General features: G+C 43.5%; 2 protein-coding genes across 2 annotated transcripts; one reads left to right on the top strand and one right to left on the bottom strand.

Annotated features, from left to right (window-relative positions):
* Positions 1-27297: 27297 nt before the first annotated feature.
* LOC308175649 (14-3-3 protein beta/alpha-1) lies at positions 27298-32248 on the top strand. Its single transcript, XM_080551277.1, has 6 exons — positions 27298-27393; positions 29558-29858; positions 30275-30398; positions 30937-31100; positions 31462-31557; positions 31662-32248. The coding sequence occupies exons 2-6, from the start codon at positions 29565-29567 to the stop codon at positions 31716-31718; spliced, it is 735 nt and encodes a 244-aa protein (XP_080407403.1). The 5' UTR covers positions 27298-27393; positions 29558-29564; the 3' UTR covers positions 31719-32248.
* A 3065-nt stretch (positions 32249-35313) lies between these two features.
* On the bottom strand, positions 35314-57549 carry LOC308175651 (mitochondrial import receptor subunit TOM34-like). Its single transcript, XM_080551279.1, has 9 exons — positions 57526-57549; positions 57337-57407; positions 56883-57021; positions 55714-55813; positions 43495-43647; positions 42513-42670; positions 37571-37718; positions 37259-37385; positions 35314-36122 (listed from the first exon to the last, which is right to left on the bottom strand). The coding sequence occupies exons 3-9, from the start codon at positions 57010-57012 to the stop codon at positions 36021-36023; spliced, it is 918 nt and encodes a 305-aa protein (XP_080407405.1). The 5' UTR covers positions 57013-57021; positions 57337-57407; positions 57526-57549; the 3' UTR covers positions 35314-36020.
* Between the last annotated feature and the right edge of the window lie 14540 nt (positions 57550-72089).

The raw sequence follows: 72089 nt of genomic DNA, 5'->3' as shown, positions 1-72089 counted from the left end.
CTACGATTAGTAGAGCCTCATCACAGTTCGAAATGAATACGCCTGTTTCACGGTCAACATTCCAAATATAACAGACTTTTAATTCAATCTCAAGGACATTTTATCAACTTTAAAAAAAAAAAAAAAAGAATAATAATCCTACGCAAAGTAACCATGTAGATTCCCAATATGTGGTCTGTTTATCAAAATAAAGCCTGTTTGAAAATGTGTCGAGACATTTTCGGAGTGCCCTGCCTGCGTCCACTACAGCCGCGCGCTGTGACAACAGCACTTGTCAGCGTTCCAAATCCGTTACAAAATATCAAACACATACCATACTACAATCCGTTACAAACTAACAAACGTTTCTGAAGCTAGGTAAAAGATATGGAAATGGAAACATTTCAGGTGAATTTTGACCTTGATTGATTGATTGATTGAAAACTTTATTAGAAGATTTGCAGAAGTAGGTACATGAAAGTACATATTACATACAAGGTCAACTAACAGGATAAAAACCCAAGAAAGCCACTGGCTTATTTCAATTGGGGTCCTTGATTCTCAATTCATCGTTACATGTAAGACAGACAAAAAAACTAGTACTATCTACAAGATAATACAGACAAATAACTAGTACTATCTACAAGATAAACATACATCCATCATGGGAAGAACAATACAACAAAACATAAGGTATGTACAGCAGGTAGGACAGGTGGGGACATACACCACAGGTGGGGGCGGGGGACAAAACACAAAGTATGTACAGTGGGTAGTTCGGGTCTTTTAATTAGATTTTTGATTTAGAGGGTCCAGTTACGGATTGCAGCCTCCTGTAAATGTTTTTTGAGAGTGGTTTTGAAGGTGGGCAGTGTTTTGCACTCCTTTAAGATTATAGGAAGGGCGTTCCACATTTTTACTGCATAGTTTGCAAACGAGTTTAACCCCTTGTTTGTGGTGCAACGCGGTTGAACGTGGTTCGTGGAGCTTCCTCTGGTATTGTATGTGTGGACGTTGTTCACTTTTTGGAAGTATGTTGACAGGTACTTGGGTGTCTTTGTGGTGTAGCGTATCTTGAAGACCAGGCGCAGTGCAAGCTGCTGCACTCTGTCAACTACTCGTAGCCAATCAAGGCTCAAAAAATGAGCAGCGGTTAGATGTGTCCTAGGGTTGAGGCCTAGCAGAAGCCTAACCAGTTTATTTTGGGCTGTCTGGAGTCTTGTTTTTTGGGCCTTTGTGGTTCTATAGTACCATGATGTTACGGCATAGTCGAAGTGACATTGAATGAGAGCTCCTGATAGGGTCCTCAGTGTGTTTTTACTGACAAGTGAGGATATCCTGTACAAGAATCTAGTTCTATGGTTCACTTTTTTGATTACTTTTGCTGCCATTTTATCTCCGGAAAGATTTGCCTCTAAGATGGAGCCCAGGTATGTAATATCCTCTTTTCTTGTGATAGTAATGTTACCCACTTTTATTTTGAAATTTACAGCCTTTCTGAGTTTAGATGGGGATCCGTATAGGATGGTTTCAGTTTTACCTAGGTGTATTGATAGTTTATTGTCAGCTAGCCAGATGCAGACTCTACTCAGTTCAGTGCTTAGCGCTTTTTCCACCTGCAATATGTCCCTGTCAGAGACCAGCAGAGCCGAGTCATCCGCGAACAGGAACAAATTGCAATCACATGCTGATGACATGTCATTCACATATATTAGGAACAGTAAAGGTCCCAATATGCTTCCTTGTGGAACGCCGCAGGTCACTGGGAGGGGGGGGGACAGTGTTCCGTTCACACTAACCACCTGTTCCCTCCCCTCTAAGTAGGATTGCATCCAGCTCACCGATGTTCTATCGAACCCAATTGCTTTCAGTTTATCTAACAATATGTGGTGATCTACTGTGTCGAAGGCCTTCTGGAGGTCCAGCATGACCATGCCGCAGTACTTGTCCGAGTCCACCTCATGGTTGATGTGGTCGTTCAAATAGAGAAGGCATGTGTCAGTGGAATGGGATGTTCTGAATCCTGATTGAAATTCATACATCAGATTTTTTTCGGTAAGGTACCTATCAACCTGTTCATAAACTATTTTTTCCATAAGTTTCGAGATGGAATTAAGAATAGAAACAGGTCGGTAGTTGCCTGGGTCTAATTTGCTTCCTTTTTTATACAGTGGGGTTACCCTTGCTATTTTAAAGTCAAGGGGGACGTGTCCCTGTTTGATGGAGAGGTTTATTATGTGGGTGATGATTGGGGTAATGGAGGCAGCTGAGTCTTTTAGAAATCTGGCTGGAATATTGTCATGGCCCGTGGCCTTTTCTGAGTGTAGAGCGCCCAGTTTTTTAAACACCTCATCGTTTGACACCATGGAGAGTTTAAAATCATCTTTGCGTACACCCAGTTTATTGTAGAACGCACGGATGTGCTCTACACCATAACGCCCTGAGTGGGGTGGTAGAATGTTAACTAATTTAGTGGCTATGGTTGTAAAGAAAGTGTTTAAGCACTTAGCCACATCCAGCTTGTCTGTAAAGAGAGAATCTCCAGATTTTATGCTGATGTTTGTAGACCTGGTTTTGAGTTTTTGACTGCAACCTAGTTGGCTATTAAGTAGCTTCCAAAGGTCACGTGGTTTGTTTAAGTTTTCTTCGATTTTGTTATCGAGGTATTTTTTCTTAGCAGATTTGGTCATGGTAATTACCTGATTGCATAGTTTGTTGCATTGTTTTTTAATTTTCTCAAAGTGGGTTTTGAGATCTTCGTTTAAGTGTTTCACTAATTTTGATTTGCATTTTTGAACTTCAGAGCATTTTAGGTCTCTGACTTTCATAGCATTTAGAATGTCCAAATTCATCCATGGTTCCGATCGGGCTTTAACCCTGGTGGTTCTCATGGGGGCTATACTGTCAATAATATTTAGGAATTTGGTTTTGAAACCTAGCCATGCCTCCTCAACCTGTGTCTAACTATGGAGGAGTGGTTAGAGTGCTCTCCAGGTAAAGTTACACATAAACGGCGACATACCGAGATAACTGACGGAGAGCTGGACCAACTGGAGAAAGACCGAAGTGAACACAACACCGTGAAGCAGACCAAGTGGGTAGTGAAGTGCTTTGAAGACTGGTGTCAGAGTAAAGGTGTGGTCGTGGACTTTCAGACAGCGTCAAAACAGCAGTTAAATGGCATTTTGAGAGAATGTTATGCTACTGTTAGAAACGGTAAAGGCGAACAATATGGACTGAGCAGCTACATTGGTCTCCGTGCTGGACTCAACCGACACATTAACGACCCACCGCTCAGTCTGTCCTGGTGCCTCCTCAAAGACACAGAGTTCACAACTTCAAACAATGTGTTCACCGGCGTTGTCGAAATGTTGAGGAAGAAGGGACTCGACAACAGCACATCACTCGTCCATTACAGACTCGGATTTCAATGCTATAAAGCGAATCCTAAACCCTAACACCCCAGAAGGACTCAGTCAACAAAGTGTGGTTTGACATTCAGCTACACTTTGGGCGCAGGGGAAACGAGGGGAATCGGCAGCTCAAACCCTCGTCATTCATGTGGTATTATTGTAATTCTGTACAGGCCACCGTAGTGACATCAGGTCAGGTGGGCGGGGACAACAAGACAGGAAGAGACCCGTATTGTCAGAGCTCACGGAGCGAGTTACAATAAAGACACTTACATTTAAATACAGGACTCACGCGTATTTGTAATAGAATAACACGACATGGTGTCAGCAGTCCTGTAAGTGAGTGTTAAGAGTTAGGTCGGCCGACAGTGTCATTTGAGCTCGTGACGGTGAGAAGGGAGGAAGAAAAGATGGTTGATAATGCTAACGCGGGAGCAGCTGCAGTCCAGAGAGCGGCGCCAGTTTCAAGTGCTACGTTCAGCATCCAGCCTCCGGAGTCCTTCGACTTTTCAAAGCCGCAAGAGTGGGCCAAATGGATACGCAGGTTTGAAAGATTTCGTCTGGCAAGTAACCTGACGGTTAGCACTGAAGAGAATCAAGTCAACACGCTAATATATTGTATGGGAGATGAGGCGGATGATATTTTACGTGGACTAAATCTGACTGATGCTCTAAGACGTACTTACCAAGGGGTGCGCGATGGATTACAGGGTTTCTTCGTAGTCAAGAAGAACGTTATCTACGAGCGTGCCAAATTTAACATGCGCAAGCAGGGAGAATGCGAGACGGTGGACTCATTTGTGACGACACTATATGCGCTGGCGGAGCATTGTACATATGGAGTGCTACATGACGAGCTGATTCGTGACAGGCTTGTCGTTGGACTGATGGATAAGCGGCTGTCCGAACGCATGCAGCTGGACCCGGACTTGACCCTGGAAAAGGCAATAAACATGGCGAGGCAGAGTGAAGAGGTGAAAAGACAGCAATCTTCTCTGCGAGGGGACACCAGGACAGAGGCAAGTGATGCTAAATGTGTAGACAGAGTGTTTAAGAGCAGTAGCAAGACATATGCTAAAAACAAACCTCAACAGGCTAACAGCTACCCAGCCAAGCCACACAGTGCCCAATACTCAAAGGGGAAAAATGTCCAGTGCCATAAATGCGGCAGCTCTCTGTCCCATTCACAGCGCGATTGCCCTGCTAATGAGGTGAAATGTCATTCATGTGGGAAGATGGGGCATTATAAGCGTGTGTGTAAGTCATCCAAATCTGTACATGAGGTTGAAGAGGACTATTCCTGCTCCTGTGAAGAGGATGAGGACTGTGTGTTCTTAGGCAGCGTCACAGCTGACGGTGAGCCATGGATGGTCAACATAAACATTGATGACAGACGTGTGCCATTCAAAATAGACACCGGTGCTGATGTTACAGTGATGCCTCACACTGTTTTTCAAGAGATCTACAGAGACAAGGATCCACCTACCCTCCGGAAGTCAACTAAGCCACTGATGGGACCTGGGAGGAGTCCACTAGATGTTGTGGGCGTCGCCGGGCTGTTGCTGAGGAGAGGAGAGAAAGAGGTGTGGGAGGATGTGTATGTCACTCGACACCTGCACACTGCATTGCTGGGGAGACCTGCTATTAGTAAGATGGAGCTTGTGGCACGTCTTGACAGTATCACGATGGAGACGCTCAAGACAACCTACCCAAAGATATGTAGTGGTCTCGGTGAGATGAGACAGCCGCATGCAATCAGGCTGAAACCTGGGGCCCAACCATTCTCACTGAAGACACCCAGAAGGATTCCGTTGCCACTGATGGACAAGGTCAAGCAAGAACTGTCCCGCATGGAAAGCCTTGGAGTGATCAGCCGAATCGAGGAGCCAACTGACTGGTGTGCCGGCATCGTGGTGGTTCCCAAGAAGACAGGTGCTGTTCGCATCTGTGTTGATCTCACGAACCTCAATGAGTCAGTGTGCCGGGAAAAGTATACCCTGCCAACAGTGGAGGAAACACTGGGAATGCTGGCTGGAGCCAGAATATTCAGCAAGTTGGATGCAAACATGGGATTTTGGCAAATACCTCTGACTGAAGATTCATCAAAGTACACCACCTTCATCACGCCCTTTGGCCGATATTACTTCAATCGTCTACCTTTCGGCATCGCCTCTGCCCCCGAACACTTCCAAAACAGAATGGTGACGGAGGTCACGGAAGGGCTGGAGGGTGTCGTCTGCCACATGGACGATGTGCTGGTGTGGGGCCGATCACAAGAGGAGCATGATGCTCGTCTGCACGTCGTGCTGGGGAGGATCGAGAAGGCCAGAATCACCCTGAACATCGATAAGTGCGACCTGTCGAAAGAAGAGGTGACCTTTCTAGGCCATATAATCTCCACCAGTGGCATTAGCCCCGAACCGAGTAAGACAGAGGCTGTGAGGAGGATGGAGGAGCCGACGAATGTGAGTGAGCTGAGAAGCTTTCTCGGCATGGTAAACCAGCTGGGGAAGTTTATCCCACAGCTGGCGGAGAGAGACAAGCCTCTGCGAGACCTTCTGTCAAAGAAGAACTGCTGGCTGTGGGGCTACGAGCAGGCCAGGGCCTTTCAAGATTTGAAGGATGCACTAATATCCCCACCAGTGTTGGCCATGTACGACACCAACAGGGAGTGCAAAGTCTCAGCGGACGCGTCGTCTTACGGCTTAGGGAGTGTGCTTCTCCAAAAATGGGATAGAGTGTGGAGACCTGTAGCCTACGTGTCGCGGTCTCTCGCACAAACTGAACAGAGATACGCGCAGGTTGAGAAGGAGGCCTTAGGCCTGACCTGGGCGGAGAGAGGTTCCGCAACTTTCTCATCGGCAGACACTTCCAGCTAGAGACAGACCACAAGCCGCTCCTGAGTCTCCTGGGGTCTCAGCCGTTGGACGCTCTCCCTCCACGGATTCTGCGCTTCCGGATGCGCCTGATGCGCTATTCCTACTCCATTGCTCATGTGCCAGGAAAGTGCCTGTGGACTGCGGATACACTCTCACGTGCTCCTGTGAAGAGGAGAGAGACACCGGATGAGAAGGAGTTCTTCGAGGATACTAACATCTACGTGGACATGATAATGGAGAACCTGCCAGCGAGCACCGCCTACCTGGATGAGCTGAGAGAGCAGCTGAAGAGGGACAGTGTGTGCGCACGGGTGATGCAGCTGAGTGCAGAGGGATGGCCAGCACTCAACAGTGAACCGGCTCTCAGGCTGTACTGGGCGGAACAGGCGCTACTCACAGTAGAGGATGGACTTTTGCTGAGGGGAAGCAGGCTCGTCATCCCTTCAACAATGAGAAATGAGGTGCTTGCCAGGCTGCATGAAGGCCACCAGGGGGTGGTAAAGTGCAGGGAGCGCGCACGACAGTCTGTATGGTGGCCCGGGCTGAGCCAGCAGCTGAATGAATTAGTCCTCAACTGCCGAACATGCAGCAAAGAGAGACAGAACCAAAAGGAGCCGCTGATGCCATCTCAATACCCAGGGCGACCATGGCAGAAATTAGGAGCAGACCTGTTCATGCTGGAGAGCAAGACATACCTGCTGGTTGTGGATTATGCATCAAGATACGTGGAGATCGCTCTGCTGACCCCCACAAAATCAACAGATGTCATCCACCACCTCAAATCGATCTACGCACGGCACGGCATCCCAGAGGAACTGGTGACAGACAACGGGCCGCAGTTCTCCGGAATGGCCTTTGCGGCATTTGCAGCGTCCTACGGATTTCGTCATGTCACAAGCAGCCCGAAATATCCTCAAAGTAATGGGGAAGCAGAACGGGCTGTCAAGACAGTAAAAGGTCTCCTGAAGAAGGCAGCCGACCCATACCGCGCTCTGCTGGCGTACAGAGCCACCCCGTTGCATAACGGATACTGTCCAGCTCAACTTCTGATGGGGAGGAGACTCCGCACGACGGTGCCTACGCTTCCTGCTCTACTGGTCCCTGCTCTTCCCGACAGTGAGGCGGTGGTCCTGAAAGAAGAGTTAAAGAGGAGGAGAGACGCACAAAGCTACAACCGGCGTCATCGTGCAAGAAGTCTCGACAGACTCACTCCTGGAAAGGAAGTGTGGGTCACCGATCAAAATGCAACTGGAGTCGTGGTCAGCAGCCACCCTACTCCGCGGTCGTACATCGTGGATGGACCTCATGGGACAGTACGGCGAAACCGGCGCCATCTCATCCCCATGGAGCCCTCACCGGCGCAGAGTGGCGGTGGTGCTACTGAGCAACCTCTGGGATGTGTCCCAAAGCAGAGCTCGGCAGAACCAAGGGACCAGAATGTCCCAGAACCACCAGCTACTCCTAGAACCAGATCTGGGAGAGAGGTGGTGAAACCAACTAGGTTGGACTTGTAAAAAAAGAAAATGTTTTATGTTTTATGTTTCTATGTTTAGGAGAAGAGATGTGTTCATGCTCTTTTTATGTTCATATATATATATAGGGTTGTTAGTAGAATAGTTTATTTGATCAGGTTCAGATCAGACCTTTTAGTTATAGAGGCAGAATAATCCTCTAGGTCTGATGAATCAATGGCAGTCTACCCATTGATTCTAGAAAGAGAGATGTGGTATTATTGTAATTCTGTACAGGCCACCGTAGTGACATCAGGTCAGGTGGGCGGGGACAACAAGACAGGAAGAGACCCGTATTGTCAGAGCTCACGGAGCGAGTTACAATAAAGACACTTACATTTAAATACAGAAGGACTCACGCGTATTTGTAATAGAATAACACGACAATTCACCATAAAAACGGACGAAAACGGAGTGAAGTATGCAACGTTGACATTCAATGAGCACCAGTGGCGGGCGGTGCATTTCACACCTAGGCCTTCAGTGATGTCCTCCCAATAGTTTGTATCCAATCAAAAGACGTGCAGGTGCTGATCAGGTGCTCCGCCATCCAGAAGGCCCCTTCGTCGGATTTGCTTGGATTTGCTCGCCAACTCGAGATCTGACCACGGTACGTCACAGCTCTTTTCTCGCTCACTTTAAATTACAATCTGTACTCGCGCCACTGTTGAATCTGCAGGCGGGCAGATTTCTTGGTACCCTGGCAACACATTATGGCTGAAATTGATTGGATAAAAGCTAAAGGCCAGCCCTCCAAATGTCTGGAAGCAGCGCAACCAAGAGGAAAGCTATGAAATGAAGAGAATAGACTACGGGAATAATTTAATACATATTTGTAGAAAAAATATATACAAATTAAATGTATATTCTGATGATGTTTAGGCCAGCAGAGAAGGCCTTGCTGGCCCTGACGGACCACCACTGATGAGCACACAAAAAACCACAACGACCCACAGGCGAGGAACAGAGAGAGCACAAGGGGATTTATGTATGAACTGCCTGTTGATCCTCTCTGCCCTGTCTCTTCGTTGGCAAAATACCTTTTATCTTCACCCAAGAAGAAAAGTGAACGTTGATATCGACAGTGTTTGGTAAATAGGCTACTTAGCCTAGCCTAATGCGTAATGCATATCATTTAGATTACAACTAAATTAGGATGAAATGAAAATTTGAAATGAAATTGTATTTATATAGCGCATTTCATAGAGGCTATAACGTTACTAAAATCTAATGTTACAGGTTCACTCGAGAGCCGATGGGCGTCAATCACCTGGCTACAATGTTGCCCTGACTCTGCAAGCAAGCAGGGACGCAGAGATATACAAACCACTGCCTCCGCAGCACCACGATACAGAAGCTGTCGGATGCCGGTCTCGATACCAGAGAGATAATGACTGTTAGCGGTCACAAGTGTGAAACGTCTCTGCAAAGCTACTGGAGACCAAATCACGGGGACCGAAGAAAGTGGAGCAATATCCTCTCTGCACCCACACCCACACACAACAACACACAGGCTGCTCCACCTAACAAAAAATGCAAGCCCAGTAACGAAGTGCTAGTTATCCTGCACAGTTTTTTAGTGGGTGTACAATCAACGGAGACATCCAAATTAATGTAAATAAATAGATGCAAATAATGAAAATGTGTAAATAAATGCTAAATTCCTATGAAATCTACAATGCTAGTAGCCTAGGCTAATAGTCAGGTTTGTTATATAATTTCGTGGGATTTTGGGGGGGATTTGCTAATCTATACATTTTTGGAAAGGGCATTGTATGAGGAATCAGAAAATATATGTTTCCATTTGCATAGATGTCTGAAAGGCGGCCATCTTGGCATTTAAGAAATGGCCGCCATAATACACACGTTTTGTAATATCTTGGCTTCTAAATAAACTAGAACATTTTAACTGCTAAACCTACATTTTCAGGGTCAAGGAATCCAATGGTTGTAGTTACAAAGCTATTTTTTTTATTTTTTATTTTTTATATCATCACATAAAAATGTGTAACTTATACTTTAAGAAATTGTCGTTTTTCTATTACTTCCATACGTGAGTCCACAGACCACAGTATGATCACGACAACCTCCTGCATTAGATAGTCTCGATGTTATGATTTAAACTTTTATTGGCTTTTTGGGGGGATTTGCTAATCTATACATTTTTGGATGTTATGGCAACAGCCAGCAACCAGTAAGGCAATACAGAGGCAGGTAAATCTTTAGCCTAATGGCATATTTAATGATCTTCTTTCTGCGTATGGGTAGTTGTTTTCCTCTCCACTACACCATGCTCGGGGCCGAGGGGCTACCCTTTTACCACCCCGAGTCCTGGTTGAGGGGCTCACCCGGGCTATATTTCTGGACACCCCTCCAGAAGCCACGTCATCGTCTCGTCATCTAGTACCGACAGAACATGCATCCCGTTGGGTGGGTGGTACACCAGGCAATCCAGGATAACATGGTCTGCGGTTTGGTCCTCTGCGCCACACTCGCACGACGCATTTGGGGCCAAGCCCCATCTGTGCATTGATGAGCCTATCGTGGAGCAGATGGTTATTAAGCTCCACGGCCCGGCAGGCGAGACGTGCTGTGGCTCCCATGCGGCGGAGGCCTGCGGGCTGGATGCCTGCTAGGGTGGGAAGGTTGTCCACGGGGGTAGGACGCAGGCATCCTGTCACAAACCGCAAGGCTTCGTTTATAGGCGAGTCGATGAGGCGGGTGTGGGCACTGCGACACCATACTGGGGCGCAGTATTCACTAGTTGAATAAAGGAGTACTAGGGCTGCCGTGTGCAAGGTCTTTGCGCCGGCGCCCCAGCCTGAGCCAACCAGTCGCCTCATCAACGCCACACGAGCTGTTAACTTCTTGCGCAGTGACTCGAGGTGCCGGCGAAACGTGAGCGTCCTGTCCAATGTCACGCCGAGATAGATTGGCTCAGCGGAACATGGCAGGGGAGTTCCATCTAGGTATACTCTAAGCTCACATTTAGCCTCCCTGTTGTTAAGGTGGAAGGCAGCCGACACCGTCTTTGCCTCGCTAAGTTTCAATCTCCATTTCCGGAAGTATGCCACTAGTGTCTGCATATCCTGGCTCAGAATCCCCTCCACAGACTGCCAATTTCCAGCAGAGTACACCACTGCGAGGTCGTCTGCGTAGGCGTACTTCCGCGAGAGTGTGTTGGGCAGGTCATAGGTGTAGATATTATAGAGGAGGGGGGCCAGGACCGATCCCTGAGGGACGCCGTTCTTAAGGCGTCGAAGCCTGCTTAGCTGTCCGCAACCGGTGGTAAGGGTAAAGCTGCGGTTACGGATGAGCTCCATGATCATTCTGACCATGTGCCTGTCCGGCAGCAGGCGGAGCAGCTTGCAGGTGAGGCCGCGATGCCATACGGTATCGTAGGCAGCCGTCAGGTCTATAAAGACGGCCCCGTCTCGAGGATCTTGAAGGGGATGCATAACAGAGAGATGGGACGGTAACTCTTAGGGTCCCCTTCAGGCTTATTCGGTTTAGGGATCGCAACAACTAGGGCTCTTCGCCAGATTTTGGGGATCTTGAGTTGGCGCAAACAGGAAGTGAGGAACGCTCTCAGGCAGGACTTCAAGGCGGGTGCGGCATGGAGAATAAGCTCCGTATATCATATTTAATGATAAAAATAGGGAATGAAACAAAATAAATGAATGGGGGGAATGTGGGGAGTGTATGGTGTGCTGGTTGTTCTGTTTGTGGGATGTGTATTTACTCTATGAGTAATGACAGGCGGGTTGTGTCTCTTGACTATGTATAAGCGTTTATGCTATGTGTGATATGTGAATGGCGAGTCCAATGCGTGCCAATGTGAGCTGGGCTGTTAGATTAGTTCATCATCATCACTTTCGTGCGTCACAGCTTGGGAATCGTCATCGTTCTGGCACTGGCTGCTGCACATGTCGGTACAGGCTAAGTTCTTAGCTCTGCATGAACATCTGCCAGAAGAACAGTCAGTTTTGCATTTGCATTGTACCATCTCAATGATGGACTTTGGGGCTGGGAGGACGTCTGTGGTTGTTGGTTTAAGCATGCCATCCTCATGTTTGGAGTACCAATTTTGCAGGGGATCCAATTAGCCTATGGATCCTGCAGAGCAATGGCTGCCTGTGCCCATATACTTTTTTTTTTAAAGAAGAATACAACAAATTGCTTTGTAACTCCAACCATTGGATTCATTGACCCTGAAAATGTAGGTTTAGCAGTTAAAATCAATGTTCTAGCTTATTTAGAAGCCAAGATATTACAAAACGTGTGTATTATGGCGGCCATTTTGTAAATGCCAAGATGGCCGCCTTTCAGACATCTGTGCAAATGGAAACATATATTTTCTAATTCCTCATACAATGCCCTTTCCAAAAATGTATAGATTAGCAAATCCCCAAAAAATTCCCACGAAAGTTTAAATTGAAACATAGTGAACCTGACTATAATGAAAAAGAATGTTAGTGTTGTTGCTTAGTGACCAACTGCAATAAGAGGAACTATTTTATTTGAGGGGAACTATTTAAGATGATTAATTACGAATAAAAACTATTTGAATTTGAGTGTGCTTTTCTAATTCATATTGACAGTGTTGGTAACCGTTTTATAAAAGCAATAGCTCACTTCAGGCCAGTGGTATATGCTTATTATATCACAGCTAAGGGGGTTGCCGTCCCTCCGCTTCGCGTCGGGCCGAACAACGCCCCTTAGCTGTGATATAATAAGCATATACCACGGCCTGTCGTGAGCTATTGCTTAAATATATACTGGGCCGGACTTATGCATGGGCTACCCTGGGCTTTACCCCGGGCCCAAAATAAATCCAAATGTATGAATAAATATTTGCTCTTTGATTTTGAATTTATAAATTACTTTTTCTAATGAGAAATGGCGTTCTTTCGTGGGGGCAAAGTTGACAACAGAGTCCGAGCATACTGGGCTAAGGACGGAGTCATGTCAAAATAAGGACGTGGATAATAAAGCATCTGAACGCCATTACATTACACACACCAAAAGAAATGTTTCTCCAAATCCTATTTCAAACGCAAACTCTTGTTGAAACGGGCGATAGCGACTGGAAACATGCCGCCGAACGATTAGCCGAACACGAGTGCTGTGATCGCCATAGGAAGGCCGTGTTAACCTACATGAAACGAGCATCGGATGATGGAGTAATAGACGTGGAACTGAACAAACAGCTTGAGTCGCAGTGTGAATCTGTGGTTTCAGTATTGAACACTCCCAGTGAGCAATTTTACGTTGATTAGACGTCTAAACAACGTCTAAATGGCCCCTAGACGTCTAGGCCAAATTGAGGCTAAATATCAGCCATTTTGGATATTTAAAAAACGTCTATGTTTAGACGTTGAAATGCCGTTGAAACATAGACGTTGTTTCCCTTTCTATGTTTCAACGGCATTTCAACATCTAAACATAGACGTTGTTTCAATTTCCAATTTAGCCTAAATTTAGCTTAATTATAACCTAGACATTGAAACACCGGTGTTTAAACGTCTAGGCTAAAACAAAGCCAAATAGAGGTGAAATTGAAACGACTGTTTCTATAGGCATTTCAACGGCAGACTATATATAGCTGTTGAAATGCAGTTTAAACAGACATTTCAATTTCCAATTTCACATCAATTTAGCTTTGTTATAGCCTAGACGTTTAAACACTTAGTATAAGTAGACAAATACAATTTTCATGAGTAATAAGTAAATTATGACAAGGAAATAGGAACATGTATTTATTTTTGGGAAATAGTAAATACGAAATATAAATAAGGAAATAAGAATATTACATATTAACAATGAAATAGGAACATTACATACAACATAATAGTATTTATTAACAGTTAGGGAGACAACATTTAGGTTGGGTTATTCTTTCTGTAGCCAGCACCGCCGTTCTGCCTGGGGGCCCGTTCTGCTTGTCTAGCGTGTGCGGAGAACATAAACACAAGTCAGTTGCACAAAAACGTATCTAAGAAACGAGCGCTTGCTATAAACAGTTAGTCTACCACGTAGGTAGATAGTCAGCGCTGGATAATCACATTTTCACCACCTACCTGAAATTCAACTGTCGAGTCTATATAATTATTTCTCTTTCGGTAACCAGGTAACCAACTCCTCGCTCCCACTTCACTTCTTCAAACTGTCTGCCCTTGTCTCTCTGCTCAACTCGACCGGTCGATTTTTGAATTTAAACGTCTCACCGAACAACCAATGAAATAGACAGAACATCTGAAATGGGTGGGACTTCCATATGAAACAGCCAATCGTGTTCATTGGGTGAACCGTGAAGCTGCAAAGCACTTGCCATGTTTACTCGACGTCATATGACAGAAGGGACATTTATTTAATTTAATTTTACGATGTCAATGTATATATATATATATATATATATATATATATATATATATATATATATATATGACACTCTTATAAATTGAAAGTGACCAATTACAAACATTGAAATTAACAATATTGTATTCATTACATTGGCAACACTTCATGACCAATATGTGTCATGACAGGCACAGCCTTATTCAGTAAAGTCAGTAGGCTATTGTTGGACAAAATATTTGAAACAGACACTCAACTAAACATAAAAAACCAACAAAGTTTTGTATTGGTCTAGTTGTTTTGACCTGTTATAGCCTACTGAATTTTAATGCATTTAAGATAAGTAGAAAATATGTTTAGAAAAAAAAAGGAATATTAAAGTGTAATATTTTATGATTATTTTGATTATTAAAGAGATGTGTTTTGTTTCAGGAAGCGTGGCAGATTCCTTATGCTGCTCTTACTGTGTCCTTTTGTTTGTATGTAATTAAAGTTAAGTTTTTCTGTATTGTTTTATTGTTGTAGTCCGCCTGGCACATGTGGCCGGTATTGGGGCCAAAGACTTGAGATTGCTTGTGTGGGTGGACTAGTTTATTTTCATAGTTTTGTTTGTCTGTCACCACTTCCCCCAGAGCCCTTCAGGGTGAGCTGTAGGTAAAAGAGAGCGGAATGACTAGAGGTAGACCGAAGATAATCTTGACACGTGTGTACACTAGCCTACTGGCAGCTAAACCGTTATCGTGTGTTGTGAATATCATGTTTGAGCAAACAGTTTGGAATTGTGTACTGTGAATTCTGTTGCACCTATACGGCGGTGAACTAGTACCTTCATTTCTCGTGTCGCATCAGTCAGAACTTCTCTTAACATTACATGCTCGGAGCAAGGGCTCCTGTGTTCCAAATAAATCTTGGCACTTTTTACATCTTTGTCCTTCTTGTTTATTACTGTGCGGAGCAAGCTGGGGCTTGTTACATTTGGCGTTGTCAGGCAGCATCACACAGATTATATATTTTTCTGTATATATATTTTTTTAGGTTAGTTGTGTATGGAGCAATAATATGGTGGGAAGTGGTTGGTTACATTTATTGTGAATAATTCAATTTTCTAATGGACAGTAAGAGCAGTATGGGGATTGGTGGGACGACTGTTGAGTGGATCCAGTTGTCTTGTCTTCTGTTCAAGTCTACTCTACAGGCAAAGACAATGGAGGAGCCCACACGTGAAGCAATGGAGGAACGCATTCGTGAGCTGGAACAACAGCTACAGAGACTGCAATCTGCACCTGGGACATCCAAAACTGATGTGTCCTCCTCAGCTGGAGCTGAGAAAAGGGAGGTGGTTTATGTCCAACAGAACCGTAGGGTACCAACATTTTCAGGGAAGTTAGACAAGCCAGACTCTCTCACAGTAGAAGAATGGATTGATGAAATGGTAGTTTTGTTACCAATAAACCAATACGTGAAAAAGAGAAGGCCCATATGGTGTATAATCATTTAGAGGGTGCAGCCCTCAGAAGACAAGGCCCATATTATGATGCACTAGTTGTTCTTCACTTAAATATAATGTGTTTAGCCTTTCAACTGCTGAATTAAAAGGATTTAAAGATGTACATTAGAGAGGAACAATCAGATTCTTGATATCAGATGGAGTGACACTATTTCCCCAGGTTGTCATTCTGTGGAGTCCCAGAGGAAGGCTGTGCTTCTCTGGCTTCAGCTCTGAGGGCTAACCCCTCCCACCTGAGAGAGCTGGACCTCAGCTACAATCACCCAGGAGACTCAGGACTGGCGCTGCTCTCTGCTGTACAGAAAGATCCACTCTGTAAACTACAGACACTCAGGTAAATATGTGGCTGGATGCATCAATGAGATTAATGCACAGTATCTATTTCCCACATGATTGTGAGTGTGTCATCCAACCACTGTATGTTCTTCTGTGGTTGATATAGTGTGTGGACCATGGTGGGAAGTTCAGGCTCAAACCTTGGATGTCTCCAACACTGTAGAGAACAGGACTGTGATATTACTCAAGAATCAGGGTACAGCAGAGTTCAAACAGAGCACCAGTATTGTATTCATTTGTAAATCTAAAATATTAGTAAATGTGAATTAGTAGTATCCCTTGTAAAACATTTTAATGTAATATTTTGTGAAAAATATTATGTTACCATATAAAGCCCAGTTCACATCTATGCAACGCGATGGAACTCGAGTCGCAGTCGCAAGGAATCGCCAGCGATTTGACATGTCAAGTCTCAGCAGAACATCCAGATTTTATGGAATGTCTGATATTTCTCTTCAGCCAATCAGGAAATAGCACAGACCAGCGTCATCTGTTGCCAAGAAGTGGAGTGGACCTTGTTAATACGACCCGTTTCTGAGCCAAACAGGAATTAACATTTCGTGGTAACGATGAGAGTGCAAACTCTTCTAATCATGGCAGCTATGTTGAGCTATTACATGCTTTTTCTGAGCTGACCACTCAACTTTTAGGTCTGTCATGACAATGGGGTCTGAATGAGTGCAGCGGTATGTTTTTATGTCTTGGTCTAGTGTGTGTGTGTGTGTGTGTGTGTGTGTGTGTGTGTGTGTTAGCCTTGACAGCTAAAGCATTTTGCTACATACTCAAGACAACAACGGCTTCATATTTCCTAGCTTGTGTTAGGGATTTGTATTAAAATAACTAGAAGTGATAAATCAAGTACTGTGTGTTCATTGTTTGCTGATGCTATTGTTTGCTGATGTGCTCGAATAAATATTCTCTCAAAGAACAGTTCAGTAGTGGTGCCGAATATATTGGATCATTTTATCTTAGAAGTTATATCAAGGACGTCTCGTTGAGATTAAACGAACTCGCTTGTAAGTGACGACTTAATTAAATCAATTCTGGAGAAGTTGATCGCCTTACAAAATTGGTGACCCCGACGTGATCTTCAACGGGATGAAGGTATCAGCACCCATCTGTCTCATCTGAGTGAGTGAATGAGTGACACAAAATCAATACAGCAACAGTCCAAATTACATCCATAAAATAAGAGATAGATGCTTACCATTTAGAAGTTATGCCTTCTGGATTTCTTTGCAACAAAGTCCTTGATCAGGTCAGTAAAATCCACTTTCCGAAGCAGGTCACTCTCAAGCGACATCAGAGTCAGATGATTGACCCTGTGCTGTGCCATTGTGGATCTCAGTCTATTCTTCACCAGTCCCAGCTTGGAGAAAGTGCGCTCACCACTTGCATTAGTGACAGGTAATGTCAGGTAAAGCCTCAAAGCAATATCCACATTTGGAAAGATGGCCTGCAGATTTCTTTTCCTCAGGGACTGTAAAAGCTCTCTTGCAGAAGATGTATCATCGCTGCTGATGAACTCTTTGAATTGGACAACCTCTTCCACAAAGTCTAACTCCAGGTCAGTTGAGTATCTCCTCTGGAGATCAGCTGCTCTCTTGCGCAGCTCTTGTGCAGAGAGGGTAGGGATATTGTTCAGGAGGCCAAAAGTGTTGTTGAGGTCATTATATGACTGATACCTGCGACCAATGTCTGCAAGTAGCCTATTGCGTGAATGTTTATGTGTGTATATAACTGTGGAGGGCTTGTAAATGGAAGGTGTAGACGAACATGATAACCTACAGAATGGTAGGGAACGGGGAGTGTGTATGTGTATATATGACCTGTCCGAGTTAGTCGGCAGGTCGTGACGGCATCTCCGTCACACCATCACAACCCAAAATACACCAGTGGAGAACTTTTCTCGTCCTGATAAGTGAATCTCATGTGTTGTGGACTCATCCAGATTAGTTTTACGTTTTCCTTGTCTCTGTGTGTCTTCTTTGTAAACTTGTGAGACTGTTGGAGACATAATTTTAGCTTGGGCCTCAAATACATGAAATTGATCTCGCAAGCCTGCGACATATTCCCCTAATGATCTCACTAAATCCACAGCATGACACAGGTCCAGCTCTACAGCCTGCAGTGCTGCACTTGTCCTCTGAAAACGCTGAAGAACACAATTGCACATATTGCACAGAAAAGCAACCTCGAGTTTGTCAATTTTTTTATGCAGTGACCTTGCTTCATCTCGAGTTGCCAGGTTCTGGTGGGTGTCATCTGCAATGCTCTTCAAGGATTCTTGAATATTGGCATAATTTCTGCACAGTGCCTGTGTGGCTTGTGCGTGTGCAGACGCAACTCTTCTATGACTTTAACTTATTGTCTTTGTCATTCTGTCCAGGTCAACACTAATCGCCAGAGATACGAGGCGACGGCACACATGACACAGGAAGCTGTGTAACTATTCATCCAGGAAGTGGAAGACGACACATCACTATTCCTTATTCCATATTTGTCTACTATCCGCTTGTTAAGTCGTGACGTATTTCCGGGGCCAACGTTGGCTGAGGCGCTGTCTTCGAGATGCCGAAATAATAATAATAATTAATTATATTTATATAGCGCTTTTCCAAGGCTCAAATACCCTGACAATATGGAGAAAACGGTAAAGTGCTGTGTCCCTTGTTGTATGAATAGATCCGAGTCTAAAAAACGATTAAACTGTCATTCTACCACTGTAGTTCACAGGTACTCCGGTGCGGAGAATTTCTGATTTGGACTCGGAAATGGCTAAACGTCACTTTTGACGTCAGACTTAACAAGCGGATAGGATGTGCCTTTGTCCCACATGGTGCTTTTCATTGCATTATTAAACACAAAAAACAGAATCATTACATAATGCTCTTGTTCCTAAGTGAATCACTTTGTGAACGCTTCCTAATGGTTCTAATGACTATGTTTAATTGGTAGCGATCAGGGAACGGCATCCTTTTATTTAATTACAGTTTTTTACGGTCGCTAAGTCACAGCCCAGTGAGCAATAGACGTCTTTTCAACCTCGCGTCTACAATATAAACCAATATAAACCAGCTATATTACGGCTATATTTTCTACTTATCTTAAATGCATGAAAACCGTTATTAAACCCCTCTAAACTGTCAGAATACGTCCCAGACGTCATGTAGTATGAGATTCCATGTAGTCTAGCATAGTTATTCATGCGGAAGTGGTGGTTTAAATTGCGTCTATACGTCGCTGTCCTTTAACCCAGATAAATGCGGTCTGTGTCTAAACCTGTTTTAGTCTAGCAGCACGTTGAGTTTAAATTAATACCCTAAACGCCTGTAGATTGTCAAAATATGTACCAGACCGTCATTTAGTCTGAGATTCCATGTAGTCTAGCATAGTTATCCTAGCAGAAGTGGTGGTTTAAATTGCGTCTATACGTCGCTGTCCTTTAACCCAGATAAATGCGGTCTGTGTCTAAACCTGTTTTAGTCTAGCAGCACGTTGAGTTTAAATTAATACCCTAAACGCCTGTAGATTGTCAAAATATGTACCAGACCGTCATTTAGTCTGAGATTCCATGTAGTCTAGCATAGTTATTCATGCAGAAGAGGTGGTTTAAATTGCGTCTATACATCGCTGTCCTTTAACCCAGATAAATGCGGTCTGTGTCTGAACCTGTTTTAGTCTAGCAGCACGTTGAGTTTAAAGTAATACCCTAAACGCCTGTAGATTGTCAAAATATGTACCAGACCGTCATTTAGTCTGAGATTCCATGTAGTCTAGCATAGTTATTCATGCAGAAGAGGTGGTTTAAATTGCGTCTATACATCGCTGTCCTTTAACCCAGCTAAATGCGGTCTGTGTCTGATCAATTTTTTATTATTATTTCAGGGAGTAAAACAAGGGGAGTGGTAACATACAAATAAACAAAGGAGAAAATAGAATAACAAAAATACGGTTTACCAGTACAAATACAAAATTCGCATAAACCTTTCACCCCCCCCCCCCCCCCTCCCCTTCCCCTCCCACAAATGTCCCTCCCACCAGATACCTCCCACCCACCCGCCCAATCACAACCCCCCTGCCACCCACCCCCACCCCACAGGACCCCATGGAAGGAGCAAATTGATTAGCCTATAGTAGCATCTCCAGAATGGTGATGGTTTGGTCCCAGAAAGAAACATTATCAGAGAGTGCCTGATGCCTATTAGCAATCCAATGTTCCATGCTGGCTAAGTCTATGAAGTCAAGGATCCACCTCTGCGTGGTCAGGAAATGTGGTGACTTCCACCTGCAAGCTATAAGCCTTTTGGCCGCTGTAAGGCCGGCCAGCCAGATGCATTTTTGTTTAGTATGTAAATCCAGGGTTGAACTGTCATTTAGCAATAGGACTGATGGCGAGTGTGGGATCTGCTTGGATAGGATGAGGGACAATGTGTCACAAACCTTCCTCCAGAAATCCACAACTCCAGGGCACTCCCATACCATGTGTAAAAAAGTGCCAACTGTATTTTGGGTGCAGAGAGTGCAGTTAGGTGAGGGTATGGTCTTTATGTTATGTAGCCGATATGGGGTAAAGTATGTCCTATGAATAAAGTTGAAATGGATAACCTGGTGCTTGGGATTTCTGGAGGAAAGCGATATGTTTTGCCAAATGATTTGCCAATTTAGAATGTTGTGTGGCAAAGTCTCTTTCCATACTCTGTAAATATGTAATGGTTTTAATGAAGACTTAACCAGGATGGAGTAAAGACCTGAGACCTGACCCCTGGGTCTGGTGAGTGCTATGTGAAATGGGTGTAATCCTAGTAAGCTATTCCAGGGTACCCCATATGTGCGCATTACTGTACGTAACTGAAGGTAGAAAAAAAAAGAGGTACCCGGTAGATTAAAGTTTTTCTGAATGTCTTGGAATGAGTGGAGACCCTCAGCCCCAAATAAATCAGAGAATGTGTGAACTCCATTGTTACTCCATTGTGGAAATGAGATTGGACCCCCTCCTAACTGGAGGGCTGAATTTTTTAATATAGGCGAATGAAGGTACCAATTGGGTGACATTTTCTAGAACTTTTCAGCAGAACGCCAGACTGAGATTAGTTCAGTGATGATGGACTGTTTCACTTGCATTGAGAGCTCATCTCAAGGATGATCAGAAGAATTGGACAGCACCTGAGTTAAATATACAAGTGTCACAGCAAAGGGTCTGAATACTTATGGCCATGTGATATTCCAGTGTTTATTTTGTAATAAATCTGCAAACATTTCTACAAGTGTCACAGCTCCGCCCCTGGCTCATCAGCCGTCTATCAGTGGTGCCAGGTGTGGCCGATTAAGACCGCGACTGGCTCCTACTTAAGCTCTGCTCCTGCTTCCAGTCAACACCAGATCGTGGCCATTTGTGGTTGGTTCCAGTGTTCGTTCCCTCTACTCTATTCGTTACCCGTTACCCTAGCCTAACCCTATTCTCACTGTTCCCCGTTTAAGGATTCCCTGCCTGCCGACCTCCTGCCTGTCTGACTACCCTGCTCCCTGCCTGATCCCTGCCTGCCTATTACTATTCCTCCTGCCTGACCCCCTGCCTGTCTGCCGACCACTCCGCCTGCCTGACCCCCTGCCTGTCTGCCGACCACTCCGCCTGCCTGACCCCCAGCCCGTCTACCGACCACTCCGCCTGCCTGACCCCCTGCCTGTCTGCCGACCACTCCGCCTGCCTGACCCCCTGCCAGTCTGACTACCTGCCTGACCCTCTGCCTGTCTGACTACTTGCCTACCTGCCTGATCCCCTGCCTGTTCTACCTACCTCCAGCCTGATCCCCCTGACACCCCAACCCTACAATAAATCACTATTATTGTTGTACTACCTGTTCTCCGTTGTCTGCTTCTGGGTTCCGCCCTCTGGTCGTGACAACAAGTCTGTGTTTTTCTGACAATATTGGGTGCTGTGTGTGTATGAACGAGGAAAGAAATGAAATTAATTGATTTTTAGCAAATGGCTGCAATATGACAAAGGGTGAAAAATGTAACAGGGTCTGAATACTTTCCGAACCCACTGTATATATTTATTTATTTATTTATGATTATAGCTAAATTTGCCCCGGCTTCTTGTCGCACAGTTTTGGGACTAGGTAGACAACTCGCGTTGCTATTGTCCGGTGGAAGGTTACGGCCTACGGTTTACCCACAATGCCCCGTTAAGCGGCCCAAAAAGTCCATAGAGAATGTTTTGAACATTTTGTACACATTTTGCAAACTGCTCCTACAGCTACAATTGTATGTCTATATTCACAATTTTTACATCGAAACGTAGAGCAACTCTTACTGTCACTCAAACTATCAACATATAAGCCCAATAGTTTCTACGGTACAGCCGCTAGCGCTAGCGCCGCAATACTTAGCAGCTTAGCTAGTTAGCTAGTGCTAGTTAGCTCGGCCCCTTGGTGAGCTAGAGAAACGCGGTCTCCGCCGGGGGGTGCAGGGAGTGGCCCGGAGGGGGGGGGGGGGGGCAAGCACACTTCACAATTTCCACAGGAATTGTACCAGTCTAGTTAGTTTTTTATCTTGTCGTATTATATTGTTATTTATTGTTTTTGTTTGTACCGTGGATGAGAGGGAAACACAATTTCAGCCCTCTGTATGTCTGTACATATAGCTGACTTTGACTTTGACATTCAATCCTACCTACTGAATGGTGTTCCTGATCTGTGGGACAGTTGTTTTGAGGTTTGTATTAATTATTTTTGACAATTATTTGGTCATCCACTGTAGAAGTTTTCATTGACCTACCAGCCCGTTTGCGATTGTTGAGCTTGCCAGTGTTTCCTAGGATTAAACACAAACACTTCTATCAATGTCTTTTTTCCATTAACTATTGTCTTTTTAAATGTTTTATCTATTTACTTCTTATATTTGCTTTTATTCATTGTACTTTTCATTTTCTTATGCTCCTCTTGCTGTATTTTTAAATAATGCCTATAAAGCGCTTTGAATTGCCCCTGTTGTATGAAATGTGCTATACAAATCAACTTGCCTTGCCTTGCCTTGCCATTCAATGATGTTCCACGCTGTTGATTTTGGCAAGCCTGAGGTTGTTTCTGAAAAATGTTTCCCCTGATTTCAGTCTAATAATGGCATCCTTGACATTCATTGCCTTTTATATTGACAGACACCAATATCAGACTCCAAAGGCAAACGCAAATCCTAGAATCAATATTAGACATTGACGGCTCTCTTATGTCTGCACAAATAATGTGAAGATTAAACATCCCGGACATACCAGAAACTGTCAAACAAATTGTCCCATTACTTTTGGTGCCCAATATACACAATACCCTCAAATAAAAGCTGAGAATCTCTACTTTAACGTCATAGTAATTGTTTGATTTCAAAAAAGTAGAAAAATGCTTCACTGTCCCATTACTTACGCTGGGCACTGTGCTTGGTGTGTACATTGCAAATATTAATTGCAAAAGTCATATTTTGCCCATAGTGTCCTTTTAGAGGTTTTGATACAGCTTATGGTCATGAACAATCAACCGCCTCTGCCTCCCAAAAACATAGCATCCACTTCCCCCTGCTGGCCAATGCACGGCATCACACCACAGCGCAGAGACTGGAGAAACATTTCGTCTGTGTTCGAAATGGCATACTAGCATACTGCATACTACATACTTAATGAGTATATACTGCATACTAAACTAATAATAAGTATGCCAATAAGTATGCCATTACCAGACAATTAACACTGAGGTCAGTATCCCAGAATGCATTTCGCACCGGCCGGCAGCAGGATTTTAAATTGCATAAACATATATTAAGACTGGTCTAAGCCTTAGACTAGTCTTATATTCTCAGGTTAGACCAGTCTAATTAAGACTGCCTGTTGCATAAATATTTATTTTGAGGTTAGAAAGTTAGCCACCTTCCCCCCTGGCTAAGCTTGACTTAAGAGCTGTGTTGCTATGGGAACAAGTCAGCCTTAAGTGTCAGTTGGAAAAGTGCTAACTTTTAACCTTTTTTCCCAACTGCTAAGCAGTATACTTTTCTCCACATTATATTCCTCCAATAGGCTATATGCCTACATAAGTGTTCAGCAGAAGAAACAGGAGTTGATCTCTCAGATCTTCCACTGCTAGGTGTAGCTGGGTGTAGCTGGGTGTAGCTAGGTGTAGCTGGGTGTAGCTAGGTGTAGCTTTTTTGGCCACCATGTTTTTTTTCTGTCAAGTGTCTTATTTTACCTAGAATGCATTGCGTGACAGGCTATCTTAAGTCAGTCTTACTTCATATGCTAGCTTTATGCAACAGGAACATTTTAGAGTCTATAGCAAGACTGACTTAAAGTGAGATCTAAGTCTAAGACTGGGTCTATGTATGCAACCGACCCCATGTTAAACCTCCATGGGCTAAAAGCTGTAACTTTAGCTCTGCAAGTTGTTACAATACACATAGGACAGGAGAGGGCGCTCTCAACCCTATTAGTTACCGAGCACACAGCACAGGCATTAGAGCAAATCAGGCTGTTATTACCACTGAGCTGGTCCTGATGCCAATTCTCAATAACGTACCTATCTAAACATTAAGCCCGAGTCACTACTTATATAGAGCACCAAACACAACTGTTAACATGTCATTTTATTAAGTTATGTTTTCATTTCCTCTGTCTCCGCATCAAATAATTTCTGTGAAGATAACCATGCTCTTTCACATCCTTAAAATTATTTTGTCATACAATCAATAAAGTTGAGGCAAATGGATAATACATGTACCGGTATATTTAAACACTATTATTTTGTGTTGGTTCTTAATAATACTCTGTTGTATGCAGTGACTGTACAAATAAATTAATTAAAAATTAAATTAAAATTAGTCTCCACACAGTTGTTCAGCTTTGAGTTATGTTGACTGTGTAAAGATTGAGATTTAAGATGTGGATCAGCTTGTTACCCTCTGGGATATGCCAATGATTATGTACTGCCATCTGACAGACCACCTGTCGGGTACAGTATACATCTTGGTCAATCACACTTTGGAGTGCAACTGGGTGAGCTTAGTGAGCTCAATACATATAGTTAGGTCCATATTTATTTGGACACAGACAGAATTTGTGTTATTTTAGCTGTTTACCAAAACATCTTCAAGTTACAGTCATATAATGAATATGGGCTTAAAGTGCAGACTCTCAGCTTTAGGGTAAGGGTATTCACATCCAAATTGAAGGAAGGGTTTATGAATTACAGCTCTTTAATATGTAGCTCCCTCTTTTTCAAGTGACCAAAAGTAATTGGACAATTGACTCAAAAGCTGTTTCATGGGCCAGTGTGGGCTATTCCTTCATTATTTCTTGATCAATTAAGCAGGTAAAAGGTCTGAGTTGATTCCAAGTGTAGCATTTGCATTTGGAAGCTGTTGCTGTATACGCACAACATGCGTTGTCGTCAACAGAGCTCTCAATGCAAGTGAAACAGGCCATCCTTAGGCTGCAAATTAATAGTGGCCAAATTAACAGTTTGGTACATTCTGAGAAAAAAAGAACGCACTGGTGAGCTCGGCACCACAAAAAGGTCTGGACGTCCATGGAAGACAAGAGTGGTGGATGATCACAGTATGATCACTTTACATGGTAAAGGAAAACCCCATCACAACATCCAGCCAAGTGAAGAACAGTCTCCAGGAGGTTGGCATAATCATTATCCAAGTGTACCATAAAAGAAGACTTCACACAAGCAAATACAGAGGGTTCGCCACAAGGTGCAAGCCATTCATAAGCCTCAAGAATAGAAAGGCCAGATTAGACTTTGACAAAAAACTTTTTAAAAAGCCAGCCCTGTTCTGGAACAGCATTCTTTGGATAGATGAAACTAAGATCAACAGCTCATGGAACGGCTCATGATCCGACGATTACCACATCATTGGTAAAAAAAACGTGGAGGCGGTGTGATGACATAGACATGGCTTCCAATGGCACTGGGTCACTAGTGTTTATTGATGATGTGACAGAAGACAGAAGCAGACAGATGAATGAAGTGAAGTGTTTAGGGATATTCTGTCTGCTCAGATTCAGACAAATTCAGCAAAGTTGATTGGATGGTGCTTCACAATACAGATGGACAATGACCCAAAACATACTGCGTAAGCAACCCAGGACTTTTTTAGGGCAAAGAAGTGGAATATTCTGCAATGGCCAGAGTCAATCGCCTGATCTCAACCCAATCAAGCATGCATTTCACTTGCTGAAGACAAAACTAAAGGCAGAAAGACCCACGAACAAACAACAACTGAACACTGCTGCAGTAAAGGCCTGGCAAAGCATCACAAAGGAGGAAACCCAGCATTTGGTGATGTCCATGTGTTCCAGACTTCAGGCAGTCATTGCCTGCAAAGGATTCTCGACAAAGTATTAAAAATGAACATTTTATTTATGATTATGTTAATTTGTCCAATTAATTTTGAGCTCCTGAAAATAGGGGACTGTGTATAAAAATGGTTGCAATTCCTAAACGTTTCATACAATATTTTTGTTCAACCCCTTGAATTATATCTGAAAGCCTGCACTTCAATTACATCTTGATTGTTTCATTCCAAATCCATTGTGGTGGCATAGCCTACAGAGCCACAATTATGGAAATTGTGTCACTATCAAGGACCCCAATTGAAATAAGCCAGTGGCTTTCTTGGGTTTTTATCCAGTTAGTTGACCTTGTATGTAATATGTACTTTCATGTACCTACTTCTGCAAATCTTCTAATAAAGTTTTCAATCAATCAATCAATCTGTCCAAATACTTCCGGACCTAACTGTATATAGATCCCAAACTCATCAGATAATGTCTTTTTAAAGCATGGACAAACACCTGGACAAACACAACATAATGTAGTTTGCTTGGACAAGAATGCAGCAGAGAGACAAAATGACATGAAGGAGAGTTGTTGAACTCTTTCCAGGTAGTAGCTTGTTAGTACAGTTGTATATAACTATTATTAGTTGGGGACCTTGTAGTAGTTGTAGAATGAGTAGTAGTAAACTGTAGCAGTAAAGCAGAAGTCATGTTTTCAGTGTTATAGACTGCAAAACGTGATTTGAATCATTATTAGATGAATGTATCCTAGATGTAATGTGGCATGAACTAACATAGATCTGTCAGCAACCACTTGGAAACAGTAACTATGGTGATCACTTACGTCATCGTATAGTGGTTACTGGTTACCATGGTCTTTATGACGTCAAAGACCCTGTAAAATGCTTAGGAAACCCCGGGGTGTGGTTACCATCGATACTGGCGGGGGGAGGGGTGGGGTATAGAGGAAGCGGAAGTGTCAGCGCAAGCGGAAGTGGTACTGCCCTGAATCTCCCGAGCAGCGAACGGAGGACATCCCATCGTTCACAGACAGAACAAGCAGGATTCTAAATCCATCCTAAATGTGAGTTCACCGGCATCAGATCCATTCTAGTGTTATCTCCTTGGTGGAACAGATGGTTTTGGGGCTAATAACAACCCTCAAATGGCCCTATTCGCTCTCTATGGCGGAAGGTGCCTATTGTGGTTTGGGGCTGGGTACAAGACCTAGGCCAGACGTGGGACTGAACAGCGAGCTAGGGTATGGGTATACAAGCTAGGAGGCTAACCCTCACAGGCTCACAGGCTACGAGTGATATTAGATCTGAAATCAGAGGGGAGATATCGCATAAAAAATATGAGTCATTATCAAACCAAACTGCTCTCAGGTGACAGTGTGTAGACAGTGTGTAGACAGTGAAGCAGACGTAGGGCCATGTTGACAGGCTAACATCCCTGTCTGTCTGGGCGTCGTGAGATCTACAATCTTAGCCAGTGCTAGCAAGCTAATGCTAATGCTATCACGCTACCTCTAGCCAGTGTACAGCTGGTGGGACTGCAGTGTGTAAGGCCTCTGCGATGCGTGATCAATAACATGTAACATGTACATTAGCTACTCATTCAGATGTATGCTGGTAAATACAGTGTACTTCTAGCGAGTTATTATCTTAGGTCAGCTTTGACGGGTGGGTAGCTCGTAAGCTAATGGTATCTAATGGTATCATAGCTCCATCTTAACACTCCGCCAGGGAATGCGCCAGAGAGAGAGAGGGCGTCGCTAGCCTACCTACATCTTCTAGGAGCTGGGATCTAGCAGGCTAGCGCTGTAGCGATGGGGCTGCCCGCCTTTAGAGCGCAATGCTGCAGTATTCTGACGGCTTAACTGTAATGGAACATGAATCGTCTATGGTCGTTGCGATTGTTTTCTCTGCAGGGATCTGTAGATGTATGTATGTATGGACAACGCGGGTGTCATGTGTTGAATGTGTCGATCATGTCAACTCAGACAGCCTGGCTCGTTCTGGGATCTGGAAATATGTCCCAGCTGCGGGTTACTGCGGGTTACTAATACACAGTGGATGTATTCACTTGGGCATTATAACCTTGGTATTTAGTTTACAATATGGATAACGTTAGTCCACAGGCTATTCCGTTCAAACTGACCGCTAGTGACGGTCAGAAAGAGCAAGTCTGGCCTTTTAATCACGGCACGTAGATGACGTCAGACAACAAGGCCACACGGATGAGTTCATGCAACGTGCTGCTTGACTGCCCCGGGGCGTTGTCGCTGAAATGTTCAGATGAAGTCATAGCATGGAGTTTATGAACGAGCATCTAGACAAGTCATCCGTCATGCCCTCATAAGCCAGATAAAGCCTAGGTCGCGAGTTCAAAAGTACGCCAGCAGCAAGGTACCCGTGTTTTGTAAATCCAAATTGTCATTGAAACACACTGCACTTGTATTTAATCATCAGAATGTTGAACAAGTCCTCAATGTATTTGATACGATAAAGGAGCATATGTTCTTACATTTTAGTTTACCTCAGATGATTACAGGTTTTCTTTATTCAGCATCAGGCACTAACACATGGGAGAGGTGACTTACTGCCACAATGGTTGAAACTAGAACAAAGTTGGATTTCAGGGCCCCACTATGCAGTGCCACAACATATTGTGTATTTGTGTATGAAAATGATGAACAAAGTACATCAATTCATGTTTCAACTCTTTGGCCTGTGGGAAGAACAACTTGAAAGAAAACATTTCCTGGTACTAAAAATTCTTCTGTGAAGAATTCTTATGTGTGAAGTCTGTCTTTTTATTTTCAAAGCTCTTTTGTTTCTATTAAGCAGTGATAAGATGTGTTATGTGCTAGACCAGAATGGGGTACTGGAAAACATACCAATATTAGCACATGTTCCTCTCTACGCCAAGGAGTGCCTCATTTGTGACTCAAAATGATGTGAGTAATGGTTAATAAACTGATTAAAGACTACTCCAACGGCATGTCCAGAGACCAATAGCACTCTGTGGCCTCGTGTTGTTATGGAATGTCTTCAAACTCTTAACAGCCTTACGAACTGTCGTCATGATACTGATAGGGTTTAATCTAAATTGGCCATGTCTCCTCTCCATCTAAACATAACAGGGAGAGGTCATCACTTCATTTTGAGATGCACTGTTATGAGTCCTAGCTCTCTGACGACCGTCGTAACGACCCGTCCCGCCTCTTTTTCTCCCCCCTGCAGCCTCGCCATGGACAAGAACGACCTGGTACAGAAGGCTAAGCTGGCCGAGCAGGCCGAGCGCTACGACGACATGGCGGCGGCGATGAAGGCGGTGACAGAGCAGGGCCTGGAGCTGTCCAACGAGGAGCGCAACCTGCTGTCGGTGGCCTACAAGAACGTGGTGGGGGCGCGACGCTCATCCTGGCGCGTCATCTCCAGCATCGAGCAGAAGACCGAGGGCAACGAGAAGAAGCAGCAGATGGCCCGCGAGTACCGCGAGAAGATCGAGGCCGAACTGCAGGACATCTGCAACGACGTTTTGGTGAGAGAGAGAGAGAGAGAGAGAGACACAGACAGACACAGACAGACAGACAGAGGGTCCACCGCCGCTGTGGCTAGTCCCTGTGGAGGCCCCGCTTATCTCTTAAAGATGTTCCCTGGCGCAGAGGCAAAGGGACCTGTCGTGTTAATTGACATTTCAGGGCAGTCAAGGAATTGAATTGGATGGTGGGGATTGTGACAGGGAAATTCACTATTTACGTATTCTGCACTTGTTTGAGTTGATATGAATTAGCTTGGATTTCATGCCCTTGCTTGGTTTGGGTTGTATGGAATATGACCCCAACTTAGGTTCCGGAACACGGCTTGTATGTCATTATTTGTTTTAGCCTTTTCGTTGCGGCCAGGTGAAATGAAACAAGTGTTGACTCCTACTAACCCCTCTTTTCTCTCTTTTAGGGACTCCTCGATAACTTCCTAATCGCCAACGCGTCTCAGGCCGAAAGCAAGGTCTTCTACCTCAAAATGAAAGGAGACTACTACAGATACCTGTCCGAGGTGGCGTCTGGAGACTCAAAGAAGAGTAAGTGAACAGAACAGAATGGAGTAGGTCTGTCCTGTGGGGAGACTGAGTCACACTGTTGCCAAGAGACTGCAGGCCCATATCGTCAATCGTTATCTAGCCTCTTATTATCATGGAAATGAGCGAAACATTCATTTAACTTTTCTGATGCATTGAATTTTAACGGTATCATAGCAGCCTGGTATTGGATACATTGTCTTGTTTTTCTACAATACTTTTACTCTGAATGTTAATCTGAAGCCGTCCTGTGAAGGTAAACTCAGGCCCTGTGCAGAAACACCCCTTCGTCCCTGGACACTTGTGTAGATCTGAAAGGATTAGATGGGTATAAGAGGACATGGTGAAGCTACAACAAATAACTTGCTTATACTCACTCAGCCATGTTAGATGTAGGCCTCGTGCCACGTGTCTAGGGAGAAGGCCCTAGGGTTTTGCTGGACAGAGTTAGTAACTATCTAACCAAGGCGTGCGGGTTAATGCCTCCATTATTTTTGTATTGCCCCCCTCCCACCCTCCTCTGTTTGATCCCTCCCCTCAGCCACAGTGGAGAACTCCCAGCAGGCCTACCAGGAGGCCTTCGACATCAGCAAGAAGGACATGCAGCCCACACACCCCATCAGGCTGGGCCTGGCCCTCAACTTCTCTGTCTTCTACTACGAGATCCTCAACTCCCCAGAGCAGGCCTGCAGTTTGGCAAAGACGGTACACACCCATCACTCGCTCTCATACGCGCACGCACACACACACACACAGCCTGCCATCACACCGCATCATGTGCATGTTACAGCAGGCGACTCTAAATCAATAGGCAGTGCAAACACCCCTACTCTGTTCTACTGGGTGACCCAGCCCTGCTCATTAGCGCCCGCACTGCTGTCGTTCACCCAGACAGAATAACGGAAATAGACGGCGTGTGTTGTGGCTTTGTTATTTGAAGCATACTTTTTTTTCTTTTTTAGCGGGACGGGATGTTTTAAAAGCGTGTTGTTAGAAGTGGTGTCTGTGTGTGTTATTTGGGGGCTGAATGAATCATTGCCCGTATTGACCTTGCTTTTGCCTCCAGGCTTTCGACGAGGCGATCGCTGAGCTTGACACCTTGAACGAGGACTCTTACAAAGACAGCACCCTGATCATGCAGCTACTAAGGGACAACCTCACTGTGAGTGCTCCTCTTGCTTACACTGTTTTAAGTGCATTAGCGTTAGCTACACTGTGAATCGAGTAGATGAAGCCACTAACATCCGCTTTCTTCTCTTTCTGCAGCTGTGGACATCAGAAAACCAGGGTGACGAGGGGGATGCCGGCGAAGGAGAGAACTAAAAGGCGTTGCACTTCACTGTTAATCCACCCCACTTCTCTTCTCTCTCTTTCTCTCTCTCTCTCTCTCTCTCTCTCTCTCTCTCTCTCTCTCTCTCTCTCTCTCTCTCTGTCTCTCTCTGTCTCTCTCTCTCACACATATACAGCCCATACATCCCCCTTCTCCATCCAGCCCCTCCCCTTCTGTATGACAAGCAGCATGAATTGTACCTGACCTACCAGTTGTGCCCTTTTCTCAGATAACTCCGAGGCAACAGGGTAAACGCTCAATCATTTGCAAGCCCAAACTTGTTGGGGAGGATTTTAAAAAGAAAATTTACCCGGTTGAGTAGCAAGGCCCATTCCCCCCCCCCCCTAATCCCTCTCTTTGACCCCCCTTCTAACATTTCAAAAGATATATGTTCTTTCACCTAGCAAGTTATGCATTTATAGTATCCCTCTTTTTGCTTTCCTAGTGTACTGGCGATTGCTGGTTTTATTAAAAAAAAAAAAAAAAAAAAAAGTTATTAAACTGTCCGTTTATTTTCAACAAACACTGTGATGCTTAGTTTTTCTCCACATTTATGACAAATGGATTCAAATTCTGGTCGTTAAAATTCAGGACTGTGTGGTTTTGAGTAGCAGTGCAATTCTGCTGTGGCCTCATACAGAATGGTCTAACAGGCTGTATTGTGACACTGACTAACATACATATTGCTGTGTTATCGTTCATTGTTTTATTTTTGCATATGGAACTAAAATGAATAAAAGGGACCCTAGGTTTTGCCATTCCACATCTGTCCAGTTCTAAAAGAAGAAAAAAAAAACATTCCATCAGAATCTAACCGTAAGAAGATAGACCTTTTATGAGCAAACTGGAGCATGATCCTAGTGTGCTGTCCTAGAACAGTTGACATACAGGTGCTGTTTGACATCAGTACAATGATCCTCGTTTGTTCTTAAATGTTGTTTTTTCCCTCCCTTTTTTAATCTTTTTCTTTTTTTTTTGCTTTGCATAATGATGACTCACTTTTTCATTCAAAAACTGTAAAATTGTAAACATTTTTAGAGGTAAATATAAATCTGTCTTAAATGTAAATGTTGTTAACCTTGCTTGCAAAGAAACACCTTGAAGCCGTTACGTTGAACCTTTTTCTAGATCTGGTTTTTCAAGCCTATCTTGAAGGCCTTATGCTGACAGTCCAAACTGACCAGTCCTAAAGTTTAGAGGTTTCCTCCATGTAATGATTTCCAAGAGAATGCATGCTTTTTTTTGCCCATACAGAGCTATGTAGGCAAGTTCCCCCCTCCCCAATGGAAGCTGTGTAAGAGGTTTTCTGTTGTAGAGTCAGAGAAAGCACTGGTGCAGTTGTTTGTTGTGTATATCTCTAGACTGGGTCTTGTCAGAGGGGACCATCTTGTAGTTTGTATGCAGGTCAGTGGATGGGTTAGATTTTGGGAGTAGAGTAGACCTTGTTAGAGGTAGCTGAATTCACTCAGTGTCACAATACCTTGTCATCACCATAACATTCCACTTAGGTGTAGAAGTCATCTGTCTCAGTCTGTCTCGCTGAAGACAATGTTTCATGCACTGAAGAAAAATCTCCCCCTTAGCTGAACAAATGGCAGTTATTCTACGCTTGACAAAAAATGCAGTAGTGAATGTGGAACCGAGCCTGTCTGTATATCTGGTATCTCCAATTGCTTTGTTTTTACTGACCAGTATTCTGCCTAAAGTTTGCTTCTGTGACGGTTTTATTGCTTAGCGCGCACGTGGTTGTGAAAATTTAGAATAGCTTAAAAAACATAAAATGAAAAAAAAGAAACTACCCTGGTTATTGACGTAATACTAGATTTGTGTATGTCTTTTAAAACAGTTCTAGTTTCACCTTACATGTTATAATCAGGAAAGTGTAAAAGACAATTTAAAGTGAAATAAAAGTTTTATCAGTTCCAAATGTTCCTGTTTTGTTTTTGTAACCCCTCGTTTTGGGTTGTGTCTAACATAATTACTGCATTTAAAGCACCAGTTGAAAGCACATTTTCATACCTTTTTACTTTATTTCTGATAATTGATCAATTGAATGATGACAAACGTGTTTATTGTAAATATATATTTTTAGTATCAGTACACCAGAATGATTGTTTGAACCAGTGCTTTGCATAGCTATTGGGACAGTTCTCTTCTTTTGGTTCTATACTAGAGTTTGGATTTTAAGACAAATTACTATCAGGTTTAAGGATTCTTCGTTTTTATTTGTGTACATATTTGTGTACTCACCATTTAGAAACGTTTTATACAGTGGGGCGCAAAAATCTGGCCACCCCTGGTTTTAATGTCTGTTACAATTAATCTCCATGTGATTGAAAGCAAACCTGAACACTAAATGCTACAAACATGACACCTTTCTGCAAATGTTAAAGCAAGGTTTCTTTTTATTTTCATTTTTTAAATAATAAAAAAGTGAAAGGGCCCTGTGCAAACGTTTGGGAAACCTTTTGGATTATTCTTTGTTACCTTTTGAGAAGACGATTACTAAAGCCGGGTACACACAAAGATAATCTGGCCGATTTGGGCCCTTCCGACCAAAGAGAGAAAACGCCCGATTATCGGAAGGCTCTAAAGATAATCCTACAAGATTATCCTGTGGTGTGAGGTGTGTTAAGAGTCCATTTCTCCCGACAATCTGCTCGGAAAATGGTCGGGCCGACAATCGTAAATATTAAACGTGTTCAATATTTACGCCCATAAATCCTCATGTGTGTGGGTGAAATTGACAACACCCGAGTCCGATTGTGACGTGGAATGGAATGTAGCCAATCAAGAAGCGAGCTAACTGACGCGTCTTCTTCTTTTCGTTCTTCTGCACTTTATTTCTCCTGTCGCACATGGCTGCCTCTACAGGTCAGTCAGGGTACTACTACCCTGATCACGCGAGATTTCTGGCTTGGGGGACGAGACTCCAGACTGTCGGAGAACAGATCTTTATGCTTGTGGTCGTATATCGGAGCACACCACACACAATACGATCCAGCATTAGCCTAGATAGAAAATCTAGATTTGATATTTCTTCTCTAATGATAAAATAAATCGATGAACATATCATGAACCATACAATCAACATTTGAGGCAAATTTTGATGTAAAAAATTAACAACATAGGTTCTATAATGTATCTTTAAAGTGACATTATCAAAATGATATGACATTTCACAACAGCATTCTCACAGACACATCCATTTCAATGTTTTGCACCATGAGGTAAGCATTAATACATTCTACAGAATAATATGAAAAAGTTCCACAATGTACCCTGAGATGAGATTGCAGAAACATAAAATACCACTACACTGTAACTCAATTCACCACTGCAACAAGTAACCCAGAGTCAAATTTACCAACCAGCTGTATTTAAATATCCCATAGTTTAGCTTCAACAGAACAAAAGAAACAGGCTAAAATGTCTCGACTGTGGTCACCTCTTCAGCCAACACCAGGAAGGTTGAACCAATGTGTGCACTCTTCCACTGTATCAGAAAACAAAGGATTCTACCAAATGAGACAAACAACTATGAATGATTGTAACATGCAACATGTCATACAGAGCAGGTTAACCATGTTTTTTATCCAAGTAACCATTGGTAATCTAGACTGCCATTGTTGATCCCCTTGGACAATTTACTAATACAGGTTTCCAACCGCGTCTCTAATCAATGACATGTGCCGTGTGTGTAGAAATGCATAAATTACTAAGATAACTATGAAGAAGTTTCATTTATTGAGAACATGACATGCTTGACACAAACAAAACATGTTGTTTTATGAAACAATTTATACCATCTTTTCTGAAGCCAGCTGAAATACAGTACAAATGCTTAGTCCTTTTGTAACAATGAATAAATTAAAAAAGTATGTTCCATGTGATTGCATGATGCATAATGAAGGCATGTACTGTATATGATGAAGGTTTATATATGCAATGCATTGACTGTGCCCCCCTCTTTAGTAGTTCTGTTTCTGCTTTCTATTTCTCCACCCTTCATCATGAACTTATGCAATTCCCAACAAAGATTTTAAAAGCAACGGTTTGATTTAAACATTTCAGATTTCCTACGTGAGATCCATGTGGGGAATAGTACAAAGGCATACTTCAGGAAAAGGGTGGATAAATATGACACGGCACATCATGACTAGGTTTGAGCTAAACAGGCCAGCACATACAGTACACAGGAAACACTGCTTCTATGAGTGAATACAGGCACTTCAGGCATGTACACTGGTTCAGCCAAGGGTCCCTCAAGTCACAGACGTCCCACAGTCACAAGATCACTTCTTCTTCTGCACCTCCATCATGAGCTTCTGTGCTGCTTTGTTATCTGGCTCGACTTTCAACAAGCGGTTCAGGTCTTCAACACAGGCTTTGTATTCCTGAAGGGCAATATGAAATACAGTACCAGTCAAAGGTTTGGACACACTTCGCCATTGGGAAGATCATCATACACATTGGGGTGGTTCCTGGACAGTCCCAGAGAGTCTAATTTAAGTTAGGACTAGGCCTAATTCTAACCAAGAAACGTCGCTTAGCTTTCCATAAGGCTACTTAGTTCTCGATTCCTACATTACATGGATTACATGGAGAAAATGTTTCAAACATTTCTATACATTTGAAGAAAAAAAGCAATTATGTAGAACCACCGTATTATTGGCAAGAAAACAGTATGCATCTGCAACAGAAACCAAGAAAAAGCCCTGGACTACCAGTTGTATAGTAACCATGTATTCAACACACATGAGAAAGCAGGTAAACATAGATGAAGCGTACTTGCCTCAAAACTGGGTAGGCTTGTAGCGTGCTGTAAGTATGATGGTTTTAACAAGCCCTCCGACAATACGTGTTCGTTTCCAATCATTATGGGTTGCATTTATGTTGTGTCCTGACTTCGCTAACTTAAATGGCACAACCTGTGGTACACTTTAGCAAGCTAGCATTCTGCCTCCTTTCTACAGAAACAGTGAGAATGTAGTAGAACTAAAGTATGGCTGTATACCATTTATAACCTTTTTCTGTCCTCTGATTATCGCCTAGCACCACTGTCACACATTTTTTTTTAAAGAGACCTGGATCCTATTATGTCTAGTCGCACCATGCTGAGAGCAGTCTATAGACAAGGACAGACCAAACTTTGGTTCTACTGTAGCCACTGTCACCAACCACAAGCAGCAAATATTTTGCAGCGAAAAAACTATTTCATTTCATGCCCAAATCATCTTAAAGTATCTTCAAGCCAAAATTAAAAGGCTCAATTCTACTTTTTCTAAATTAGATTGAGATGTATTGATTGTAAGTCGCTTTGGAATAAGGCGTCTGCTAAATGCCAAAAATGTAAATGTAAAATGAGATGACATTGGCATGACATTTAAAGAGATTGACCTTGGCTGGATTTCATTCACCATGCCTGAGAAGTGCATTTTAGTGAGTCCATTTTAGAATTGCAATTCATTTGCGTAATCTGTGTCAGGAAAACGGACCTGTTGGGTACGGTTGTTCAACTGAAGGTACTCACTTTCAGCTCCTTGTATGCCTGAGCTCGTCGGTATAAAGCCTTGATGTTAGCACAATCAAACCCCAGTGCCTCGCAACAGTCCTGCACAGCCTCCTTGTACATCTTCACTGAGATGTAGCAGAGGGCCCTGTACGGTTCAGAGACAAACATTACCCCTTAGGTAGAATTCACACACATCCAGTATTAATGCAAAATGTCTTGTTGCGTCCATAGAGACACATGACGATGGAGATGGGAACTACGGTAAGGTTATTTGTATTGCCTATACAAATGACAGACATACCCTGCCTGATGTAGTAGCATGAGCCTCACCTGTTTGTGTAGGTTGTGATTTCTGAGGGATTGTGCTTGAGGCTCTGTGTGTATTTCTCTATGGCTTTCTTGGGCTCTCCTTTCTTCACCAGTGCATTGCCTTCCTCTTTCAGGTCTAAGGCTTTTTTCATGGCCTCCTCTCTTGGGACTGAAAGAGAAAATATTACCATCTTTATCTTGTGTAGTACTTTCTGTATAGTAAGCAAGGAAATAATAAATGTGTGTGGTTTACGTACAATGAGTGTGTCCATGTCCCTGGCCCACTGGAACACAAACCCTTTAACTGGTAATCCCAAGGTCTAGCATCTTAACCATTAGCCTACCAAAACGTTGGTCATGGTTGGCAGACGGCCACACTACTTCAAGCCTCCTAGGGGTGACGTTGCTGCACCATGTTTACTAGCTGAATCACGTCTGCTACATAATCTGTTTAACTTTGCTAGAACTGCATTGCCCCTTCGGGCCAATCATTATTAATAAGTAGGGATGTCCCGATCCCATTTTTTCACTACCGATACCGATACCAATACCTGGGCTTCAGGTATCTGCGATACCGATATCAATCCGATATTTGTATTTATTGTTTTACTCCTGAATAATAACAAATACTTCCCCAGTATATAGTCCACAACAACAGTTGGCTATTAAAGACTGCCAGCCTTTATTCAAGCAACAAAACAGTACTCTGCAGTACTCAGTGACCAACTGGTTTAAAGTTAAAACAATTTAAACTGCAGCATTCAGCATTGTAAAAAAAAAAGAGTTACTGTCTGATTTCTAGTTTTAGTGCCTTCATGTTTTTATTCTATTTATCTTTTCTTACAAATGGAAAATCAATTATAGCACCCTTTTTAAAAGTGTAGCCTAGTGACGCTGCTGGTGAGACCAGAAACCAGTTGCAGAATCAAAGGGGTGTCAACAATATCTGCTTTTCATTTTTTTCATAACAGGCAACTTGTTTTAAGTACCACACGATATAATATACAAGTTTAACGATCACTAAATACTTATAATCTGTGGGTTGGATTCACTGTTGCCAGAGGCTACCGGTAAGTGATACCTGGCTTGTAAACATACTTTCGTTTTAGAATGAAACGTTAGCCACTAGCTGTTAGCAGCGTTTTTAGCAGTCACCATTCAACATTGATACAAACAAACATTCAAATACTCGTGTCGTCTTGAACTTTTTTCCGATTTCAATGTATGACGCATCATTTGAAAGCTTACCATCTGTAGTTTCAGACTATGTAAACAACCGAAAAATTACGTAAACAAATGGTTTATGATTTCACCAGCTAGCATCATGACATTGTGAGACTCATTACACACAGGTAGCTACTAGCCAACTCTCATGCTCGTGACCACTGACTACTACTGTTGTCATCACGTGAGTGACACGCCGGATCGCGAGCCCCAGATCGCTGCCTATTTTTTTTCTGGTGCGATCTGCGATCCGGCGATATGCGATATCAATATCGGAACATCCCTATTAATAAGATTCTATTCCAATTACTATAATGTTTATAGTATGTTTATCAGTATTTTCAGCATGTTAGAACTACTTAAAAGAGAAGATTATTTTTTTAGGGATGCACCCATATGAAAATTCCAATCCAACCAATAGCAGATATTCATAATGATACAGATTTTGTTATTCATTTACCTAATTGTATCGTAGCATTAAATAAATCAATAGTTTTACAAATCCAATCATAATATAAACTACAAGGAGATGGAACAACATTTATTATTTATTTCTATAAAATAAAAAATAAAATCAGGTAAAACAAAACAATGTAGGGCCCAGTGAGTTCTGAGGCTACACAGTGATGGAAATAGGTAAGTGTTTTTTGGGGACGTAAGGCCTTTGCACACTGATGTGTTTTTTACGTCCGTTTAAACAAACAATTTGAACTCATGTTGTGTCAATCACGCTTGCACACCGAATCCGAAATATTCGTCCGTCATAAAAAAATTCGGAACAGGTTCGATTTTCTGCGTTTTTCACATCCGTCAAAAGCCTTTTGAGAGTTGTTTTTGACCACTCCGCCATGGTATTCATAGTTTGCAGTCACGTGACTGGCGCAGAGCCCTGGCGGGCAAAATATAGTGGAAACTCCGTAGAACTGCAGCACCGACCTGTCATTTTCCCACCTGTTTCAAGCAACAATTATTTAGATCACCTCTCAAAAGAAGAAAAACTAAGATATGTGAACAAACTACACATTTTGGACACTTGCAATCCATATACAGCACCCGCCGCAGTATTTCAATCACTAAAAACAGCGAAGTCGCTGCCAGAGCTCCAGTTCGGTGATGTTTACATATGTCTTGTGGAGAATCCTTCCCCTCACACTGCTGCCAAGATGAAAGCGTACAAAAGTACAGACAGTTATCTGTTTTTTCGATCTGGATGGGTCAATAACGCTAATGTTAGCTAGCTAGCTAGCTAGCTAAAGGACGCACACAACCAACTCCAAGCTGGTAGCGTCCACAAAAACAAACCATGTCAGAACGATTATGCAAAGACTACAAATGACTAAAAATAGAATAATTAGTCAAAGTCAAAGTCAGCTTTAATGTCAATCCAATATATGTACAGACATACAGAGGGCTGAAATTGCGTTTCCCTCTCATTCATGGTGCATAGCAAACAAAAACAATAAATAACAATATGATACGACAAGATTAAAGATTACTATATATACAAAAAATACTAGATAAAATATTTGAAATGTACAATGTACAGGGGTGGAATACAATATGAACAATGACAATAGTGGTAATTGGCTCAGTATAATAGAGTAAAGTGCCTACGTAAATAATTAAAATAATCAGTGTTTACTTGAGTTTATCTTTGAAATGTTCGCTGCAGAGACGTGTGTACTTTGAAGGTTTGCCCTCCACAGGGACTGAGGCACGTCTAATAGCACAAATCCACAATCTTCTCCTCTCTGGGTTCTTTTTCTGACGGAATTCTGTAGAAGCACAACCCAGGGTTGTCTCCTCGTCGGTTAGTGCACCCGATTGCACAGCAACTATCCAGCATTTTGTCAAACAACTAATTAGGCCTACTTGGTCAAAACCTGATAAAATAGCTGGCAGGCAGTGGAAGAAAGATTTGTTTTGCCCGCCAGGTGGGCGTTCCCATTATGCCGTGACGACACGTGCAAACTATGAATAGAGGGACACATCGTCAAATGAAAACTGCAGGACAGTTGGATTAATGCTTACGGAAGTACATGTCTCAAGTATTATCTCGGTGATTAGTCGAGTGAAGGAAAAACAACATACAGATGATAATTCACACAATATAATACCACGATAGCTTACGGCACTAAACAATAACATTCATTGGGTAGCATCATACTCAAATTCAGGCAGAAGGGCAGGTGCACACACTGTCACAGACTGCCAATGTATCATATAGGTACATGTGACAAACCCTGGCCTGTTTTGCGCATCAAGTGGAAGACTCTGAAGCAGCGGAGACAGGGTTGCCAGATGGGCTGGTTTTTGGTGGATTCAGCAGTTTTTAGACTGTGGTTAGGCTGGAAATTGCCAATTCCATCTGGCAACCCTGAGCGGAGAGTCTACAGATGGTATGTTTACAGATCGCACCACACTTTGTTTGAAGAAATAAAGCTTTATTGTACTTTTCTACTGATAATACATTCTACTGATGTAGTCTACCAGAAGGGCAGGGTCCGGGCAGAAGTGACAGGAGCACAAAATCATCGTCAAGAATGAGGAAAGTTTGTTTTCCCAACCGATTTTGTTCATGGAAAATAAGTTAACATATAAGCATATAGTTGTCGGCCATGGTTAATTTCCAAAATGTTTAAGCTATTTTCTTCACAACCGAGGACAGTTGAAAGGGGTTCTTCCCCCTGATGTAGTCTACCATTTGGTTTTAGTTATATTGCTCTCAGTTGTTTGTACCTTTTGCTAAGTCAAGCATTTAGAATGTAGAGTGCATATTGCGACATTTCGCAATGTCAATATAACAAATAAACGCATCAGACTTTAACTCTTTGACTGCCAGCCATGTTCAGAGCGGAGAGCTCCACACTGCCAGACTTTTGGGGCATTTTCGCTGAACTTTGAAGACCCACCAAATATTGAATTTTCGGACTACATAAACATTGAACATATCTACCAAAACTTTAGACTCTCTTCTTTCATCAGAAAAAGAAAGTTTGTTTCTAGCCTCTTTGAGTGTTTAGAAATCGGCCGTAGAACATAGGGTGGTTTCAGCAAAAACACCTGATTTTGACCAATAAACAGAGAAAACGAGCTTTTTCTGCAGAACTTTTTATTTTATTTTATTTTTCTGCACTTTTTCTGTATCATCCGACTCTGAACTGTTTGAAGAGTCGCGCGATGGCCGCGCTGCTCCGCAATGCTCCGCGCCGCAATGCTCCGCGCCGCGTTTGGCACATACCCTGATCCGTTTCGCCATTACTACAACCCACAGCAAGCCACTTCCTTCTCCAGGCTTTTATCGAACTACTGCCCCCATCTGGGACCGAAATACATTACACCCAAGTCTGAAATTCACTCGCTAGGTGTAGAACATGTCAATAACGCGATCCCCGCGAAAAAAAAAAAAAATTCTATAAGACGCCAATTGGCGTCTTTGGCAGTCAACGTTACTATTCTATAAGACGCCAATTGGCGTCTTTGGCAGTCAATGAGTTAATAAAACGCATCGGAGGTCAGTGTGCAAGGTCTCTGTGCGTAACATTTTCTTCCGGATGACGGATTTAAAAATATGCATGCGAAAAAAACTTATTGGTGTGCAAAGACCTGTAGAATAACAGTAAGGAGACACATGCTGAATCAAGTTCTTTATTTTATTTTTAAGCAATTGGTCAATATCGATTGCTGGCCGATCAATCAGTACATCCCAAGTCTTTTTCAAGATATTAGTGCCTCATACCGGACTTCTCTTTTCCCCTGGTGCCGTTGTGTTGTGTGGTTGGTGCTGGGCTTGGAGCTTGAGACAGCTTTTCTTTGACAGCCAGCGGGACAGTGGGGACGGGTGGGAGCTTCTCTCTCCATGAGGGTCCATCCAATTCAGTCAGAACCTTTGTCATTCTGGAGTAAGAGGCTACTTATCAAATTGTATATTATACAGTCTCAGTAAATCCTCTTTTCATGACTAAAGCCGGGTACACACATAAAGATAATCTGGCCAATTTCGGGCCGATATTCCCCCTTCCGACCAAAGACAGAAAACGCCCGATTATCGGATGGCTCTAAAGATTATCCCATAAGATTATCCTGTGGTGTGAGGTGTGTTAAGAGTCAATCTCTCCCGACAATCTGCTCTGATTTTTTTCGGGGCAGACAATCGTAAATGTCAAACGTGTTCAATACTTGAAAAAAAATCCTTGTGTGTGGGCAACTCCCGACTCCCGACAACTCCCGACTAGAGTTGCGAGTCCGATTGTGACGTGGATGGAATGTAGCCAATCAAGAAGCGAGCTGACTTCTTCTTTTCGTTCTTCGGCACTTTATTTGCCCTGTCACACATGGCTGCCTCGTACAGGTCAGTCAGGGTACTACGTTAGATAATAATAATAATAATAATAATAATAATAACAACTTTATTTGTATAGCGCTTTTCCTGCAAACGTTGCAGCTCAAAGTGCTTTAATCATGATATAATCTTAATGTAATTATTTTGTAATTTAAAGGCAATATTAAAAGGATGGGTTCACGCGAGATTTCTGTTGTGGGGAACGAGACTCTAGAGAGTCTGGAGTCTGTCGTAACGATAATCTTTATGTCTGTGGGGTGCTGAAATGGGAAAATAAGATTTTCAAAATCCTTATGTGTGTACCCAGCTTTAAGTGAAGTTCCCAAGGGCATTTACTAGCCTACAAACAGTGGATGAAGGACGCAATAATGACATGTACCTGTTAGTGCCGTCCTGAGCCGCTGGTATATGACAGTCTATCTGAAAGGCTGTCTTGTAGTCCACATAGGCTAGCCTGTATCTCTCCAGAGCTTCATAAGCTGTAGCACGACGGAGCAGAGGCTTGAGGCCATAGGGAACAAGATCCAGGGATCTGGGGAAGGACAACGGTGTTAGATAGGAGTGTTAATGGGACAGTATGGAAAGCCAAGACAAAGAAACCATTCCAATCTCACTGCTGTACATGTAAATCGTAGGAGGACCCATGCCCAGTTAAAGATTCAACTGTGGTACTGGTCTTGGTCTACTGTTATGTTGCGTCATCACTGCATATCATCACTGCGCTACTGCTGTATGTATTCTTGGTTGGAATAGAACTGGCAGAGGTTGTTGGTTTGTCATCTGTACATACAGTTGCAGATGTCTATGAAAAATAATTTCCTTAACATACTATTCCATTCTAGTACATTATTAGGAAAAGATGATACTGACTGATATGTTAATCAAAGCCCACACATTGTCAGTTTACTAGTTAAAGGGAAAAGGGAACTTGTTGGAACCAGTATTAGCGGAATAAGAAACCAAGAGGGCTTTTAGCTTTTGGGTAACGGTGCTAAAAGCTAATATCAGAAGGCATTGTGGTATATGAGGAGACTATGTTATATCCCTGCCCCATTACTGTCGCTGTGTTCGGAATGGCATACTAGCATACTACTCATACTAGATATGACGTAGATTTGAGTATGCGAGAGCGTTCACACTGTACAGTATGTGAGATTTGAGTATGTGAGAAATTTAGTATATATATTACGGTACATTCCGTGGGAATACGGTACATGTGGGAAAACTAGGGTTAGGGTTAAGTGCTACATCGACTTGGTACATGCTGGCATGTCTAACCCTAACCCTAATCCTAACCCTAACCCTACCCCTAACCCTAACCGTAGCACCCTAGCACCTAACCCTAACCCTAGTTTTCCCACATGTACCGATTTCCCACATGTATCGTAACATATATACTTTATTTAAGTATGATACGACTGGACACTACGGGGGTACTGAATCCCCAAAATGCATTGCACGTCCAGGGTTGCCAGATGGGGCGGGTTACCGCCGAATGGGCTACTTGATTTTGAGGTTATAGAAAGTTTAGGCTGTAAATTGTCAATCCCATCTGGCAACCCTGTGCGCTTTCAGCCTCGTCAAACTGCGTCATACAAACTTGTCATACAGCTGTTGATTACATTGTCCGATAGCCTGGGAACAGAAAGCTTGCAATAAACATCGTTTTTTGCACATATTTGAGTGTGCAGATGCTGCTTTTTTGCACTCTATTTGATACTCTTCAGTTGCAGCACCCCAGCTAAGTCTGATCACGGATGAGCGGTGGTATTTTCACAATACTGGGAATTAACATGGTGAAATGCATTCTTAGACAAGGCTACGTCGTCATGATTACAAATATGCCACTTGAAATGCATGAAATCCAAGTTTATTTGTGTCTTACACACATGTTCGCTTAGTACGTATTTGACTGATTGTAACCCAATCACGAATGATCCCAGTATTGTCGCTTCAGACCGACAAGTTGGTTGTATTGTGCTTGCTGCAACACAAATATGTTATTGCTCATATATATTTATTTTAATCATGGGAGCCTCCACCGGGTTCTCCCCCTTCGAGCTCCTCTATGGCCGGCGACCGAGGGAGCTCTTGGACATCGCGAGGGAGACCTGGGAGAGCCGACCCTCCCCGCACCGGACGGTCATCGAGCATGTGGAGCGCAGATGAGAGAGTTTCAGCCGGGGGAGTGGGTCGGGGGAGTGGGTCCTCGTACTGGTCCCCACCTCCGAATGCAAATTTTAGGCCAAGTGGCAGGAGCCATATGAAATAGTTGGAAGGGTGGGGGTGGTCGATTACCGGGTCAGACAGCCAGGGCGGCGGAAACCGCCCCAAATATACCACATCAACGTCTAACCCATCCCCAGGCACCGGCCCTCCTGGCGCAGACCACCCAGCCCGAAATACCCCAAGTGCCCAAGGGGGACCAGCTGAGCCCGAGCCAGACTAAGGGGCTCCAAGACGCCGAGACGGACTACGATGGCTCGTCATGACATCCGGCCCTATCGCATCCCAGAGGCCCGCCGGGCGGTGGTCTGAGAGGAGGTCGACAGAATGCTGCGGCTCGGAGTCATTGAGCCATCGCACAGCGCATGGTCCAGCCCGGTGGTGCTGGTATCGAAGCCGGATGGGACGTACCGGTTCTGTAACGACTTTCGGGGACTGAATGCGGTGTCCGAGTTTGACGCGTACCCCATGCCCCGGGTGGATGAGCTCATTGAGAGGCTGGGCCCCGCCCGGTTCATATCCACCCTTGACCTGACTAAGGGCTCGCAGCCCTAGCCAGCCCACTACACGAGCTGACCAAGAAGGCGCTCCCTGACCGGGTAATATGGAACGCGGAGGCCGAGGAGGCGTTTGAAAACCTCAGGTAAGCCCTATGTTCTAGCTCTGTCCTAATAACCCCTCGGAAGGGGGTCTCGGAGCGGTGCTGTCGCAGGCCCGGTGGAGTGTGGAACACCCGGTAATGTATATCAGCCGAAAACTCCTACCCCACGAGGGGGCCTACTTGACGCTGGAGAAGGAGGCCCTGGCCATCAAATTAAACTACCTCCTGGGGAGGTCTTTCACCCTGGTGACAGACCACGCGCCGCTGAAGTGGATGCAGATGGCGAAGGACACTAACGCCAGGGTAACACGGTGGTTCCTCCTACTACAGGATTACAACTTTCAGGTGGACCACCAGCCCGGGAAGGAGCACAGGAACGCAGACGCGCTGTCCAGACGGGACGCCTGCCTCGGGGCTTTCGAGAGGGACCAGTGTTTCCTCTATATGCATTTATTGGTGGCGGGCCGCCACGAACGAATTTCCTCCGCCACTAATTGATTCAGACAGTCCACTGTGATTCAGGCTGCGCAGAAAGGCAGCGAGTTATTATGACCGGAGAACAGAAAAAAAGCAGATTGAAGCTAGATTTAGGCCGCTTCCAGACCTACATTTCGTTACGATTTAGGGCGTAGTTATTTACAATATGTTACAATGTTGCAATTAACCTCGTCGTTTGTGTTCGCACTGCAATCGAGACTGAACCGCTCTCAACAGGCGAGGCGACGCGCTTGCAAAACAGTTTTGTGATTGGTCCGAATTTAGCGGGACATTTGGATTTCAGGAAATCCCTTCCCTCTCTCTCTCTTAGCCCGTCGCCCGTCCCTTTAATCCCATACGTATCCTAATCGAAAATGCAACATCATCAGCGACGACTGTGGGTTATTGCATTTACTGCTGTTCTCTGGTTCATGTTCTTATACCAGTGCTCAGTATAGAGTATTTTAAATGAACATTCGTAATGTATGTCTCTGATGTTCATGGTCAACTAAATCAGCCTATTTTGTGAAACAAATAATGTTCCCACTAATAGGTTAACCGAGCATTCTCGCACCTAACGTGCAAGCACCTAGCTTCGAACTATTCATAGCAATATGCGCGGGGCAAAAATAATCTATTGCCTCTAAAATCACCACGAACAGAACGGCGGAGGTACGGGTAAGCAGGGCTCATGTTGGTGTCCTCAAAGGTAAGAGTTTGTTTTCTTTAACTCAACTGATAGCATTACCTTGCTGTTGTTGTTTACCGAATGCTCCATCTGACTGTCACACTGTGATTTTACTTGTGTAAACAGTTAATGAGTAACGTTAGCCGGTTTTGTGCGTGTCCTCTCACGTAGGCCTACTTCAGTGGTGTAGTCTAGTTTTTTCTAGTGGGTATACTGTGGTTTTCCCTCCCAGCCTCATATCGTTCATAAAAATACATCTGCGCTCCCTGTCTAACGTTATATATATAACATGACATGTTATAAGGCTGATCTGTGCATGGTAGTGCTGCATTTTGATATATTTCATGTCGCATTTCCCCCCGTTGATGGTATATGACGCTCTAGTCAGTCCCAATGGTCCAAAAGTCAAGCGCTTCGTAACACAGACGGGGTGAATTTGATGAATGAAAGTGAAAGTTCTGTCACAAAACGCCGTTACGTATCCTCACACATTTTTAAGTGGGTATAAGGAAATCCTTGGCCTTTCCTAGTGGGTATACGGCGTAGTCCTGCGTATCACGTAGACTACACCACTGGCCTACTTCGTATTGATCTTTCTGTGTGTGTGTGTGTAATGCGCGTTCCGCATGTTCCGCTGCAGCTGTAGGATATATTGGTATTTGATCACCTTCTATATAAAATCACCTGCTCGGCTTTAATGACTTAACCGCTATTTAAGAAATTATAATTGTTGCCACCGTCTAGTTTTTGGTGAAATTACGTCTTTGTTTTGAGCGCAAGAGGACGAGGGAGGCTTTTGAGCGAAAAAAAAGAGGACCGCTCCGCCACTAATGTGAAAAATCCTGGAGGAAACACTGGGGACCCCAATCTTGAGCTGAGGAGGAGGAAGTGTGGTGACCCGTACGCAGGCCCGGGTAAACCTGGCCTTCAGCACCCTGGACAGCGGCCGCATAGACAAAGGGGCAGAGTAATTGACGGGGTCTACGTCCAACACACCCTCTTCTGACACACCTTTTACTGCATTTCGTTATCTGACTCTAATCTAATCTAAAAAAGTATGTAGGCTATAAAATGATGGTGTAGGCTAATTTACAAGAACTGACACAATTACAATGGTGTTTGAAGCCTTTCTGACTAGTAAATGATGTCCTTCTAACTGGACCCTGGGTTTGGCATAGATTACAGTGTTTCCTCTATATGCATTTATTGGTGGCGGGCCTCCACGAATGAATTTCCTCCGCCACTAATTGATATAGTCCACTTTGATTCAGGCTGCGCAGTAGGGCTGGGCAAACGATCAAAATTTCTTTTTCGATAATCGCAAGAATTAACGATCAATTATCGATTAATTGATACGCTTTTTTTTCATAAAAAAAAAAAAAAAAAAAAAAGGCCAGAAATAACAAGCATGTTTTTCTTGGGGAGAAAACTTCATTTGTGTTGCTATTGCACACATTCATTCATTCACATTCAAACTAGACACTACAGTCAGATAACAATCCTCTTAAACAAGGCAGTGAGTAGCCTAAATTGTTTAACTTAAAAACACATTTTACGTTATAAATAAAAATATAGAAAATAAGTAACTCACCATAGGAGCAGTAAAAAAACAGTTACTCACAAATAGGAGGATGACTGAAAACGTTAGTGTCCTTATTTTTTTTTTTTTATAAATCCAATTTATTAATGATTATCGAGCAAAATATTTTGTGATCGACCAAGATCCTTATCGATCAATTATCGATCGTCAATCATTGGTGCCCACCCCTACTGCGCAGAAAGGCAGCAAGTTATTATGACCGGAGAAAAAAAGCATGTGTCCCTGAACGCTCCGCCAATCACTGTGAGTAAACTGACTCTGAGAATGTCGTCACGTCACATTTTACCTTAATACCCTATATGTTGGTTGAAGTGCAACATCTCAGCTTTCAGGGACAGTTGGAATTTTTGCGATAGCACAAACCGTTCAGAAATTACGGTAATTACAATGTCGGGTGCGGATTTGTGCCGGCGGCGGTACATTCGGCGCAGAAGTGGTATCTATACCAGATAAATAATAACCATTTGCTTACGTAATTCTTCGTTTGTTTACATAGTCTGAAACTACAGATGGTAAGTTTTCAAATGATGCGTCATACATTGAAATCGGAAAAAAATTCAAGACGACACAAGTATTTGAATGTTTGTTTGTATCAATGTTTTTCTCAAGAATGGTGACTGCTAAAAACGCTGCTAGCGGCTAACGTTTCGTTCTAAAACGAAAGTATTGTAACGTCCCCACTTGGACAGTGGTTGAAATAATGACAGATAGCTTCTCTCATGTAATCTGTGCGTTTAATTGTAAACTATCTCATACACAACTTTCTTAGTTCACCCGAGCTCTCTCTCCCAACGGACTCAACAACACACACAGCACCCGCCCCCCCCTGTGACCTCCACCAATCACAGGGGTGCATTGGCACACAACACAGTAACAGTGCGAACATGAACATGAACTCAAGCATTAATGAACATTAATGAACAGGGTTGTTCTATCTAATTTATTATGTTTGTGTTATGCTAATAAATGTAGATCCACACAGGTATACAAACTGAGCTCCGTTTACTGTCAAGTGCCATTCATTCTGACAACACACACACACGTTCGTAAAGCTCTAACGGACGTACAGAACGTGACGTCGTAAAGTGCAACAAAGTGCTGCAATGACATACTGTCGTACATAACAATATTGGTATTTGATCACCTTCTATATAAAATCACCTGCTCGGCTTTAATGACTTAACCGCTATTTAAGAAATTATAAAAAAATTCGCGTGCACGCATTTTATGGGGCTCTTTTGCCCATCTTCAGTGGCTCCCTGTGGCTTTGACCACAAATGGAAATTAACAACGATTATTTATTTTTTACGTTGCCGCGGTCTCTCTCCTTGAACTACAACTCCCTGCTTACGCTGTAATGTTGTACGAGGGCCAATAGGATTCGGATATGTTGGCACATGACTAGTATTATACATTTTGACTGGACCCAACATGAGACTGGATGTGACGTTTTTTTTTCAAGAGTAGACCTATATCCAAAGGGATTGACGAAGTACTGCGGCAGGCAAAGTAGGGATGCTCCGATCTGGATTTTTGGGGCCGATACCGATCACCGATTTTTTTCCTCAAGATCAACCGATACCGATACCGATTTTTTTTTAAATACATAACTGTAGGCCTACTGACTGGATAGCCTACATATTTTTTGCTTTTTAGACAAAAGTTTTGATCCATTAGGCACCAAGCAAACGCAGACCCATTTTTATGGCATAGTAAAAGTCTGGCCTATCACCCAGTTAGGGCCTGAAGCCCAAGTCAGTCGATATGGCTGTATAAAAGACATCATAAACGTGGCCTTCATGGTTTACATGCTGTTACGTCCTCCTATGTTTTTCTGTTCAGTTATCTGTCTTCCCCAGGAAGAAAAAAAAAGGAAAAAAGATCTGTTTTTGCGATCGGCCATTTTTGCCGATCACCGATCCAGTCATTTGGAGTGAAATCGGCCGATTTAAATCGGTGGCCGATAAATCGGAGCATCCCTAAGGCAAAGCAAGAAACTATCCACATTGTCTACAACTTTGTGGCTAGATTTATATACGGACATCGGCGACACACATTGATGAACGGGAGCTTCCCGGTGAGCGCTATTTGCCTACTTTTAAATGCAAAAAGCGGCTTGTCTTTAGCTCAAACCGTTTCCGAATTATGAACTTCTAAAGAAGGTATGATATTTGGGAGCGCCGGCACTCCTATGGGTCTGAGAGGGTTTAACTTAAAATAGTGAAAAGAGGACGAGGGAGGCTAGTTTTCATTTGGTACTGTAGTCTACAGTCTGTAGATTTGTCTATTTTTTGGCTGACGATCTCTTGGTTTGCTCACTTCCTCCGGATGAAATTACAAACTTATCCATATTTTTTCTCATGCTAGTATAGCCAGATAAAAGTATCAACCCACCTGTTAAAAGGCACCAGAATACACGAAATTGCATCTACTCTGTTAAAAATGTTTTGGGGGGCAACCCCCCAGACCCCCTTTACGCTATCCTAGTGTTTCACTTTTGTAAAGCACAATACGTTTTCATTCGGTTGTATGCATATGTGCTATGGCTTATGTATTTGTAGCCTACTTAGTAATTTTGATAGTAGGCTAATATAGCTTATATAGACACTTACAGCATGTGTTGCCTTCATTATAAGGCTTATATAAGGCTTTTAATTTTTGCGGCTCCAGACAGATCTTTTTTTTTTGTGTGTCCAATATGGCTCTTTCAACATTTAAGGTTGCCGACCCCTGACATAGACAGATATATAGTAAATATATATTTGCATGAAGGCTTCAGTTAAATGTAAAAAAAATAAACATTAAATTAAATCAAGTATCGAACCGGCAACCTTCGGACCTCTAGCTTGCTGCCAAACATACCACTGTGATGGTGGCAATGCAAGTTGATAGACACACCTATTATTATTTGTTACCCTTTTTTATATCTATCTATCTATCACACTTTCAAAATACCAAATTATCTATCTATCACACAATCAAACTATCTCGTAAAAAGTGGGAATTAATATTTCCTAAAAGACACTTGACGGAACTGTCGTTTGGGATGTAGTTTCCGCCTGTAAGACATTTTTGACGCACGTATTACCTAGACCAGCCTGTAAACCTGCTCGCTACCAGGTTTGTTCAGAAGGATTGGTTGCATAGCAACCAAGCAGCAAATTATTTGAGCCACATTGATGGAACAGAACGCAAGCTGAAATTAGCGCCTGGATCTGATTTAAACCTGGATCAGATATATCAGGGTTGTAGGAACGGCCTCCTGTTCACCAAGGCCTTTGGCCCCTAGTCACTGTTTCTGTTTTGCTTTGTTTGTTTTCTGTTTTGTCTGTCTTCCATTTCCTCTAGAATTGTAAAGCGTCATTGGGTTTTATGAAAGGCGCTATAGAAATCCAAGTTGTTATTATTATTATTATTATCTGTATGGGTATGTGTGTTTTGTAGTGGCCCACTAGTGTTAATGTAAAATAAAGAACATTTTGTATTGGCACCCAGCGACTCTGTCCTCTTTGAAGTGGCCTTATGTTTATGGCTTTGTTTATGACGTTGAGACGTCCTAGAACTTCAGTCGTAACAACTATGTTCAAATTAAGACCAAGGAAAGTGACTGAGAAATGCACAGCAAATGGTCGTCCAAGGGACCTTTATAAAGAAACACTAACTGACAACTACCCAACGTGCTTAGTGATATCATACAATCAATTTGTTTTCTAATTAACGTGGCATATACCAAGTTGTTTCAACCTTTCATTGAGGAGAAAGTGAGTGGAGGGAACGTACGGAATAGAGCACTGCTCTATAGAAAATGGTAACAAGAATCGTGGTGTAACATTAGCCATCTGGAAATCAACATGGCTAAGACCAAATAACTAATCATGTGTACCAAGCAAGATCTGGAAACTGAGCCAGTTCTACTTGATGGCCAACATCTACTGTGAATTAGGGATGTGACAGAATAATCGATTATTCGAATAATCGTTTCCAAGGGTCAAAGTAGACTTTTAACATTAGGACCGTTAACATTCTTTTCCATTCAAATAAACACAAATTAACGGACAGAACTAATGTCGGTTCTGTAGCACTATTTGTTGTTGTTTTTGAATTAACCACGCACAGAAAAACAATATAGCCTACATAATACACAAGCATAATATTAATATTAGGGATGGGACAGAATAATCGATTATTCAAATATTCGTTTCCAAGGGTCAAATTCGATTTTTAATATTAGGACCGTTAACATTCTTTTCCATTCAAATAAACGCAAATTGACGTCAACTGCGCGTGTCATTCAACTTGTGTTTAGTTGTTTTTTAGCCTAGCCTAGCCTTGTGAGGGCTACGTTGCTAGTGTAGGAATATGCGTGTTTTGTTGGTCTCTTGGTCTCTAAATAGCAGTGTTTACATCTCATCATGGCTCTCTGGTAGATCGCATGCTGAAAGTCCGAAAGGAGAAAGGCTATTAAGAGGCGTCAAAACGTAAAGTTGAAGTGAAATAGTGATGGGATCTAACGCAGGCAGGCAGTGTTTCTCAGGTTTTGATGCGAGTAAAGAAATGTAATTGGTTGCTGTTTTCCGAGAGTCTGAGGCTGGACAGCTATAGTGCAAAATGTGCGCATCGCTCTAATGCAAGCGTCGGTATTAGCAGCATGCATTTTTATGTTCTGCAATATTGTTATGTTAGCCTAATTTAAGCATTCAGAGGGTTTAGAGAACCAATGGCATACATTGCCATTAGTCCGCCAGTAGTCTCGCATAGTCAAACCTATCTCCGCACTTCGTTTCGCACTGTGCCGCGCTAGAGAATAATACAAGATTGTGCGCGAGACGAGTGTGTGCGCGAGTGTGCGTGAGATGTCTGCAGATGAAAGTAAGCAAGTTGAAACGTTAGCAAATATACTTGCTGAGTGTTCTGACAGAGAACGTTGGTTAAAATTGGTCGTTATTATTGTGACTAGAAAGTGTGTGACTATAATTCCATGGTGTAAATAGTCAAAGAACTAGCAAGCTAGCTAGCTAGCTCAGAGGTGATGAGACACTTGTCAGCTAAAGAGCTAACTGGATGCACTTGACTTTATTATTTTAGTTAAAGTAGATATACAATCTTTCTTATTCTGCTAGAATTGGGCTTCATGGTAATACCATAATAGCATATTTACAGTACATGGACAGTGGATTGAAGCATTGGAAATGTCTGTTTTTTAATTTATCTGACTGCATTGCCCACAGCAATCCAAAAGCTATTATAATTATGTTATAAATTGATATGGATCAATTTATACCTCTTATTAGATTAGAAATACTCTGGTTGTTATGTTTGCCTTTTGGTTGACAGCAAAAAAGAGGAGGAGGATAGAGAGATAGAGAGGGAGAGAAGGAGAGAGAGCAGGATGGTGTCGGCACACCAGAGAGAGACAGCAAGAACTAGGTGAGAAAGTGGACAGGTAGTCAAGACCACATAAGTAGCCTTGTGAACCGATGGTTCTGGAGCCTAACGGCCCATAGGGGGCAGGAGCCTATCTCCTGTTTCTGTAGCGTGAGGCGGCTTGATGTACAAGTACACCCCCTGGACATGACGCTGGTATGTCGCAGGGTCCATGCCACCCCAATTCCAATTCAATGCCAATTCCAATTCAATGCCAATTCCAATTCCTTGTTTCGGATCCTCTTTTCCATGTTTCACGTCAGGGTGATGACTCAATAAGTGGTTCCGTAGATTTGTGGTGTTTCCACTAACTTATTGTTACTGTATACTACAGTATTTTAATAATCATTGATTTTCCAATTATGTTTATTCCTGAATAAAATCATCCAATCTCCAAAAAGTAAGAAAGCAGTAATGAAGGGCTTTAGTTTCATGGACATTATGGTTTACAATGTGTTTTTTTGTTCCCCAAAATACCCTCATCTATTGCACTATTTTCGTTTGAGTTTTGCACATTTTTATTTTGTATATATATATATATTATGCAAATAAGCTATTTGAGACAGTCCTGAGGGATATGTGATGTCTTGTTTACCGATAGGCTATGTTTGTAGCCCCTTTATTTACACTGGCTGCAGTAAAGCACGTTAAAAAGCACTTTTTGTAGTGTCTGATTTAGCAAAAAGTTTGGTCAATGATGTTCATTTATGTTCCAATAAGAAGTACATTCATGTAACTGCTTTGGAGTCAATTCTTAATGTAAACATTGATATGTTTAACAATGCTACATGTTATAGGGTTCCTTGAACCATTTATAGCATTAGTTCTGAGAAACTCTTCATATTCAAGGAAAATTGATATTGTAACTAAATCGAATCGGAATCGAATCGAATCGAATCGAATCAGGAGCTGTGAATCGGAATCGAATCGTTTTGGGAAATCAGTGGCGATACCCAGCCCTAGACTCTATCTTCTGAGAAGACTCCGGGGCTTCGGTGTCAGTCAGCAGATTTTAGAGCTGGTGTACAAAACTCTTATTGAGAGTGTTTTAACTTTTCATTTTCCTCTTTGTTTCGGTCACCTGAACTGCAAACTTAAGAATAAACTCTCTCGCATTGTGTCAATGGCCAGCAAGATAGTGGGCAAACCCCAAAAGCCCTTGACTGCACTCCTCACAGAGAGGACAAGGAAGAAGGCGAGGAGTATCTTGGCAGACAGCTCCCATCCTTTATTCAGACAGTTTGAGCTCTTGAGCTCTGGGAAGCGCTATAGAGTCCCCCTGGTAACTAGAAATATATTCAAGAAGTCCTTCATTCCAAGTGCTATTAGTATCCTTAATTCTGCAAAGTAACCAACAAGACAGAAGCCACAGACATTAACTGTTTTGATGTATTTCTAATGTGCAACCCTGTCTATGCCTGTTGTTGTTTTATGTCGTGCCGGTTGCCTTCTGGCTTCTTGTGTTGATTTTTCTGTTTGGTGAGCCGAAGACAATTTTCCACCTTGGTGGACAATAACGTTATATTCAATTCAAGTCTCTTCTACTTACTGTCTTACTATAAGTGACAACAAGCCTACTTACACTGTGCAGTCCTTTACACATTCCCCACAATTTCCATCTTTCAGATAGCTAGCCGCACGGTTCGAATACAGGATACTAAGGTCGTCCGGGTTCTTCTTTCCTGTGTGGGCATGACATAACAGAGATGGTGATTAGCTACATGACATAACAGAGATGGTGATTAGCTACATGACATAACAGAGATGGTGATTAGCTACATGACATAACAGAGATGGTGATTAGCTACATGACATAACAGAGATGGTGATTAGCTACATGACATAACAGAGATGGTGATTAGCTAGTCATTTCGTGCTACCAGTGCATGCGCACCGGGTGGTAACAGCAGCACACTTGACTGGCTGGTAGCTGACTGTTACCTGACTTCTCCACCTCTGTGATAGCCTGGTTGTAGAGGATGACATAACTGTTACCTGACTTCTCCACCTCTGTGATAGCCTGGTTGTAGAGGATGACATAATTGTTACCTGACTTCTCCACCTCTGTGATAGCCTGGTTGTAGAGGATGACATAACTGTTACCTGACTTCTCCACCTCTGTGATAGCCTGGTTGTAGAGGATGACATAACTGTTACCTGACTTCTCCACCTCTGTGATAGCCTGGTTGTAGAGGATGACATAATTGTTACCTGACTTCTCCACCTCTGTGATAGCCTGGTTGTAGAGGATGACATAACTGTTACCTGACTTCTCCACCTCTGTGATAGCCTGGTTGTAGAGGATGACATAACTGTTACCTGACTTCTCCACCTCTGTGATAGCCTGGTTGTAGAGAATGACATAACTGTTACCTGACTTCTCCACCTCTGTGATAGCCTGGTTGTAGAGGATGACATAATTGTTACCTGACTTCTCCACCTCTGTGATAGCCTGGTTGTAGAGGATGACATAACTGTTACCTGACTTCTCCACCTCTGTGATAGCCTGGTTGTAGAGGATGACATAACTGTTACCTGACTTCTCCACCTCTGTGATAGCCTGGTTGTAGAGGATGACATAATTGTTACCTGACTTCTCCACCTCTGTGATAGCCTGGTTGTAGAGGATGACATAACTGTTACCTGACTTCTCCACCTCTGTGATAGCCTGGTTGTAGAGGATGACATAACTGTTACCTGACTTCTCCACCTCTGTGATAGCCTGGTTGTAGAGAATGACATAACTGTTACCTGACTTCTCCACCTCTGTGATAGCCTGGTTGTAGAGAAGGACAGCCTCCCCATATTGGCCTGTTTTAAAGCATTCGTTGCCTTGTTGTTTTAACTCTGTCCAAGACTGTGAACGGCGCTTCTGTGGCATCTTTACTTGCTGTAACACATAACACACAGTTGCAAATAATAAGTAAGCTAGTTAACAATGTTGTATAGAGTTGGAGAACGTTAGCTACATATACTGGTAGCTAACTTCTAGTACCGTCTGCATATCAACACAACTAGCAGGAAGAAGTCCGCTACCTACAGCAGCTAACTAGCTTAGCTAGGTTTCATTTCAGAGACAAATGTTTTATGAAGCTGCATTTAAAGCGAGCTAGCTAACTTCTAACACGAGCTAGTTAGCTGCTTCCAAATGTGGCTAGCTAGCTTAGTAGCTAGTTCCCTAGCATCTCTCCTGCTGTGTACTTACCGGTCAATACAACGATGCTAGCTAGCAAGCAAGCTAAGTTAGCGAACTATGTCTACTTTACGGCAAGTAATCTATTGGTTTAAATCCAGAAAAACGAAACGTTGGTTAGCTGATACTGGATAGCTAAGTGCTGTAATGTGTTAGTCATAAAATGAGTATTGCGAGATACTGCTGTGGCTTTCTACTGACTGAGACGCACGCTGCCGAGTCTCGAAGTGTCTGAGTGTCTGCTCGCCTGGTGGAGAATGGCAGGTTCAGTTCTTTAGAGAGGAGGACTCACGGGTATGGAAGCATATAGCTGACTGAATTCAAATGCTAATGCAATATGAGATTGCAATTGCATGTTCCACTTTTGCATGCATTCTTTCAGACAATATTCAAATTCAAATGCAATTCTAATGATTAGCATTTTCATTTTCATGTACCTGATGTGCACATTCGATGTCAATATTAAAATGATAATGCAAAGCCATTTGACATTTAATTTTCAAATTCATGCGCTGCTTTGTAGTTGACAAATGTCAAAAGTTCATTCTAATGTGCAAATGACTATGCAATCCCAAAATAGCATATTCATTTGCCACTTTTGCCTGCGTTATTTGAGTCAATATTCAAATTGTAATGCAATAATGTGATACGCAATTGCATTGACATGTTCTAGGAAACACACCGCTTTACAGCTGACAAAATTCAAACTCTCTATGCAATTCAAACGCATCCGGGTACTTTGCTCTCCCGTCATGTCCACGCCCCTTTTTGGGTGATAGAAGTGGAGAAGTTTGACTGGCAGTCAATGGAAATTTCTGGTCTTTGCTACTTTAATCCGATAAAATAAGAAAACCGTAGTGCTTTTTAGATATTAGGAGCCCAAATCCGATGGCCAGTTAGGCAAACTATTATATAGTGTCTTTGCCGATCAATGATCGACGTCGTTATATAGAGAACATTTCTGAAATAGGGGTTGATTCATCAGAGCAGTCATACGTCATCTCCCTGTCATCAGGGATTTGTAGTTCTTCATTTGATTTGCCGTGTAAATCCCCAGATGAGAGTGTTACATTCGTTTTCTTCAGATAGGATAATTAATAAATCTGTTCAATGGGCATTTGCCTACTGTTAATCAGTGCCTACTGTTAATCAGTATTTAGCCTGTATGGTGTATATGAAGATGTTATAGCTAGCTACGATTTATCATGAAAATAATGAACAGCAAGCTAGATCCAAAACTAGGGCCGGTGGAGGAGGGCAAGTGTCACATTGGACAGACTACCAAAACAGAAAAATAAAGTATCTTAACGACAGCAAAAGTGATGGATGTCAGAAATAGCCTACATTACCTGGAGATTCAATAAGGTACTTTTATATGACAGGATATGGGTTAGGGTTATATGACACCTGTAGCTAGCTATAATTAATTAATTAGATAGATAGATAGAGCCAAAAGTAAAAAGTCGCTGAGAGACCCAAGCAGGGTCTGGGCTGGTAATTGTATGACGCGCCAAACAATCAGCTGAGATGAAAAGTACGTTTTAGAGCATTTATTGAATAGAACAATCAAATTTGGCGACGTACAAAAATAATCCATAAGCGATCAAAACCAGAAAAATAACAAACAATGTGTATAGAATATAGAATAGAATAGACTTTATTGTCCTTGTACAGTTGTCTATACAATGACATTGTAATGGTTCTTCTGAAGGTGCAAAAACAGAAAAACATATTCACATATTCACAAACACACATAACATATCACAAATATTACACACTAGACAAATTAAAAAGCGAAATACTATAAAATACTATAAAACAATCTAAGAGACAATGAGGTCCGTGGTGTCAAGTGCAAATAAAGACAACAATATTAAGAAAATAAAAACAACTATAAAAGCAAGCTAAAAGACATGAGGTCAGTGGTTCATCTGCGTCATATGCGTATAATGCGGTCAACAAAAATACATCGCTCCCCTCTCTCTCCACTACCGCCATGCAAGGTGCGCAGGTGCTTAAATTACCGTTGCAATATCACCCCCCATAACCATCTGACTTCTCAATACGGTGATCAAGGCAATAAACAAACAAGTAAACTCACAATAAACCAGCCTGTTATACTAAATACCCCCTAAATCATATGCATGCCTCCTACGATCATTGATCGGCAACGACACTATATAAGCGTCTTTGAGCCTCGGAAAAGCGCTATATAAATTCAATGAATTATTATTATTATTATTATAATAGTTTGTCTAACTGGCCATCGGATTTGGGCTCCTAATATCTAAAAAGCACTACGGTTTTCTTATTTTATCGGATTAAAGTAGCAAAGACCAGAAATGTCCATTGACCACCAGTCAAACTTCTCCACTTCTATCACCCAAAAAGGGGCGTGGACATGACGGGAGAGCAAAGTACCCAGATGCGTTTGAATTGCATAGAGAGTTTGAATTTTGTCAGCTGTAAAGCGGATGTGTTTCCTAGAACATGTAAATGCAATTGCGTATCACATTATTGCATTACAATTTGACTATTGACTCAAATAACGCAGGCAAAAGTGGCAAATTACTATGCTATTTTGGGATTGCATAGTCATTTGCACATTAGAATGAACTTTTGAATTTTGTCAGCTACAAAGCAGCGCATGACTTTGAAAATTAAATGTCAAATGGCTTTGCATTATAATTTTAATATTGACAGCGAATGTGCACATCGGGTACATGAAAATGAAAATGCAAATCATTAGAATTGCATTTGAATTTGAATATTGTCTGAAAGAATGCATGCAAAAGTGGAACATGCAATTGCAATCTCATATTGCATTAGCATTTGAATTAGGTCAGCTATATGCTTCCATAGAGGACTCACGGGTGCCGTGTTTCTATTTGAAGACCAGGCTGAATGATCAGTAACCCAAGCCAGATCGCCTTAAGCAGACTGGTGGCAGTAGACAATTTTGAAATAGTCACATGTTTCTAAATCCTTGGGACTATTAGCTCTGGAACTAATTATGAGACCACTCTAAAATCAGCATCTTTACATGTATGTGTAGGGATGTGTGTTCTCATGTGTTGGGATGAGTGTGCACTCATGGACGTTTGTGTTGTAGTGCCTCGTGCACCTTTATTGTGAAAGATGGAGCCTTGCTGGCACACGTGATCAAAACGCGTTGCATGCTGGGAAAATTAGGCAACTAGCGAAGGCGAGCAATGAGGTAATAGTGGGGGTAATATGTGCACAATTTTAGGGTAATCGTTCACTTTTTCATAAAAGCACGAAACTTGGTACAGTTGTACAGTTTGTTGTCCTGAACATTTTCAGACGTGGAGCTGTCATGCCAAAACCTGCCGCTTGCCAAAAGCTGCCGGGGGTGCGGCCTAACGCGTCACGACCAGCTGGCACGCGCACGCGTCACGACCAGCTGGCGACTGTGACTCGTCAGTCTAGTGTTTTTGAACAGCCCATTAGCGAAAAGCTGTAATTTGCCTCTACAAGTGTTAATATGTCATTTTATGAAGTTTTAATATGTTTTCAGGCGAGAAAGTAACCATATATATTCACAAAATGTATCCGGTTTATCAAAATAACCCGTTTATATAAAGAAAGAAACGGAGGTCTGATCAGCAGATCATTTCTCATAAAGTTGAGCCATGGACTAAGCATCCTAAAACAATGCACAGCAATTCAACTTAATAAAAAAAAATCGTGTTTCGTTCAAGATCCATTAGAGTAGGACATGTACAGTTATGATAAGTACAGTCATATGTAACTTAGTAGTTGATATTGTAATAAAACGTGCCAATGTCAGACGATGAACAAACACACCACGAGTCCACACTGATTCAGAAAACAGAATAAACTTTATATATAAATACACAACACTTCAGGGGGATAACGTTTGTAAAAGAACTGTACAGGTTACAATCAGGTATATAATAATAGTTAGGGAGTAACATATCATTCACAAATTCAACAATAATAGAACCAGTATACGTATGTTACACAGTCAACTGTTAAGTGGGACAATGACAAGCTGGTCTGTGTCCAGAGGGGAGAGAAGAAGAACAAAGGATGGAAGCATTGGATTGAAGGAGGAGAATTATACTTGGTGAGCTCTTGTCCTCATACATGCATTTCTTTTTTACTACAGTAAACATTGTATCCAAGAAAAGAAAAAAAATCAAAGTAAACATTGTCAACAAGAATGAAGCCCTGCATTTTTATAACTTTATATTTGTTTCTCTCTTAGGCAAGTCTAAAGGTTGTGGTGGTGGTGTGTCTGATATATCAATCAATCAATCAATAATCGTTTAGAACGTGTCAGGACCAGGTGGTGACTGTGACGTCATTCTAGTGCGCTGTGTTTAATCCTCCGCACTTTACTCCACCATTTTGCTCTGCTGCCGCACGACGAAACACCTGCTACACGACACACCTGCTACTACAGAGAACTACTAGAGAACTACTACAGATAACCTTATCATTTCCTTTTATACGTTACTCTTATATTGTGCTTGTATTGTAAATTGTTTTATTTTAGATTGTGATTTATTTCGAACTAGCTAACTTGTGCGCACACGCGCACACACACACACACACACACATACACACACACACACACACACACACACACACACACAGGGCATTGATAGCTAGCTTTCCAACCATTTATTGATTGTTTTCTAGTGAAATTGTGTTTTATCTGTTTTTATATATATATACACACAATTAGTATACATATCAGATAATAGATATGGCATCCTATACTAGCCACAGTGACATTTTCTTATATCTGTCCAAAGCCCAGTTCCAGGAGGATATGTCTGCAGAGAAGAAGCGTGCTCTCCGGAGAGCAGCTGAGAATGACATGCTTCAGGGTAAGATTTGTTAAATTAACCCATAAAGCAATAAAGTAGTGTACTACTGTAAAAAAAAACAAAAAAACAAAAAAAACAAAACATTATTTAACAAGTCCTGGTCTCTTTTCTCTAATCCTTTTGATGTTGTAGATGGTCTCATGTATTATAGGCCCAAGAAGGGACAGCCACAAAGGAGGGTCATCATGTCAGACGAGGAAAAGGAGGAAGTGCTGACCGAGGTCCATGCCGGTCACTTCGGAGTGAAGCGCATGATTAACAAGATTAATCAGCGCTTCTTCTGGTTTGGCATTGTGAAGGATGTGAAAGACTGGGCAAGCAAATCTATTATTTCTTTAGTTAGTTTTTATGTTTTACAAACAGTAGCAAGATTGTATTTTACACACAGATAATATTCATTCATTCACATTTCATTTCAACTTGCACTTTACTGATTGTTTCACCGTACCTGCGTGGCTTGCCAGAGGTTTGAGAAGGTGAAGACTGAAGCCCCTGAGCTGAAGAGCATCAAGCCTGTTTCACCGTGGTACATGATTGGTGAGTTCTACACTTTTATATCCCAATTATTTTTTTGGGTTTTGACTTGTTTCCCACCATGCTTTCTTTCAGTATGCTCTTTTAGTGTGAATGTTTTACTTCCGCTTGTCCAATGTTAGAGTATGCCAACACATTTTTCTTGCTAGGTGTGGACCTCATCGGACCGTTCAAGGCCTCATCCAAGAATAGCAATCGCTACTGCCTCACAGCGACAGATTTCTTCACCAAGTGGGTGGAGGCCATTCCTATCCAGGTGTGTTATATCTGTGTTTAGTGTTGTTTTCTCAAATATAATGATCATGACCATGCTTTTTAAAATACTTGAATGTATTGTACTTGAACAGTTCATCACCATGTATCCCAATTTTCATCTTAAAATTAACATTATAAGTATTAATATAATAGTACCATATCCTGTGTGTATACACTGCTAGGACAAGACGGCAGTGGCAACATCCCAGGCCCTGATAGACATCTTCCACACCCATGGTGCGCCGGAGGTCATCCTGACTGACCAGGGCAAAGAGTTCTGCAACAAGGTCATGTACTTGCTAAAACATATGATCTTGTAACAGTTATGGACATACTTGTATGGACAAAACTAATGACTTCTGTCTTACTTACCTACACTCAAGAGGGCTATCGGGAAATCTCTGGATGGGCACCAGGAACGGTGGGAGGACAACCTTAAGTTAATCCTTTTCGCACATAACACCAGCGTCCAGGCCTCCACCAAGTACTCGCCCTACCGCCTGATGTACGGTCGGGAGCCACGGCTGTCCTCTGAGGTATGTCAACTCTTGATATTATTGTTCTTATAATATATCATTTGTTTTGCAAATTGATTCTCAATATAAACAAAAAATAAAACACTAACTCTATGCAAATGTATGTATTGCGGATCTCTATTTGCCTCTCATTTCAGATCACAGGCGACCGTCCTTTTGTGGAGGTGGACGAGATTGATGAAGACACCGCTGCAGACTATCTCCACGCCAGGGCTGAGAAGGATGAGGAGGTCTTTGACGAGGTGAAAGATATTACACAACTATATACTGAACAACCACCTGAGTGATGCTAAGTAACTGCTAAAGCAATAACAATGCCTCAGCAATATACAGAGCTATACTGCACAACAGAGAATTACAATCTCTGCTGCTTCGCTTTTTCTTCAACGATCAAGGTGCGACTCAACGTGGAGAAGGCCCAGGAGAAACAGCGGGAAAGCTACCGGAAGAGGATCAAGAAGGGAACCAAGCGGTTTGAGATCCTCCCGGGCATGGAGGTCCTGAAGAAGAATGAGAGGAAACGTGGGAGACCTGGTGGCACAATGGACCCAGACTGGCCAACTACGTACCGGTAAATGTTAGACTTTTAAGAATATTCAGAATGAGAGGGTGATGTGTGATGTCCAATTTTGCCATTATTAATACATATTTTCTTCAGGGTGACTGAGGTTGGGGACAACAATTTGGTGCAGTTGGAGACCTTGGATGGCCAACAACTGGGAACCAAAACCCCCTATGCCTCAGTGAAGCCTCTGCGGAAGAGTAAGTGTAACATACAGTTCACATTTTAGGATTCTTAATAGGACTAGATGTTAAAATCCCTAAATAATTAGCACAACAATTGACTGAGTGGAGTTGGAGATGTCCTCTTCGGTGGAGTGGAATTTGGCAATGATCACGTGGTGCCACCAGTACGACACATCTTCAGTTGTGGTCCCCGACCTCATTGGGTGTTTCGGCCATTTATCACAAGACACCCTCTGCCGAGGTTGGCCCACCACAGGCTGATCAGGCCTGGGTGTGTGTCGCACGGTGGCACCACGTGGTCATTTGGGAGCCCATGTTGGGTCCCTACGTTTCAGCCACAGCCAGTGACTGCTCCGTTCTGCTGCAGTGGACAGTTCTTTAATTGCCTTCCGTTGGGCCTGTCCTCTGATCCCTACTGCCCTCAGGAGCCTTGTGGTGGAGCTGGCTACAAAGCCTCTGCAGCCCACCTCCACTGGCCACACCTTCACGTTCCAGCCCCGCCCCTCTGCTTCGACTGCTAAGTTGGCATACCGCAGCCTCTTCCGTTCGAATGCCTCATCGATGGCCTCCTCCCATGGGACCGTCAGTTCTACGATGAAGACACGCCGGCAGGACTTGGACCAGAGGACTAGGTCTGGGCGCAGGTTGGTCGCTGCAATTTCGGGTGGGAAGGTGAGCCTCTGGCTGAGGTCTACCCGCATTTCCCAATCCCGGGCTGCGTTCAGTGGGCCTGAGTCTGGAGGTGATGGCTTGGTCCGCTGTTTCTCCCCTTCCCGGATGAAGATTGTTTTCCGTGGAAAGGTAGTCTGGGCATTTAGAGGCATGGCGTTGGTGGTTACCCTCTTGTGCTCAAGTTCGGCAGCCAAGCACTTTAGCACTTGGTTGTGGCGCCAGGTGTATCTTCCTTGAATTAGACTGGTCTTGCAACCCACCAAGATGTGTTTGAGGCTTGCTGGGGCTGCACACTGGAGACAGGCTGGGTCCTCTCCATACCAGAGATGTAGGTTGGTAGGAGAGGGCAGGACATCATATGTGGCTCTGATGATGAAACTTAGCCTATTAGACTCCATGCTCCACAGCTCGTTCCATGTGATTTTCCTCCTCTCCACGCTCTCCCACTTCATCCAGCGGCCTTGCTGGGCTTGGGAGACTGCCTTGGCGCACCTGGCTGCTTCCTCCTGGTGGCGCACCTCCTCAACCACCATCTTCCGCCGTTCGGTTGGAGTAGCCTTTTGCCATGTGGGTGTTGTTGTTTCCAAACCAAGGCCCCCTCTGCCATGTTGGACATGCCCCACTATATCCCGGTGTCTGAGGGCGGTCTTTGCCACCGCAACTGCTGCAGATGGCTTCCATTTCCTCCCCGTTGCTAGGATCGGAGCAGCACCTCTGACGAATGGATCCCGGGATTCTGTGAGAGTCATTTCCAGCCTTGATTTGGCACATTTGTACTCCTCCACCAGGCTTGAGATTGGTAGGGAGAGGGCTCCGTTGCCATACAGGCCTATGCTGCTAAGGCCTCTCGGCAGTCCAAGCCACTTCCTCACTTGTGCATTCACCAGTCTCTCCAGCCGGTTGGCATGGGATAGTGTGACCTCGTAGATGGAAATTGGCCACATGAGACGGGGCAGCAGCCCAAACTGAAAGCACCACAGCTTCAGCTTCCCAGGGAGAGCAGTGTTGTTGATCTGCTTGAGGCCACTGATTGTATCCTGCCTGAGTTGTTCCACCTGCTTCGAGTCTTTGAGTTCTGCGCTATACCAGCGGCCAAGGCTTTTGATAGGCTTCTCCAGAACTGTTGGTATTGGCTCGTTGTTGACGTGGAACCTCTCATTGGCGAGCTTGCCTTTGACAATGGAGATACTGCGGGACTTGCTGGGTTTAATCTCCATTCGTGCCCATTTGATGTTTCCCTGGAGTTTATCCAGCAGGCGTTTGGTGCATGCGTTTGTTGTTGTTATTGTCGTCATGTCATCCATGTACGCCCTGATTGGAGGAAGACGCAGCCCGCTCTTCAACCGTTCCCCTCCAACGACCCATCGGGATGCTCGAATAATGAGCTCCATTGCCATGGTAAACGCCAGTGGAGAGATGGTGCAGCCCGCCATTATGCCTATCTCGAGGTGCTGCCATGCAGTTGTACTGGCTTGTGCTGTAACACAAAACTGGAGGTCCTGGAAGTAGACTTTGACCAGCCTTGTGATGCCCTCTGGGACTTGGAAGAAGTTGAACGCTGTCCACAAAATCTCATGAGGCACTGACCCGAAGGCATTGGCAAGATCTAAGAAAACCACATGCAGGTCTTTTTTCTCCTTCTTGGCCGTTTGTACCTGGTGCCAGATAACATTTGTGTGTTCCAGGCATCCTGAGAATCCACTTATCCCTGCCTTCTGCACTGAGGTGTCGACAAAGTTGTTCTTCTGCAAGAATACTGAGAGCCTCTGGGCCACAACACTGAAGAAAATCTTTCCTTCCACATTCAGTAGACTGATCTGGCGGAACTGGTCGATGGTTGAGGAATTCTTCTTTTTGGGAATCAGGATCCCTCCTGCCCTTCGCCATGCCTTTGGTATGATTCCCTTTTCCCATGCCACTTTCATTAGCTTCCAGAGGTATTTCAAGACGCCTGGACTGTTCTTATATAGCCTGTATGGAACGCCGTTGGGCCCAGGGGCTGAGGCTGTTCTTGCCCGTTTTACTGTGCTCTCAACTTCGCTCCATGTAGGGGGCCTTGTTTCCATCTGGTGCTCAGGTGGTTGGATTGGTGGCATGTCATCCGGAATGCTGGCTGGCACATGCCTCTGGTTGTCGGAGTAGGTCTTCCTCAGGTGCTCCTCTAGTTCCCTTATGGGTACTTTGAGGGTACCCGTTTTCTCCTTGACAAAGAGGTCTTTGACGAACTTGTAGGGATCTCTGTAGAAGGCAGTCCTCGTTCGCTCTTTCTTCTTGTGTTGCTTTCTCAAGCATTCTGCTCTTCGCAGTGTTGCAAGACGCTGCTTGATGTCGGCCTGTAGTGCCTCAAGTCCTTTTCTTTCCACTTCTGTGGCCTTCTTCCACTGTTTTCTCAGGCACCTTCTTTCTTTCACAAGTCTTTCAATCTCTTGTTGTCTCCTGGACTTGAGATGGGCTGATGGTTCCTTCTGTGTCCCATGGTTCTTACTTTTCACCCCAAATCTCTCTGCTCCATAGCTGTAAATGATCTCTCCAATCTTGTCCAGCTTTCTTTCCACGCCCCCTTTCAGACCTTCTAGAAGATGGACACGGTCTGTGTCAGTGTTTTCCCACTCCTTTTTCTGGCAGGCTTTAGGCCACAAGATTTGAGGCTTCCGTCCATTCATCTTCCTCTCTACTGCTGTCTGTGGCTGGATAGGCTCTGGACTCATGTCCGTTGATGGATCTGTGCTTGGTTGAGCTTCGTCTGGGGTTCTGATACCCTGTGGACTGTGGTGAATATCCTGCCACTGGGCTTCACTCGACTGATTTGCCCTACCTCTGAGGAAGTAGTGGTCAATGCGAGGCACCTCGCTAAGCTCTCTTAGGCACTTTTTCCTGCCCTGGTGGATCTTGAGACCCTTCTCTGATGTTATCTTTTTCCAGCCACAGATGCAGCTTTGTAGCTTGTGTCCTGCCAGTGTTGTTACTCCGTCAACTACCGTGCTGATCATTTGATTCGTTGTCATTTCCGTTCCAGGGTCTGTTACCGTGTGATCCGCCGCTGAGTCATCTTCCGCCCCCGCTCTCGCAGACTCTAGGGGTGTTTTTCCTTTTGAACTTTTCGTAGCCATAGTTGGGTGGAACCAAGTCACTGTGTAGTGAAAGGCTCCTGCCAACACGGGTAGCTAACCCATGCCAGCCCCGTTGGGGTCTGTTCCCTCCTGTCAGCTGTCTCTTCAAGCCGTCACCAGGTCTTTCCCAGGTTGTCAGCTGCCCTTTCGCAGCGGTCACTGGTTTTGACACCAGACATCAGGAAAAAGTTAACTTTTTTAATTAAAGTTAATGTAATGTGAAACTGTATTTTTTTTACCACAAGATGTCATTCTAAAATTGTTTTGTTGATTGACTTAAGGATTCCGAGCCTGCCCGCCCACTCAGAAAGCTGTGTCCCATCCACCGGAGCCAGTGTGTTCTGATGACCCTGAACCGCTAAACTCTGAGCCGGAGTGGGACTCACTTCAGGTACACTTAAAAATCCTAGCTTCATTCATTTTAAATACTCAAAATTCCAATGGCTGAGTACTGTAACATGACAGTCCCTTTAACCCAACATCATTATGTTTTTTAGGCACCATCTCAGCTGCTAGATGTCATCATCACAGATGCTCAGCTGGGGCGGGCCTGTCCAGCTTTACGTAGCGGGTTGGAGGTGCTTAGGCCTTTCGTTCTGACTCCCAATTGTTGGCTGAATGATCTCTCCATTGACAATGCTCAGGCTCTTTTACAGGCTCAACATCCCCATGTAGGAGGCCTCTACGCCACAACGTCCCTCTCCCTCCTCTCCTCCGTGCCTGCATCAACCCAGGGGTTTGTTCAGATTTTAAATGTTTGTTCAAATCACTGGGTTACGGTAAGTAACATCAACTGCGAGGTAGGTACTGTTAACGTTTATGACTCCTCTGGTCACGGGTCGACCGAGGAGTTCATTTCTCAAATAACAGGTCTCCTCTCTTTTTCAGGTCCCAAGGTCCTTCTGTAGTGGCCTGATGTCCAGCAGCAGAGAGGCAGCTCAGACTGTGGGCTGTTTGCTATTGCGAACAGTCTCACATGCTGCAGAGGTGAGGACCCAGCAAGCAAGGAATTTGATCAGTCTGCTATGCGTAAGCACCTCTTTTCCTGCTTTCAGGATGGGCACCTGAGACCATTCCCCAGCTCCATACGGTGTCCACGCACGGCCCAGTCAGTGTACACTATGGACGTTAGTGTGCACTGCATCTGAAGGAGGACCATCCGACCAGAGCTTCAGGTATCCTGCAGGAGGTGTTCCAAGTTTTTCCATTCGTCTTGTGTGTCAATTAATATTATGTTTCCTAATGAATTTGTTTGTACTGCTTGTAAAGTTGTTTTTTAAGTATTTTCCAGATTGTACACAGATAGCCCTGCTACGTCCTCCGTGAGGGCCCGTTCCCCTGTACATAAGTCCCTGTCCAGCCCTGCTACATCCTCCGTGAGGACCACCTCTACCACATCCTCCGTGAGGACCACCTCTACCACATCCTCAGAGAGGACCACCTCTACCACATCCTCCGTGAGGACCACCTCTACCTCCTCCGTGAGGACCACCTCTACCTCAGGCTACTGCAAGTATGAGCCACAATTACATCATTGTTATTTTTAAATGTTCATATTGATTGTTTCATTACTAATACATTAAATGTATGTTCATTCATTCACACAGCACCAAGATGTTTTGGACAAAATTACATCTGGACAGTTACCTTTCATCCCCATCCACCCAGTACACTGGTAAGTCACATTGAATAGGGATTATTTAGAAATGTGTTTACTCACAAAATGTTATTTTGACTGTACATATCTGTGCTTGTTTGTGTGTTTACACTAACAAGATGGTTATTGCTTAACTCAACAGGAGAGCTGATTGGTGTGATGTTACCTAACCCCCCAGATGTTACCCACCAACCCTCCAGATGTTACCCCCAACCCTCCAGATGTTATCCCCTAACCTCCCAGATGTTACCCCAACCCTCCACCACCACCTCAGACACACCACCACCACCTCAGACACACCACCACCACCTCAGACACACCACCACCACCACCTCAGACACACCACCACCACCACCACCTCAGACACACCACCACCACCTCAGACACACCACCAGGATGTGGTAGAGGTGGTCCTCACGGAGGATGTAGCAGGGCTGGACAGGGACTTATGTACAGGGGAACGGGCCCTCACGGAGGACGTAGCAGGGCTATCTGTGTATTTATCTGTTCTATTATTGTTGAATTTGTGAATGATATGTTACTCCCTAACTATTATTATATACCTGATTGTAACCTGTACAGTTCTTTTGCAAACGTTATCCCCCTGAAGTGTTGTGTATTTATATATAAAGTTTATTCTGTTTTCTGAATCAGTGTGGACTCGTGGTGTGTTTGTTCATCGTCTGACATTGGCACGTTTTATTACAATATCAACTACTGTAGCCAGGGAGTAGCTGAAAGGACTGTATAATTTAGGAAGGGGCTGGCTATCTAACTAACTCGAAGCTAAATAGGCAGTGTAGGAGGATACAGGCAGGGGGCGCCAGCAAACCGTTAGACTAGCAGTTACTATCGTTAGCATTAGCATGGGAATTAGCATTAGCATTAGCCTTGTAATTAGCATTAGCATTTAGCATGGAACTAGCATTAGCATTAGCCTTGTAATTAGCATACAAACAACTAACACACGGTAACGGTATCACATATGAACAACACATTTATTATACATGACTGATGTATACATCCCCAGATATACATTCCCTCCCCGCCGGCCACACACACACTCAATCACTCACTCATAGTCTCTGGCCTGAACAGGCTTATAGTCCAGGGCTGTGGTGCGCGTTGAGGCCTGGTTGGATGGCATGTGCGTCGAGGAAGGTAGCAGACGAAAGGGGGGGGTGACGTAGCAACGCGGAGGGAAAGGGCCGTCTTCGTGGTCCACAACGAGGTGAAGGGCCCAGGTCCGGTGGTCCGCGTCGAAGCTCCGATGGAGTCAGTGTTCGGTCGCAGTCCGCTCGTGGAGGCGACGATTATGTCCAGTTGGCGTCTCGCTTGGTCCAACGTTGAACAGCCGGCTGCTGGCAAGGCGGTCCAACGGGAACACGACTAGACGGGCTACAGTGGTACACTCAATAATCACTTTACTGGCGTCTTCAGCTGCTGCACGGTGTGCGGGTTGCTGAATCCGCCATCTTAGATTGGCTTCTCTTTACTCTCTCTCGTTCGGTCTCTCTCGTTCTGATTCTCATCACACACTGACTCGCGGACTACTTCCGTCTCTTATATATACACCACCGAACCTAGCATCCGGGTCACGGACACACCCCGGATATACTACGTCATCGAACATATACATAAACTTTACAATAATAATACATACACCTTCATAAACGTACAGGAATAGTATAGAAAATAAGAAAGTAAATAACAGGGGCAAAAAGGGCTGGTTTGGGGAAACTAAACTGCCTCTAAACTGTGGGCCTTCACAACAGCCGCCCCATGAAACCCTCGGTTTCAGTTAACTAAAGAAGGCACACTGGCTAGGCTGCTCTAGCAGCGTGAGGTATGAGGTGATAGGACCTTGGTCACTCTGCCTGTCTGCCAGGCGGCGCGTGGAAGGGACTGGTCGATCACCAGTACCACGGCACCTTCGGACAAGTTGTCTCTCTCTCTCAGCAGAGTCTTCTGCTTCTCCTCCTTCTCCAGGGCGCGGATGTGCTCCTCGAAGCAGATCAGCGCGTCTTCCTTGTCCATGTTCTGCAGCTCCTCGTACTCAGCGAAGGTGGGGTCGTCCAGCAGGTACTGCTGGGCCTCGGACCAGGTGGTGCGGTAGGTGACGTTGGCCATGTGGTCCAGAATGCTCTTCAGCGCCTCCCAGTTCCTCTTCCTGAGCTGCTTGGCTTGTTCCTTCTCCTTCTTAGCCTTGTAGGCCTTAAACGCTTGCTTCTTCTCACTCAGCTTGGGCAGGGCGCTGTAGCGTGGGTCGTTGATGATCATTCTCATGGTTTGCTCCCATGACGCGTTGGATGAACCACCATTCTCCTTCAGAAGCTCTTTGAAGGCCTGCTTGGCCTCCTCTTTTGGGTTCCAC

The sequence above is a fragment of the Nansenia antarctica genome (assembly GCF_963989245.1).
Source record: "Nansenia antarctica genome assembly, contig: SCAFFOLD_127, whole genome shotgun sequence".
In the NCBI taxonomy this organism is placed as follows: domain Eukaryota; kingdom Metazoa; phylum Chordata; class Actinopteri; order Argentiniformes; family Microstomatidae; genus Nansenia; species Nansenia antarctica.
This window is presented reverse-complemented; position numbering and strand designations above follow the sequence as displayed.

Bases quoted from the DNA above. Each gene is read 5' to 3' on its own strand.
- LOC308175649 (XM_080551277.1), top strand. From the start codon at position 29,565: ATGGACAAGAACGACCTGGTACAGAAGGCTAAGCTGGCCGAGCAGGCC. The intron at 29,859-30,274 runs GTGAGAGAGAGA...TCTCTCTTTTAG, and splicing joins ACATCTGCAACGACGTTTTG to GGACTCCTCGATAACTTCCT. The intron at 30,399-30,936 runs GTAAGTGAACAG...CCCTCCCCTCAG, and splicing joins GTCTGGAGACTCAAAGAAGA to CCACAGTGGAGAACTCCCAG.
- LOC308175651 (XM_080551279.1), bottom strand. From the start codon at position 57,012: ATGCCACAGAAGCGCCGTTCACAGTCTTGGACAGAGTTAAAACAACAA. The intron at 42,671-43,494 runs GTACATGTCATT...CTCTTACTCCAG, and splicing joins GCTCAGGACGGCACTAACAG to AATGACAAAGGTTCTGACTG. The intron at 37,719-42,512 runs GTATGAGGCACT...TTTCTCTTTCAG, and splicing joins CAGGGGAAAAGAGAAGTCCG to TCCCAAGAGAGGAGGCCATG.